Source organism: Strongylocentrotus purpuratus, unplaced genomic scaffold (assembly GCF_000002235.5).
Source record: "Strongylocentrotus purpuratus isolate Spur 01 unplaced genomic scaffold, Spur_5.0 spur5_scaffold_1, whole genome shotgun sequence".
In the NCBI taxonomy this organism is placed as follows: domain Eukaryota; kingdom Metazoa; phylum Echinodermata; class Echinoidea; order Camarodonta; family Strongylocentrotidae; genus Strongylocentrotus; species Strongylocentrotus purpuratus.
Genome location: NW_022145594.1, coordinates 48,016,764 through 48,088,852, shown reverse-complemented (window position 1 = coordinate 48,088,852; position 72,089 = coordinate 48,016,764). Strand labels below are relative to the sequence as shown.

The following is a 72,089-nucleotide window of genomic DNA, read 5'->3' as shown; positions in this document are numbered from 1 at the left end:
AGATTTGAAAGGGCTTAGGGCAAGCCAAGTCTAGCTCTCTTAAGGTGACCCACAAAAAAGGCAGTGTGACACATTTTCTATCCATCTTTTCTATTTTTCTGTTAAGATGGCCAACAAAGCAAGGCAATGTGACCCATTTTCTATCCATCTTTTCTATCTTGTGATTGTTAAAACTGACCCTGCCCAACCCTTTTTTGTCTCTTCTCTTTGAGGTAATTTTATCTGGGAGGTTTGAAGAATTGCAGTTGTATAGCCCCTGCCCCTATGAGTTAAAACTCTACAAAAGATGCATGAAAAAACTAAACTAAACCAAAGACACTTGACACATCACAGGGCAATGCATAATGGTCAAGTGACACATTTACAGATCAGCTGGGCAATATCTAAAAAAAGGTAAAGGATGGTTATGTTCATGGAAGCATTAATGTATGTGCTGATCATGAGCCGAAGCCACTTGATAACAGGGTTTCCCCCTTCACACCCCATACGGATGCAATCTAGGGTTACATCCCAGAGAGAGCCAGCTAAAATTGAGGATTTTAGCTTCCCCTGAGTTTTACATCAACAAAATATGTATGAATTAGAAATAAAGAAACCTAAGACAATATTGAAACGACTAAGGGCTAGCCAGATCAAGCTCTGTTAAGGTGACCCACAAGGCATGGCAATGTTCATGGAAGCAATGTATGTGCTGATCATGAGCCGAAGCCACTAGATATCAGGGCCGAAACAGGGTTTCCCCCTTCACGGCCCATACAGATTCAAGCTAGGGTTGCATCCCAGAGGGAGCCTGGCCGGCTAAAATTGAAGATTTAGCCTCCCCTGAGTTTTACATCAACAAAAGATGTATGAATTAGAAAAAAAGGAACCTAAGATAGGTTTGAAAGGGCTTAGGGCAAGCCAAGTCTAGCTCTGTTAAGGTGACCCACAAGGCATGGCAATGTTCATGGAAGCAATGTATGTGCTGATCATGAGCCGAAGCCACTAGATATCAGGGCCGACACAGGGTTTCCCCCTACACGGCCCATATAGATGCAAGCTAGGGTTGCATCCCGAAGGGAGCCTGGCCGGCTAAAATTGAAGATTTTAGCCTCCCCTGAGTTTAACATCAACAAAAGATGTATGAATTAGAAATAAAGGAACCTAAGATAGATTTGAAAGGGCTTAGGGCAAGCTAAGTCTAGCTCTCTTAAGGTGACCCACAAAAAAGGCAGTGTGACACATTTTCTATCCATCTTTTCTATCTTGTGATTGTTTAAACTGACCCTGCCCAACCCCTTTTGTCTCTTCTCTTTGAGGGAATTTTATCTGGGTGGTTTTGAGAGTTGCATGAAAAAACTAAACTAAACCAAAGACACTTGACACATCGTAGGGCAATGCATAATGGTCAAGTGACACATTTACAGATCATTTGGGCAATATCTAAAAAAAGGTAAAGGATGGTAATGTTCATGGAAGCAATGCATGTGCTGATCATGAGCCGAAGCCACTTGATAACAGGGTTTCCCCCTTCACACCCCATACGGATGCAATCTAGGGTTACATCCCAGAGAGAGCCAGCTAAAATTGAGGATTTTAGCTTCCCCTGAGTTTTACATCAACAAAATATGTATGAATTAGAAATAAAGAAACCTAAGACAATATTGAAAGGACTAAGGGCTAGCCAGTTCAAGCTCTGTTAAGGTGACCCACAAAGGAAGGCAGTATGACCCCTTTTCTATCTTGTGATTGTTAAAACTGACCCTCGCTAACCCTTTTTGTCTCTTGGAGGGAATTTTATGTGGGTGGTTTAAAGAGTTGCAGTTGTATAGCCCCTGCCCCCATGAGTTTAATCCCTAGAAAAGCTGCATGAAAAAAATAAACTAAACCAAAGACACTTGACACATCAAAGGGCAATGCATAATGGGCAATTGACGCATTTACATATCAGCTGGGCAATATCTTTGAAATAAGGTAAGGCATGGCAATGTTCATGGAAGCAATGCATGCGTTGATCATGAGCCGGAGCCACTTGATAACAGGGTTTCCCCCTTCACAGCCCAAACGGATGCAAGCTAGGGTTGTATCCCGGAAGGAGCCTGGCCGGATAAAACTAAGGGTTTTAGCCTCCCCTAAGTTCAACATCTACAAAAGATGTATGAATTAGAAAAAAAGGAACCCCAGACATTTGAAAGGGCTTTAGGCAAGCCAAGTCGAGCTCTGTTAAAATGGCCAACAAAGCAAGGCAATGTGACCCATTTTTTATCCATCTTTTCTATCTTGTGATTGTTAAAACTGATCCTGCCCAACCCTTTTTGTCTCTTCTCTTTGAGGTTTTTTTTTATCTGGATGGTTTGAAGAGTTGCACTTGTATAACCCCTGCCCCCCATGAGTTTAACCCCAACAAAAGATGCATGAAAAAACTAAACTAAACCAAAGACACTTGACACATCACAGGGCAATGCATAATGGGCAAGTGACGCTTTAACATATCAGCTGGGCAATATTTAAAAAAAAGGTAAGGCATGGCAATGTTCATGGAAGCAATGTATGCGCTGATCATGAGCTGAAGCCACTTGATATCAGGTTTCCCCCTTCACAACCCATACGGATGCAAGCTAGGGTTGCATCCCAAAGGGAGCCTAGCTAGTCGGCTAAAATTGAAGATTTTAGCTTCCCCTGAGTTTTACATTAATAAAATATGTATGAATTAGAAAAAAAGGAACCTAAGATAGATTTGAAAGGGCTTTGGGCAAGCCAAGTCGTGCTCTGTTAAGATGGCCCACAAAGAAAGGCAGTGTGACCTATTTTCTATCCATCTTTTCTATCTTGTGATTGTTAAAACTGACCCTGCCCAACCCTTTTCGTCTCTTCTCTTTGAGGGAATTTTATCTGGGTGGTTTGAAGAGTTGCAATTGTATAGCCCCTACCCCCCATGAGTTTAACCTCTATAAAATATGCATGAAAACACAAAACTAAACCAAAGACACTTGACTCATCACAGGGCAATAATGGGCAAGTGACGTATTTACATATCAGCTGGGCAATATCTAAAAAAAAGGTAAGGCATGGCTATGTTCATGTAAGCAATGTATGTGCTGATCATGAGCCAAAGCCACTTGATATCAGGGTTTCCCCCTTCATAGGCAATACGGATGCAATCTAGGGTTGCAACCCAGAGGGAGCCTGGCCGGCTAAAATTGAAGATTTTAGCTTCCCCTGAGTTTTACATCACCAAAATATGTATGAATTAGAAAAAAAAGGAACCTAAGACAATTGAAACAATTAAGGGCAAGCCAGATCAAGCTCTGTTAAGGTGACCAACAAAGCATGGCAATTATTCATTGAAGCAATGTATGACCAGGAGCCGAAGCTACTTGATCCTAGGGCCGAAACAGGGTTTCCCCCTTCACGGCCCATATGGATGCAAGCTAGGGTTGCATCCCGGAGGGAGCCTGGCCGGCTAAAATTGAAGATTTTAGCCTTCCCTGAGTTTAACATCAACAAAAGATGTATGAATTAGAAAAAAAGGAACCTAAGATAGATTTGAAAGGGCTTTGGGCAAGCCAAGTCGTGCTCTGTTAAGATGGCCCACAAAGAAAGGCAGTGTGACCTATTTTCTATCCATCTTTTCTATCTTGTGATTGTTAAAACTGACCCTGCCCAACCCTTTTCGTCTCTTCTCTTCGAGGGAATTTTATCTGGGTGGTTTGACGAGTTGCAATTGTATAGCCCCTACCCCCCATGAGTTTAACCTCTATAAAAGATGCATGAAAACACAAAACTAAACCAAAGACACTTGACTCATCACAGGGCAATAATGGTCAAGTGACACATTTACAGATCATTTGGGCAATATCTAAAAAAAGGTAAAGGATGGTAATGTTCATGGAAGCAATGCATGTGCTGATCATGAGCCGAAGCCACTTGATAACAGGGTTTCCCCCTTCACAACCCAAACGGACGCAAGCCAGGGTTGTATTCCGGAGGGAGCCTGGCCGGATAAAACTAAGGGTTTTAGCCTCCCCTGAGTTCAACATCTAAAAAAGATGTATGAATTCGAAAACAAGGAACCTAAGATATATTTGAAAGGGCTTTGGGCAAGCCAAGTCAAGCTCTGTTAAGGTGACCCACAAAGGAAGGCAGTGTGACCCATTTTCTATCTTGTGATTGTTAAAACTGACCCTCCCGAACCCTTTTTGTCTCTTGGAGGGAATTTTATGTGGGTGGTTTAAAGAGTTGCAGTTGTATAGCCCCTGCCCCCATGAGTTTAACCCCTAGAAAAGCTGCATGAAAACACAAAACTAAACCAAAGACACTTGACTCATCACAGGGCAATAATGGGCAAGTGACGTATTTACATATCAGCTGGGCAATATCTAAAAAAAAGGTAAGGCATGGCTATGTTCATGTAAGCAATGTATGTGCTGATCATGAGCCAAAGCCACTTGATATCAGGGTTTCCCCCTTCACAGGCAATACGGATGCAATCTAGGGTTGCAACCCAGAGGGAGCCTAGCCGGCTAAAATTGAAGATTTTAGCTTCCCCTAAGTTTTACATCACCAAAATATGTATGAATTAGAAAAATACGGAACCAAAGACAATTGAAACGACTAAGGGCTAGCCAGATCAAGCTCTGTTAAGGTGACCCACAAGGCATGGCAATGTTCATGGAAGCAATGTATGTGCTGATCATGAGCCGAAGCCACTAGATATCAGGGCCGAAACAGGGTTTCCCCCTTCACGGCCCATATAGATGCAAGCTAGGGTTGCATCCCGAAGGGAGCCTGGCCGGCTAAAATTGAAGATTTTAGCCTCCCCTGAGTTTAACATCAACAAAAGATGTATGAATTAGAAAAAAAGGAACCTAAGATAGATTTGAAAGGGCTTAGGGCAAGCCAAGTCTAGCTCTGTTAAGATGACCCACAAAAAAGGCAGTGTGACACATTTTCTATCCATCTTTTCTATCTTGTGATTGTTTAAACTGCCCTGCCCAACCCCTTTTGTCTCTTCTCTTTGAGGGAATTTTTCTGGGTGGTTTTGAGAGTTGCATGAAAAAACTAAACTAAACCAAAGACACTTGACACATCGCAGGGCAATGCATAATGGTCAAGTGACACATTTACAGATCAGTTGGGCAATATCTAAAAAAAGGTAAAGGATGGTAATGTTCATGGAAGCAATGCATGTGCTGATCATGAGCCAAAGCCACTTGATAACAGGGTTTCCCCCTTCACAACCCAAACGGACGCAAGCCAGGGTTGTATTCCGGAGGGAGCCTGGCCGGATAAAACTAAGGGTTTTAGCCTCCCCTGAGTTCAACATCTAAAAAAGATGTATGAATTCGAAAACAAGGAACCTAAGATATATTTGAAAGGGCTTTGGGCAAGCCAAGTCAAGCTCTGTTAAGGTGACCCACAAAGGAAGGCAGTGTGACCCATTTTCTATCTTGTGATTGTTAAAACTGACCCTCCCGAACCCTTTTTGTCTCTTGGAGGGAATTTTATGTGGGTGGTTTAAAGAGTTGCAGTTGTATAGCCCCTGCCCCCATGAGTTTAACCCCTAGAAAAGCTGCATGAAAAAAATAAACTAAACCAAAGACACTTGACACATCAAAGGGCAATGCATAATGGGCAATCGACGCATTTACATATCAGCTGGGCAATATCTTTAAAATAAGGTAAGGCATGGCAATGTTCATGGAAGCAATGCATGCGTTGATCATGAGCCGGAGCCACTTGATAACAGGGTTCCCCCCTTCACAGCCCAAACGGATGCAAGCTAGGGTTGTATCCCGGAAGGAGCCTGGCCGGATAAAACTAAGGGTTTTAGCCTCCCCTGAGTTCAACATCTACAAAAGATGTATGAATTAGAAAAAAAGGAACCCCAGACATTTGAAAGGGCTTTAGGCAAGCCAAGTCGAGCTCTGTTAAGATGGCCAACAAAGCAAGGCAATGTGACCCATTTTTTATCCATCTTTTCTATCTTGTGATTGTTAAAACTGATCCTGCCCAACCCTTTTTGTCTCTTCTCTTTGAGGTTTTTTTTTATCTGGATGGTTTGAAGAGTTGCAGTTGTATAACCCCTGCCCCCCCCCATGAGTTTAACCCCAACAAAAGATGCATGAAAAAACTAAACTAAACCAAAGACACTTGACACATCACAGGGCAATGCATAATGGGCAAGTGACGCTTTAACATATCAGCTGGGCAATATTTAAAAAAAAGGTAAGGCATGGCAATGTTCATGGAAGCAATGTATGCGCTGATCATGAGCTGAAGCCACTTGATATCAGGGTTTCCCCCTTCACAACCCATACGGATGCAAGCTAGGGTTGCATCCCAAAGGGAGTCAGCTAGTCAGCTAAAATTGAAGATTTTAGCTTCCCCTGAGTTTTACATCAACAAAAGATGTATGAATTAGAAAAAAAGGAACCCCAGACATTTGAAAGGGCTTTAGGCAAGCCAAGTCGAGCTCTGTTAAGATGGCCAACAAAGCAAGGCAATGTGACCCATTTTTTATCCATCTTTTCTATCTTGTGATTGTTAAAACTGATCCTGCCCAACCCTTTTTGTCTCTTCTCTTTGAGGTTTTTTTTTATCTGGATGGTTTGAAGAGTTGCAGTTGTATAAGCCCTGCCCCCCATGAGTTTAACCCCAACAAAAGATGCATGAAAAAACTAAACTAAACCAAAGACACTTGACACATCACAGGGCAATGCATAATGGGCAAGTGACGCTTTAACATATCAGCTGGGCAATATTTAAAAAAAAGGTAAGGCATGGCAATGTTCATGGAAGCAATGTATGCGCTGATCATGAGCTGAAGCCACTTGATATCAGGGTTTCCCCCTTCACAACCCATACGGATGCAAGCTAGGGTTGCATCCCAAAGGGAGCCTAGCTAGTCGGCTAAAATTGAAGATTTTAGCTTCCCCTGAGTTCAACATCTACAAAAGATGTATGAATTAGAAAAAAAGGAAATCCAGACATTTGAAAGGGCTTTAGGCAAGCCAAGTCGAGCTCTGTTAAGATGGCCAACAAAGCAAGGCAATGTGACCCATTTTTTATCCATCTTTTCTATCTTGTGATTGTTAAAACTGATCCTGCCCAACCCTTTTTGTCTCTTCTCTTTGAGGTTTTTTTTTATCTGGATGGTTTGAAGAGTTGCAGTTGTATAACCCCTGCCCCCCCCCATGAGTTTAACCCCAACAAAAGATGCATGAAAAAACTAAACTAAACCAAAGACACTTGACACATCACAGGGCAATGCATAATGTGCAAGTGACGCTTTAACATATCAGCTGGGCAATATTTAAAAAAAAGGTAAGGCATGGCAATGTTCATGGAAGCAATGTATGCGCTGATCATGAGCTGAAGCCACTTGATATCAGGGTTTCCCCCTTCACAACCCATACGGATGCAAGCTAGGGTTGCATCCCAAAGGGAGTCAGCTAGTCGGCTAAAATTGAAGATTTTAGCTTCCCCTGAGTTTTACATCAACAAAATATGTATGAATTAGAAAAAAAGGAACCTAAGATAGATTTGAAAGGGCTTTGGGCAAGCCAAGTCGTGCTCTGTTAAGATGGCCCACAAAGAAAGGCAGTGTGACCTATTTTCTATCCATCTTTTCTATCTTGTGATTGTTAAAACTGACCCTGCCCAACCCTTTTCGTCTCTTCTCTTTGAGGGAATTTTATCTGGGTGGTTTGAAGAGTTGCAATTGTATAGCCCCTACCCCCATGAGTTTAACCTCTATAAAAGATGCATGAAAACACAAAACTAAACCAAAGACACTTGACTCATCACAGGGCAATAATGGGCAAGTGACGTATTTACATATCAGCTGGGCAATATCTAAAAAAAAGGTAAGGCATGGCTATGTTCATGTAAGCAATGTATGTGCTGATCATGAGCCAAAGCCACTTGATATCAGGGTTTCCCCCTTCATAGGCAATACGGATGCAATCTAGGGTTGCAACCCAGAGGGAGCCTGGCCGGCTAAAATTGAAGATTTTAGCTTCCCCTGAGTTTTACATCACCAAAATATGTATGAATTAGAAAAAAAAGGAACCTAAGACAATTGAAACGATTAAGGGCAAGCCAGATCAAGCTCTGTTAAGGTGACGAACAAAGCATGGCAATTATTCATTGAAGCAATGTATGACCAGGAGCCGAAGCTACTTGATCCTAGGGCCGAAACAGGGTTTCCCCCTTCACGGCCCATATGGATGCAAGCTAGGGTTGCATCCCGGAGGGAGCCTGGCCGGCTAAAATTGAAGATTTTAGCCTTCCCTGAGTTTAACATCAACAAAAGATGTATGAATTAGAAAAAAAGGAACCTAAGATAGATTTGAAAGGGCTTTGGGCAAGCCAAGTCGTGCTCTATTAAGATGGCCCACAAAGAAAGGCAGTGTGACCCATTTTCTATCCATCTTTTCTATCTTGTGATTGTTAAAACTGACCCTGCCCAACCCCTTTTGTCTCTTCTCTTTGAGGGAATTTCATCTGGGTGTTTTGAAGAGTTGCAGTTGTATAGCCCCTGCCTCCATGAGTTTAACCCCAACAAAAGATGCATGAAAAAACAAAACTACCGGTAAACCAAAGACACTTGACACATCACAGGGCGATGCATAATGGCAAGTGACGCATTTACATATCAGCTGGGCAATATCAAAAAAAAAGGTAAGGCATAGCTATGTTCATGAAAGGAATTTATGCGCTCATCATGTGCCAAAACCTCTCAGGGTTTCCCCCTTCAAAACCCATACGGATGCAATCTAGGGTTGCATCCCGGAGGGAGCCTGGCCGGCTAAACTTGAAGATTTTAGCTTCCCCTGAGTTTTACATCAACAAAATATGTATGAATTAGAAATAAAGGAACGTAAGACAATTGAAACGACTAAAGGCAAGCCAGATCAAGCTCTGTTAAGGTGACCAACAAAGCATGGCAATTGTTCATGGAAGCAATGTATGACCAGGAGCCGAAGCCACTTGATCCTAGGGCCGAAACAGGGTTTCCCCCTTCACGGCCCATATGGATGCAAGCTAGGGTTGCATCCCGGAGGGAGCCTGGCCGGCTAAAATTGAAGATTTTAGCCTCCCCTGAGTTTAACATCAACAAAAGATGTATGAATTAGAAAAAAGGAACCTAAGATAGATTTGAAAGGGCTTTGGGCAAGCCAAGTCGAGCTCTGTTAAGATGGCCAACAAAGCAAGGCAATGTGACCCATTTTTTATCCATCTTTTCTATCTTGTGATTGTTAAAACTGATCCTGTCCAACCCTTTTTGTCTCTTCTCTTTGAGGTTTTTTTTTATCTGGATGGTTTGAAGAGTTGCAGTTGTATAACCCCTGCCCCCCATGAGTTTAACCCCCAAAAAAGATGCATGAAAAAACTAAACTAAACCAAAGACACTTGACACATCACAGGGCAATGCATAATGGGCAAGTGACGCTTTAACATATCAGCTGGGCAATATTTAAAAAAAAGGTAAGGCATGGCAATGTTCATGGAAGCAATGTATGCGCTGATCATGAGCTGAAGCCACTTGATATCAGGGTTTCCCGCTTCACAGGCAATACAGATGCAATCTAGGGTTGCAACCCAGAGGGAGCCTAGCCGGCTAAAATTGAAGATTTTAGCTTCCAATCCAATCCAATCCAATCCAAAAGATATTTGATATAGCGCCTTTTCCTTGCAGTTACAAAGCGCTGCACACATGCTCGACAATGTTTGGGCCACTTAAAAACAAAAGTTAGACACTTCTTAGAGTTCAGCAAAGTATATGTAGGCTGGTAATAAAGTAATTTCTAGCAGAAAAGATGTGACTTGAGTAGTTTCCCCTGAGTTTTACATCAACAAAATATGTATGAATTAGAAAAAAAGGAACCTAAGATAGATTTGAAAGGGCTTTGGGCAAGCCAAGTCGTGCTCTGTTAAGATGGCCCACAAAGATAGGCAGTGTGACCTATTTTCTATCCATCTTTTCTATCTTGTGATTGTTAAAACTGACCCTGCCCAACCCTTTTCGTCTCTTCTCTTCGAGGGAATTTTATCTGGGTGGTTTGAAGAGTTGCAATTGTATAGCCCCTACCCCCCATGAGTTTAACCTCTATAAAAGATGCATGAAAACACAAAACTAAACCAAAGACACTTGACTCATCACAGGGCAATAATGGGCAAGTGACGTATTTACATATCAGCTGGGCAATATCTAAAAAAAAGGTAAGGCATGGCTATGTTCATGTAAGCAATGTATGTGCTGATCATGAGCCAAAGCCACTTGATATCAGGGTTTCCCCCTTCACAGGCAATACGGATGCAATCTAGGGTTGCAACCCAGAGGGAGCCTAGCCGGCTAAAATTGAAGATTTTAGCCTCCCCTGAGTTTTACATCACCAAAATATGTATGAATTAGAAAAAAAAGGAACCTAAGACAATTGAAACGACTAAGGGCAAGCCAGATCAAGCTCTGTTAAGGTGACCAACAAAGCATGGCAATTATTCATTGAAGCAATGTATGACCAGGAGCCGAAGCCACTTGATCCTAGGGCCGAAACAGGGTTTCCCCCTTCACGGCCCATATGGATGCAAGCTAGGGTTGCATCCCGGAGGGAGCCTGGCCGGCTAAAATTGAAGATTTTAGCCTCCCCTGAGTTTAACATCAACAAAAGATGTATGAATTAGAAAAAAAGGAACCTAAGATAGATTTGAAAGGGCTTTGGGCAAGCCAAGTCGAGCTCTGTTAAGATGGCCAACAATTAAAGCAAGGCAATGTGACCCATTTTTTATCCATCTTTTCTATCTTGTGATTGTTAAAACTGATCCTGTCCAACCCTTTTTGTCTCTTCTCTTTGAGGTTTTTTTTTATCTGGATGGTTTAAAGAGTTGCAGTTGTATAACCCCTGCCCCCCATGAGTTTAACCCCAACAAAAGATGCATGAAAAAACTAAACTAAACCAAAGACACTTGACACATCACAGGGCAATGCATAATGGGCAAGTGACGCTTTAACATATCAGCTGGGCAATACTTAAAAAAAAGGTAAGGCATGGCAATGTTCATGGAAGCAATGTATGCGCTGATCATGAGCTGAAGCCACTTGATATCAGGGTTTCCCCCTTCACAGGCAATACAGATGCAATCTAGGGTTGCAACCCAGAGGGAGCCTAGCTGGCTAAAATTGAAGATTTTAGCTTCCCCTGAGTTTTACATCACCAAAATATGTATGAATTAGAAAAAAAAGGAACCTAAGACAATTGAAACGACTAAGGGCAAGCCAGATCAAGCTCTGTTAAGGTGACCAACAAAGCATGGCAATTATTCATTGAAGCAATGTATGACCAGGAGCCGAAGCTACTTGATCCTAGGGCCGAAACAGGGTTTCCCCCTTCACGGCCCATATGGATGCAAGCTAGGGTGCATCCCGGAGGGAGCCTGGCCGGCTAAAATTGAAGATTTTAGCCTCCCCTGAGTTTAACATCAACAAAAGATGTATGAATTAGAAAAAAAGGAACCTAAGATAGATTTGAAAGGGCTTTGGGCAAGCCAAGTCGTGCTCTGTTAAGATGGCCCACAAAGAAAGGCAGTGTGACCCATTTTCTATCCATCTTTTCTATCTTGTGATTGTTAAAACTGACCCTGCCCAACCCTTTTTGTCTCTTCTCTTTGAGGGAATTTTATCTGGGTGTTTTGAAGAGTTGCAGTTGTATAGCCCCTGCCTCCATGAGTTTAACCCCAACAAAAGATGCATGAAAAAACAAAACTACCGGTAAACCAAAGACACTTGACACATCACAGGGCGATGCATAATGGCAAGTGATGCATTTACATATCAGCTGGGCAATATCTAAAAAAAAGGTAAGGCATAGCTATGTTCATAAAAGGAATGTATGCGCTCATCATGAGCCAAAACCTCTCAGGGTTTCCCCCTTCATAGCCCATACGGATGCAATCTAGGGTTGCATCCCGGAGGGAGCCTGGCCGGCTAAACTTGAAGATTTTAGCTTCCCCTGAGTTTTACATCAACAAAATATGGATGAATTAGAAATAAAGGAACCTAAGACAATCGAAACGACTAAGGGCAAGCCAGATCAAGCTCTGTTAAAATGACCCACAATGCATGGCAATTGTTCATGGAAGCAATGTATGACCAGGAGCCGAAGCCACTTGATCCTAGGGCCGAAACATGGTTTCCCCCTTCACAGCCCATACGGATGCAATCTAGGGTTGCATCCCAGAGGGAGCCTAGCCGGCTAAAATTGAAGATTTAGCTTCCCCTGAGTTTTACATTCGAAAGGGCTTAGCTAGGCAAGCCGTCAAGTCAAGCTTTGTTAAGGTGACCTCCAAAGAAAGGCAGTGTAGCCCCTGTCTCCCATGAGTTTAATCCCACGAAAAGATGCTTGAAAAAATAATTAAACCAAAGGCACTTGACACATCACAGAGCAATGGGCAAGTGACGCATTTACTTATCAGCAAGGCAATATTTAAAAAAAGGTAAGGCAATGTATGCCCAGTAAGCTCTGTTAAGGTGACCCTCAAGGCATGGCAATTGTTCATGGAAGCAATGTATGACCAGGAGCCGAAGCCACTTGATCCTAGGGCTGAAACAGGGTTTCCCCTTCACAGCCCATATGGATTCAAGCTAGGGTTGCATCCCGGAGGGAGCCTGGCCGGCTAAAATTGAAAATTTTAGCTTCCCCTGAGTTTAACATCAACAAAAGATGTATGAATTAGAAAAAAAGGAACCTAAGATAGATTTGAAAGGGCTTAGGGCAAGCCAAGTCAAGCTCTGTTAAGGTGACCCACAACGAAAGGCAATGTGAACCATTTTCTATCCATCTTTTCTATCTTTTGATTGTTAAAACTTACCCTGCCCAACCCTTTTTGTCTCTTCTCTTTGAGGGAATTTTATCTGGGTGGTTTGAAGAGTTGCAGTTGTATAGCCCCTGCCCCCCATGAGTTTAACCCCTACAAAAGCTGCATGAAAAAAATAAACTAAACCAAAGACACTTGACACTTCACAGGGCAATGCATAATGGGCAAGTGACGCATTTACATATGAGCTGACCAATATCTGTAAAAAAAAGGTAAGGCATGGCAATGTATGCGCTGATCATGAGCTGAAGCCACTTGATATCAGGGTTTCCCCCTTCACAGGCAATACGGATGCAATCTAGGGTTGCATCCCAGAGGGAGCCTGGCCGGCTAAAATTGAGGATTTTAGCCTCCCCTGAGTTTTACATCAACAAAATATGTATGAATTAGAAATAAAGGAACCTAAGACGATTGAAACGACTAAGGGCAAGCCAGATCGGGCTCTGTTAAGGTGACTCACACTCAAGGCAAGTCATTGTGACCCATCAATTTTCCATCTATCTTTATTAATCATGTGATTGTATATTGACCCTGCCTAACCCTTTTTGTCTCTTTTCTTTAAGGGAATTTTATCTGGGCGGTTTGAAGAGTTGTAGTTGTAGCCCTCCCCCCCCCCCCTGAGTTTAACCCTAACAAGATATGCATGAATTTCAAAACTAAGAACCAATGACAGCACAGCGCAAGCCAAGCATACAGCATAAGGCGAAATATAATGGGCAATAGTATTTACATATAGGCAAGGCAAGTTCTTTTAAGCTGATTCACAAGGCAATTAATGGGACTCATTTTCTATCTTATCTTTAGTTTTCTTTCATTTTGATTATAATACTGACCCTGCCTCTAGTAATATGTCTTATATGCATGAGCTACTTTATATACGCATTGATGTAGCTGAGGTCATAATGTATATGCGTACAACTATATGCGCTCATATTTTATCATCGCGGTCCCGGCCCAGCCAGTTGTTTTGCCGGTGTTATTCACCCAATAAAACCATTACAACTTTATAGCATCAAATTTTGCTTGGACTTGTTAATGCTTGTTTGACATGGTGACAGCCAGATGCGGACCTGTGCCTTTACGATTTTATGATAATGGATCAAGATATCTTGAACAGATATGGAACAAGTTTTCTACTTTCGGGCTGCAGCACAGTGAGTATCGACGGTAACTTGTCGTCTACCGGTTATAAAGCTCAGCCAATTCGTTTTGAGTATGTGATCCAATTTTGAGCGATCGTACCGCCGAGAACTGACTATACGTTTTGATGACGCTGTACGTTGTCTCAATTGAGTGAGCATGGTGACTATATAGTTGGAAGTCCTGACCTGGCCCAGGAACGCTAGACCCTAGCCTAGAGGCTAATGCTGGTGATCATGCAGGATTCAGATCTAATCTTGAACAAGATTTGAACGCTATGCAGAACAGCGAATCAAGTGGATCAAGTGGGTTCGAACCCCAGCCGCGTCATACCAAAAGACGTTAAAAGATGGGAGTTGCTGCTACCTTGTTTGGTGTTCAAAAATAAAGGGATAGAGCAACATCGATCTGGCGCTGCTCAGTGGCTGCCGGGCTCACGATCAAATGGGCAAAAAGAATTTCCATTTTCGGTTTAATAAAATTTGGAGTGGACTTTAAAATATTATTATTATTATTATTATTAAAGAGAGCAAGACTTGGCATATTGAACATGAACGCTAAATTTGAACTATAAACGACTAAATTTAGACCATAACAAGTCATGATTAATTGTTGCAGAGTAATATAACAGAATTGCTGCACGGATATTATGGACTATAATTTATAGTACAAAATAGTACTGGTATTAGTAGAAGTAGGCCTAGATCTATATGAACTTCAGTTGATGCATTTAAATTCATTCATGCATGTGTAGCCTGTAGTTATACTGTAAGTCTGTAGGCCTAAGAGTAAGACAAGTGTAAGACTAGTTTCAACAGTGTGATCTGATTCTGTGAATTCTGTCATTTTCATTTCATGCTAGATAGGATCTAGATCCTGTCAAATATTGATATTTGTATCAATGTGGTTCTACTGTTGTATGGAAGTAACTTAGCATACAGTAATTTTGTTGCATGAGCTAAATCATCATATTGAGTCGGAATGACAAAAGTTTTGTTCACACATTGGCAATTGTCTTTAACCTGTAAAGTTTGTATTTGAATATATATTATAAAAGCAATTGTTTGCACTGCTGATGTTCTCGTACTAAGGTTTCAATAATGGGTATTGCCATGGCTAGTGGAGCTATTCCAAGTCCCAGGATGGACTGGTCCAACCCGGACCGTTCATAACCATTGCAAGAGTTTAAACAAGTTGCCAACTTGTGGTTCAAAAAAAAAAGTGTCCTGAAGAGGAACAGCATACCTACGTGATACTATGGATAGGAGTTGAAGGACTTGGGATGTTCAATACGTGGACGATGACAGAAGAATTAAAAACTGAACGACCCCCAAGAACGTTTGGAAAGCATTAATACTCCACCCATGCACCTAGAGCCCCAGGAGAATTTTTTGAATTGATAGATTGGAATTCCATAGGTACAGACAGGGGGCATCAGAGATTATTGATGAATTTGTTCTAAGATGCCACACAAAACTAGCAAAGTGTAACTTCAAGACTGAAGGGTCTGTTGAGAGGATCATCAAAGTTTTGATTGCTGGGATCAAGCACTCAGAGGTACAAAAGATCCTACTCTCAGCAAAGGTGTGAGCATCTCAAGCTAGATGAAGCTGCATCATCATATCCAGGACACACGAGGCTAGTGACTCACACATGAGTCTTTTGAACAGTCTGGATAGAGCCTCGGTACATTATGTACACCAGTACCTGCAAGCATTGTGGATTGAGACATCCACCAAAGAATTGAACTGCATTCAAGTCACAGTGTCACAAATGTGGCATGAAAGGTCACTGGAAGAAACTGTGCAGATCATCAGGTGACAGTAAACAGAGATCTCAGTCTATGTCCAGACAGACCAGACGAGACAAAGGAAATCGGAGGAACCGAAGTAAAAGCTGAACCCCTACCTCAGCAAAAAAAATTGCATCCTTTTGCCAGTACTGCAGATGATGATGATCTACAGAGCGAGTTGGATGATATCTCTATAGAGTCAATCTATGTTATATTGATGAGCTTTTCGCAACTTTGAAGTTTTGCATGAGGAACAAGCTGAGTAACCACATTTTGAGAGTAAAGGTGGACACAGGAGCACAGGGGAATGTGTTGCCTCGTCGGTGCTTCAGGAAAGTTTTTCCAGAGCTCCTAGATGACCAGGAGTATCCTCTTAAGTCAGCTGTAATACTGCGACATGTCAGATTGTATGCTTACAATGAGACAGCAATACAACAATATGGTTGTTTGATATTCCCTGCCAGTACAAAGATGGGAAGTGGTTCCGCAACAACTTCTTCAAGAAAGATTACCGGAGTCCTTTTCAGGACTCCTCAATCCTCCCTCTCTCTCACATAGTGCACCCGCAAGCCTACTGTATAACTTCTTCATTGTAGATACACTGCCATACGGATTGCAGAGTTCAGTCAGGATGCATCTAGTTCTAGTGAACTGTGAGTTGCGTCAGAGATGCAGACCAAACATGATCAAGACTACACAGGATCTGGTAGATAAGTACCCAGATCGGTTCCAAGGTATCGGGAGATTCCCAGGCGAATACCACATCACTCATGAAGATAATGCAGAACCTGTTGTCCATCCTCCAAGGAAGTTTCCCATCCATCTCCGAGATGACTTAAAGGAAAGAGCTGGATAGGATGGAATTGATTGAGGTCATAGAGAAGGTGACCAATCCTACTGATTGGGTTTCCTTGTTTGATTTCAGCAGGAAAAGCTACAGACAGCTAGGAGTGTACCTTGACCCAAAATACCTCCATAAGGCATGTAAGCGGACATATTACAATGCCCCAACACTTAAGGAGATCACCCATAAGCTACATTGTGCTTAAGTGTCCTCAAAGCTAGATGCCAGACATGTTTATTGAAGCTTCAGAAGGTACAGATTCAAGCGTTTGCCATTTGGGATAAGAGTGGTTCAAGACATATTCCAGGAGAAGGTGGATCAGATCCTTGAGCAATGCCCAGGCACGATTGGCATCGCAGATGATATAGTTGTCTATGGAAAGACTGAAGCAGAGCATGACAAAGCTCTACATAACCTCATGGCTGTGGGATGAGAGTATGGACTTGTCTTCAATGCAGACAAATGTGATGTGAAGACCCCACAGGTGAAGTTTTTTGGCTGTCTCTACGACAAAGAAGGTGTGCATCCAGATCCTGCAAAGATTGCAGATATTACCAGTCTTCCAGCGCCAGGCCGCTTAAGAGAGTTGCAACAGTTTCTAGGGATGGTACAGTACATGTCTCCCTTCATCTCAAATCTGGCTGACAATGCAGAAACCCTATGTGCGTTGACTAGGAAGGACAATGCGTGGCAGTGGACTCCATCGATCACACCAGAAGGCATTTGAGCACTTGAAATCAGTGATGTCATCCATGTGCACTCAACATACTTTAACTCCTCAAATCACTTAACTAGGATGAGTCCACGAGAGGACTAGGAGCAGCACTACAGGAGGGGAAACCAGTTGCATTCATGATTAAAGCATTGACAGAGACAGAAAGCCGATATGCAAACATTGAATGAGAAATGTTAGCGGTAGTGTTTGGCTGTACAAGGTTTGACAGGTACGTGTATAGAGCACAATTCACATTGGAATTCGACCATAAGCCGCTGGCAAGCATCCATAGGAAAAACCTAGCCAACACACTGCCCTGACTGCAATGGATGCTTCTCCGTTTGCAACCATACGACTTCGAGCTTGTATACAAGCCAGAAAGAGATGGTTTTTCAAGTATCTACCCAAAGAAGCAACCTACCATGGAATTTGACAAAACCATCCATGCAATCTACATGTCTCCCAGCAAGCTAAGACAGCTACAAGAAGAGACAGAAGCTAGCAGAAGCTTGAGAGTGCTTAAGTAGGTAATCCTAACTGGCTGACCCGAAGACGTGAAGTTCCCAAAGAACTGCGTCACTACTGGTCGTGCAGAGATTCCTTGGAAGTAGAAAATGGTCTCATTATGAAGGGGGACAGAATCTTTATACCCAAGCCTATGCAGCAGGAAGTGACACAGAGTCTTCATGCAGGTCTTCAAGAAATGACAAAGACACAACTCAAGGCAAGAAGATGTGTTTACTGGGATGGATTGTCCAAAGTAATTGGACAGATAGTGAGCTCTTGCCAAGCATGCAATGAGTTACAGAACGCTCAGTCAAAGGAGCCACTACTTCAGCATGAAGTACCCCATCATCCGTGGGAAACAGTTGGAACAGACTTGTTCCACTTTGAAGGTGACAAGTATCTCATCGTCATAGACTACCGGTCTAAGTTTCCCTTTGTGAGGAAGGTCAGAGGTGGTTGCACCAGCTCGACTATTGTGCGAATCCGAAAGAACATATTCAGTGAGCAAGGCATACCCTTGAAGATAGTTAGCGACAATGGACCACAATTCTCCTGTCGAGAATACAAGAGTTTCACAGAGAATTGGAATATTCAGTGTGTGAAATCAAGTCCTCATTATCCACAGAGCAAAGGACTTGTAGAGAGGGCAATCTAGACAGTCAAAGCAATCCTAAAGAAACTGAAGATGTTTGAGAACTACCCCGATTGACAGTAGTTTACCATCACCAGCTGAACTACTACAGGGGAGAAAGTTCAGGAGTAACCTACCCATGAAGGTTAATCAGTCACCACACCGTGATGAAGTCTATGAGAAACTCCAACAGTGCCAAGAAAGGCAGAAGGAAGTATTTGATGTAAGAGGAGTTAGATATCTACCCCCACTGCCTTTGGGGTCAGAAAGTGACAATAAATGCTAGATCAGGAAACCAGCAACTGTTATCGGACAGTGCCAAGAACCCAGACCATACATGATACAGACACCCAATGGAAGTCTTTGAGGGAATTTTATCTGTATAGTGTGAAGTTTTGCATCAAACCATTGTTTGCTAGAAACTATTTCACATTATGGCAACCTGTTTGCTCTGACATGAGGAGGTTCCAAAACTGACATGTTTCTATAAACTTAAATTGAAATAATTGCAAGAGAAGTCACCTATCATTCACCTTAAGAAGCTATAGACTTCACTTAAGTACACCGGGAGGTAATCAATTTAACTTGCACTAGCTGTTTACATTTCCCCTGTTATTGAGAGGAATTACTCCTAAAACCAAAGGAAGAGAAATTACACTAATTTTAAATTGTGTTTACGGGTAGCCGTATTAGGGCATAGAGAGTGTTATGTCTACATGTAGTTTTTTTTTTTTTTTCGTTGCCACAGATCTCATTTATTTTAGTTACATTGATTTTGCACTTCATTCAGAGAAGACAAGAAGGTCTTATTACTTTGAAAACCTGGTGATTATTCCATCACCCTCAAACAAACATTACCTAGTGAGTCTTTGTAATTCACATCATTTAGATAGTTTCCTAATGCATTTTATTTAATTTTATTTTGGGGTGGAGATTGTGCTCCCCAAAATGGTTTAGGGTTCAAATTTGTTCAACCCAAGCTGGATATAGGGGATCTACATCCAGAGATTGATGGCAGATAGGAGGGGATTGAAAACTTTGCATCCTCAAATCGATTTTGGGAGGGAAATTGACATTTATGCATCTCATAAGGCCTAAAAAAGATGTTGTACTGCCCTTTAGGTACCAAAACATGGGTCGGTCGGTCAGAATTTTTTTTTTTTAAACTCCCTCTTTGGGCTGATATTTTGCAGTTTTTAATGCTTCAATACATTTTTTTCTTATAAGAAAATAGTTTAAAAAAATAAACCTCTTTAAAAAGCCGACCGTCGATTTCAACATTTTTGGGTTGGTCGCTAAGGGCAATACAACATCTTTTTTATTTATAGGCATAATAGAGGTTGGGGTTGGGGCAATTAATTCAAATTTATGCATCTTAAGATGGAAAGGGCAAATTAAACCCCTGCATCCCAAAATGACTGGAATCTTTGTAACCCAAAAAGTGGCTGGGGTGAGGGTGGAATGAATGCATCCAAAGATTGATACAGGATTGAACTTGTGCATTCAAAAATGGTTGGGGGATTGAAATTATGCACCTTAACATTAGCATTGATTAGAGGAGGATTGAAGTTTATCCATACCGAGATGGACTTTGGGGAAGGGGTGATAACTGGTGTAGTCCAAGATTGAAAGGGGGAGCTGTTTAAAGACTATTGTGGTGGGGGAAAATGACAACATGGGATATTGTAGCTGTTGTAGATTCACATAGTTGGCATTCATTTGTAAAAAGAATTTCTATAACCTTCTTTGCACCATATTCCTGGTACACAGGAATTATTTGGAATGAGCATTTTTGTTTTCAGAAATATTTTCCTTCTAAAATGAATGATCCAATTGATGCTGATCATAATGAGCAGTTTACCTTCTGCTCCATATAAAACTACTGTGTGCTCTTAGAATATTTAGTCGAGATTTTTCTGATACGGAGATCCCACTAGCAGTAATCCAGAATTGACTCTCTAGTTGGGTAGTCGTTGTCTCATGCTTTCCAGGACCAACATCAATTCATGATCCATTGATGAGCTTTAATGACTGTTAGCTTTAACATTCATTTTGCTTGATGCTACTTTTAGCTATCATTGTTCAATCTCAGTAATTTCCCACCTGATAATGCTATAATTCAGCAGTATAAGGCTGCATTATTGTGGAGCCTTTCAATAATTTTCTATATCAATAGGGAGTATATAATAGGTCTACCTTGTAGGGGAAACAGATCTGCTAACAATTTTTATCCATGTCGATCACGATTTTGCGTGATTTCAACATCGCAAGAGCTCCAACTTTTAGTGATAATATAGAAGGAGTCCTATTGTATGGGGAGAGGTAATTATGTGTTACATATTCCCTCTTCATGTGTTTAAAGAGAAGGTTGAGTTCTGGGAAGAGGTGAAAAATAATTTGTGAGCGTTACTCATTCTTATTATGCAAGTGTGGAAGAACATCAGATAAGACATGTTCCCTGAAAAGCATGGCTCTTCAAATGCCTTCATATTCTAAATATGCATGTAACATCGTAAAAATCGGGGGGGGGGGGGGCGGCTTTTTACGCCACGTGTTCGTGTAGTCCCATATACATCTTTCTGTGTACAGTGTTTGTAACTTTACCAAGACTTGGCCAAATTTCCTATCATTTTGATGATTCCAGAACCTTGCAATACACACAAATTCTTATATGCTAGATGATCAACCTTTTCTGGTCGGTTCCACACCGTTTCTTTCACAATGCAATCGCATGACCAGAACTCAACTTCATCTTTAACTCGGTAACAAGCAGCATTGTGTTTTACATGTGTACATGTACATGCATATGAGCATCTGAAATGCACCACACTTGACCTGATCAAAACGTTTCTTCACAGAATTTTTTCTGACACATGTAGGAATTGACTTGTCTAGATTTACATGTCACTCTACTCAATCTTGACAGAGTGGCCACATAATGGACAGATTCAAGGAAAATGAATGGGGTAAGAGGGTTTAAGGTAAGGAAATGAATGGGAGAAAACAAGAAGAAGAACAGAAAAGCAAAGGACAAGAGAAAGGAGAAGAAAGGAAACAAGGGAGGAAAAAAGTGAAAAATATTAAGAGGTAGGATATCCTAAGTAAAGGCCAAGAAGAAACCAAAGTCTTTTAAGAGGTATCTGAGAATCACTCACCCATGTTCTCCTTGATGTTCTGCTTCATGGTTGACTTTCCCAAGTGTGGTCCATGATCTGATGATGCAGAAAGAAGCTTTTGTCTGAATTCACTGACTTCTCTCCTGGAAGCTGGATGGCACCTAAATTACTCTGACTCATCAAACAAAAGGTTAGGTACTGAACAGATGGTACAAGTTTCTAAGAGCCCGCATGATAAGAAACATGTTTTAGCATTTGCCTGTATATTCACCAAAATAATTTTGCTCCCATCCCTATAATATTGTAGAAGATATTTATAGGCCTACTTACCTGATCAGCCCCAGGCCCTCCCTCTCCTTAACCCTCTATCTCGCTATCTCTCTCCCCTCTCTCTTCTCTTTCTCTCTCTCTCTCTTCTTTCTCCCCCTCTCTCTCTCTCTCTCTCTCTCCCTCTCCCTCTCCTCATTCCACCTGACCCCGCCTTCTCACCTTCTCACAAAGCTCTCTATATCTGCCCTACTTCATCTAAGCCTTGCTCGATTGTTTCTCTTATTATTAGAGATGACCTGATATACTTCATATATATCATTCCTAGAGAATGAATTAAAGGGACATATGAGCTGTTATCTGTTATGCATAGTGAATGAAGAGATGGCCTGGCCTTATGCTTTATAAAAACATTGTTTGAGAATCTTCCTCCACGCAAGTCCTGTCCAAGTGCAGGATGCAGGATCGAGCATTGGCAGAACCCTTCCAGGTATTTTAAAGTACATGGTTCGATAGGAGGGGGCAGACCAAAAGCTCTTCGTTCCTATAAAATGAAGAGAAAGGATAACTGAATTCTCTATCAGTTAAAGAGATGGCTCCCAAATGCTATATCATTAAACCAATTCTGTAACACATTCAGATTTCCTTGTTGAATGAGACTATTGTCTACAGTGATGGCAGGCTTCATCAGATGACTGGTGGTGATGAATAGATGTAGCTGCAAGAATGGAAGTCGGAGAGGATGGGCGAATGGGAATATACAAAGAAAATAATTACGGTACTGTTCTTTCACGTCATGAATCCAGTGAGTTGGTCTGTCATCGATGATACTATTTTCCCAATCGATTATTCCAGTAGACATGGTCGTTGATGACATTGTGGCATCATCTTCCTGAATCTTGCTAACATTTCTGCTTTCTTTTGATGTTAGGAATTCTCCCTAAAGCTCTTGCTGGGCTCTTGATTTTGTACCTCCTTGTGTCGCTCCTGAAAAGGAATGTGATACATCACTCCAGCTTGTAGAGTCTGCCTATTTATAGGTCAGATCAGTAATCTACATATTCTGAAGAGAGGAAGCTTGGAAGCGAGGAAGCTTGGAAGCTGATATGTTGTACTTCTTGTAGACTCTAATTCTGTTGACTTGGAGGATGATAACCTTATCACCTGGCATTTTGTTAAATAAATCATGTGGTGATGTGCTCGTGAAAATGTTGATGAGAACATGAAGACATTAAGAAGAAGATAAATCCTTGATGTTGTTATCCAAGTGAGCTCAAAGATTTCCTTTCCTTGTTTTGCAACAAAATCCTCCCCTCAGTTCTTTTTATTGGATTCTTCAGGTCCAGCCTGACTGGAACATTCCTAATGTTTACACCATTAGTCGAACATGTGATATTTTTTATGTCAAAACAGTTTCCATACATTCCTAGTCACTCCATTTTGTTTCCTTGAAGAAGATTAACCTCTTTGTACATTCCCATTATGTCGACCAGTTGGGACTGCCACTCTCCCAGCTATGGCTAAGCTTCACTCCCACTCCTCTGACAAGCCTGCTGTCTTTTGAAGCAATAGGTCTCACAAGAAAATATATTTGAAAATGTAGTCAGAAATTGTTGGCTAATCAACTCTATGAACCTTTTCAAGGATGCTCAGACAGAATGAATTTAAAGATGTGGCAAAATGTGCTCTACCATTCTTAAAGAATGATTTGAAAGGATGGCCTGATATGATCTACCATTCTCAGTGCCTAGGAGGGGACAAAACAACTTAATCACTATAACACTCTTTCCTGCCTGTCTTGTGCAGGTGTAACACTTCCCCTGATTCCCTGGTTTCATGCACAGGTGGTGGCTGTCACATGAAACCTCCATTTAACATCCTATCTGGAGGATTGTTACCTAGGCTGAGTGTATAGAACAAAGGGGGGGGGGGGGGTTCTAGTAATAGCTGACTAATGCTTCAGTCATCTGCCGGAGTTTGATTGGAACCCATGGCCTTTAGTTTGACAGGCAGACGCTCTTCTGACTGGGGTAACTCGGTCACTGGCATGTTGGTTTCATGAGGACCTGTTGCAGTTCCAATGGGCCATAAAGCATTTAGAATACTTTTTGCAGGACTTCTGAGGTAGTGTCAGTAGTGTACAGTGATGATGTGCAAATGAACACTATCGTCCCGCAATAGTTTGCAGATAAGGCTTTTTTCTGCATTTGTCTTTCTTGTCCATGGTTTAATTGGCAGGCTCCTTATCAAAAATCAACCCTGTTTTTAAATGGTAAGTGTGCTCATAAACAGCGATATATTTTAGGTGTCACTAGAAAGGATCATCATGGTAATTATAAGTGGAGATTCAAGGGCAGAGTAAGCTATATTACTCAACTAAGATAAAAAAACTGATATAATGGAGTAAGATATGCAGAGATAAGCTGCAGGGGAAACCACCTAATGCTGCTTTGGTTATAGGTTCTAGTGAGTCAGTTTATCTGCATTCTGAATACTTCAAGGTCTATTAAATTGGTCTTTCACACCTAACTGTTGCAGGTGTCTGCCAAGCCTCGACTGGAGAGGACTTTCACAAAGCTAGTGAATCAGTTACATCTATATATACTGATCATATCTTAGATTAACACATCCAGGTTCATTAGATCGTTGATAATCACAGGTGTCTTTCAAGCCTTAGACTCATGAGGAGTTTCACAAAGCCAGTGAGCCAGTGAATCAATTCTATTTTATACTGACCACATTTCAAAGTATTACGTTTGCATGCTGATAATCATAGGTGTCTTGTAAGCCTCATACTTACTAGGACAATTAATCCACAATGCCAGTCAGTTTTTATTTGCTGTTATTTTAGGATGACATAAACACATGTCACAGTATTGGATACTTGAGCTGCATTGTAAGCCTCAGAGTCATGAGGACTTTCACAAATCATCACACTTGACTTATTAGATTTGCATGCTTACAATTATCAGTGTGTCCTCAAACTTTTGAAGATTTCCACAATACTAGTAAATCAATTATTCTGACAATATCTGATATAAAATCAGATGTGCATGGTAAAAGTCATCAGTGTCCTCATACTTGTAAAGCTTATCTGTACTAGTTTACAGGGGGATTAGACCACACTGCAAGGACACTGGACAGGTGGTTATTTCATCAACTCAGCTCTCAGTTAACATAAGATAAAGAGGATCATGGGGGACCAATGGTCACTGATTAGGCATTGTGTGTTATATAGAGGGCGCAAGTAGCTACAAGTAGTGCAGTGGGCCTTTAACGACTTCCACAATACCAGTGAATGAAATATTGAGCACATCTGATTTCTAAGATGTGTATGCTCATAATCATCAATGTCTTGCAAGCCTCTTAGTTACTAGGACATTTATTGCGTTAGATCTTCTGATAATCATTTCTAAGTCTCGGACTCGTGAGGACTTGTTGTAAAGTTGGAAAATATCAGTTTTATCTGCATCATCAGTAAACGAAGGTGTAAAACACGCTAATAAACATAGGTGTACCGGTATCTTAATTCTTGTCCTTATATATAGAGACAAGATTGGAGCTCATCTCTCGGACCATTTGAATAGATGCAAATACAGTTTACAGTCATACTTGTAGTGCTAATATATGCTCATATTTTGTGGTTAAAAATGCAATGAAGTTCAATTGCATTAGTAATTGGCTTTGATGTTGAACATGTATCTCAAAGCTGTCTAATATTACTTTGTAGACGTGAGATATCGTGCACATGGAACTATCATAATATAGCCTTCACTTCTGTTCAAGCATGCCATGTCTGGCTTAGAAGACAGATAGTTGTCTTTTAACAGGGAAATACCAGCTCATTTCTTAAAGAGTATTGGATATTTAAAAAAAATATGGATCACTTTCATCAGACATGGAAAACATATAAAGCATATCTTATTGTTAACAAATCCATAGAGTTGATGAATGTGGATTGTTTAAAAAAAATCTTATACAAAATATATACACTCTATGCTCTCATTCTATTTCACAATCAAATTAGTGGCTAGCAAATATTGCAATAAGCCTCTTGATAAAGAAAAGAATGGTAGTTAGTAAGGGAGGAAAGAAGAGAAAGTAAAGAGATACCAACAAAAATATACACACTTACCATGATGCAGGCATAAGTAGAATACTTTTTCGTGCTTTGGGCTTTCCCTACCCCCAAACTTGGCCAAATAAGTATATAAATATGTGCAGGAAATGTTGGTGTTGTATTCTACATACTTCCAAGACCTCTACATTAATTCCTGCAAGCAAATGTATATTTTGGACAGGCAAAACAATGCTAATTAACATGCTTATCTTACCATACTGACTCCATGAAACCTGCTTCTCATCTGTCCAGTGTCGAACCTGATGCCTGGGTCTTCATAATTCAAGTGTCAAACAGTTTCCATGAGAGTTGTCAGTGATTCCAAACAAAAGCTTCCTTCAACATCATCGTCACATGGATCACACTGTGGAAGAGACAACCTTGAAAACCAGAACAAAAAGGAGGACATGGGTTCGAGTGCCCAGATCTCTGAAAAGAGGTTAGTAACTGCTTGGTATTTAAGTAGGATATGGAAGTGGAAAGAGATAGAGATAGAAAGAAAGAGTGAGAAAGAGTGAGAAAGAAGGATATTTATAGAGAGAGAAATTAAGACAGAATGAGAATGTAAGAAGGTACGTAGCAGCCAATCTTTCCCTGTCCAGAGCCATAGATAATGAAGTGCTGATACAGCACTCAAGAATGAGGAGTTCATCTACAAGGTCGAAAAGAAGACTTTAAAAAGCCCAGTAAGTGTGGTGATAAGCCAAAGGGTGCAATCAAACTAAATCAACCCAATGTGCATCTTGTTTTCCAGCCATACTTTTGTGTTTATATAAATCAATATAAAAACATGGATCAGCCTTTGTCTATGGCAACTGTTGTGAACAACAGGGTAAAGGGAAAATGCCTAATAAAGATAATAAAGATTTGGAAGGGGATAGTGAAGAATAAGAGAAAGGAAATAGAGAAGATAAGAAATTATCAAAGGTACCCAGTTTTTAAAAAGGTGAGATTGTAGGAATAACGAAATATGATAAAAAGAAGGAGCTGGATGTAAAAGGGTTGGTCGAGGTGAATTTTTGTTAATGGGAGCATATCTAACAAATTAAGATTAAAGGAATTTGTGTGTTTTATAGGTTGGAAGTTTTGGAACGAGAGTATGTTTAAAGGAGAAGGGAAAGAAAAGAAGGCTTGCTCCCATTATAGAACTATATCGAAACAATTCTCGCACCGGGGGTAATAATATTTTGGGAGATTCTAGGACACACAAGATAGGGAAATAGAAAAGGTCACTTTGCGGATAATAATTACTGATTGGGCAAAAGGATTTGATTGACTTGTGCATAAATTAAAAGCTCATTTGGGATTGAACAGTGTATTTGGGGCTGGGTTTGGGATACAGGGATAATCCAGAGATTAGTGGCATATAAAAAGTAATGTAAAATTGATTTGGGAGGGAGTAGAGTATAGAAGTGCACAGTAGAGCTTAGAAGTAGAAGACAGTATAGAGTACCTGGGGGGGGGGGGGGGGGGGAGAAGGAGGTAGAAGCCATGAGCCGAATAAACTCTTTAAGATATTTTATAACAACTTCACCATGTTGCTCATCCCTTCTAGATGTTTGCCCTTTTCTCTCTTAAACTGATTCCGGCGTATTGTGCAGAGAAGTTTGACCTTCGACCAAGAGACACAAAATAACTATTTCCAGCTACGTTGAGTATTGTGTTATAACTAATATGAACTCTGTAGTGATCTAGCCGAGGAGAGACAGGGAAGACAACCAGTTAATTCTTGTTATCCTTTTTGGCTTAGATTGAAATCCAGAACTTGTAATTGTCCTTAAAGGGATCAGTTAACTTTGTCTCAGATTCTGAAACAAAATCCTGGATTTAGCTCATGCTGCAATCATAATTATAAATCTTTAGGTCAGTCAGGAACCCCATGACTTTAACAAGCCAATCGCCCGTCTGATTCATAACACTACAGAGCTATTGGGGAAAACGAGTATGGTAAAACCGGTCACTCAATGAAGTTTTATTTTTTTAAGCACTTCTTGATCATTTTAAAGCTCAATTTTGTTTAGGGCTTCAATATTACATCATATCAAAGACGCTGATATCATGTAGGGTCGTGCATCTCAGATTTAACATTGTTAAACGATGCCTTTAATTGTGGGTATCTTGGTGTTGTTGGATGAGAGAGAGACTATGAATGAGACAGTAGTCTTTTACATTTCGGTTGAATTTTTAAAGCATTTATTATTTACAAATACGGGCTGCCCGAAACAGTGCAGCGACAAAGCGCCGTAAATCGAGATCCGTCAGAGGCAAAGTTATGCCCTACAGATGCTCGGGGGCCCTGCGGAGTTGTATCCTAATCCTGATACTAATCCTACTTTTCGCCACTATATTTTCGTGAATAGACAACAGCGTATCCAACCTCAACCTGGTCTAATGACTGGGCTGGATCACAATTGTTCTTTTCTTTCATAGACAGTATCTGGGGTCCCCATACAGTTGATAGGTTTGTAGACAATTATAGTGCCAATTTACCCCGTTTTAATTCAAAGTTTTGGTGTCCAAATTCCAGTCAGGTTGACACATTTTCTGTCTCGTAGGAATCTGATAATAATTGGATCGTTCCCCCATTCAAGGTCAAGCCATCAAAAATGTCAAGGCATGAAATACCCTAGCCACTCTGGTGGTTCCTCGTTGGCCATCTGCTCCTTTTTTGGCCTGCTCCTTTTTGGCCTTTGCTTTTTTTCAATATCCAGCTCTTTTTCATCTATAGTAATCCAGACAATATTTTGTTCAAGGTAGAAATTATCGTTGATAAATACAACAATCAGAATGTTAAAGATTGAAGAACATGCATGCACTATGTTTTACTTGCTTGTATGCAGGGTTTCATAGATGTGACAAATTGTTGAACATTAAGGTTAATAAATAATATCCATTTTTGTGTTTCTCACATCAAGAAGGATCTTGGGTGGTTGTGTCTGCAACAGGGAAAGCCACCTGCCCAGTAAATATGCTTTATAAATACTTGAATAGTGCAGGTATTGTTGATTTGTTGATGGATGAGTTCATTTTTCAAAGGTTGTCTTTCTGTAATTTCTTGAATTCATTCAAGCTTACAGGCGGTAGGCTATCATATACGAGATGCAGGGAAATTTTCAAGGACTCTCTAGAAGCGATTGGAGTGGATTCGGAGTTGTTTGGTCTTCACAGTCTCAGAGCAGGAGGTGTTAGTGTTACCGCAGCAGCAGCGATTCGTGACCCGGACAGATTATTAAAGAGAGATGGAAGATGGGTTTTTGATTCTTCCAAGAATAGGTATGTGAAATAAAGGAACACTTTTTAATAAGATGCTTGTTTCGCTTAATTTGGGAATTAAATTGTACCTGAATGGAACTAAACATATATGTGACATGTGGTAATTAATCTGGAAAAGATTTATTTACGCTTGAGTTTGGGAATTAGGTAATAATCACATACTGCCGGGCAGAGATATTGAAGTTTTTATTGATGTCTTGCACGACACTAGCAATTAACATAGATTATTCTAATTTTCTTTCCTATTATCAGTCATTACTGGGGTTGCCAATTTGTTACATTTTATTATCCCAACCAACCACTCCAGAGTACGACCGAAACGTTGAGAAGTGTTTAGTTGCTTCGTTGCTGGAAAACTTCCCTTTGTACCTCTTAGCCCATCTATTTCCCCTGATTACATGCCTGAACCGCCTGTTTTGTTTAAGCATCCATCATAACTATACTGGAGGCAGCGCATAAAATTGTTTTGTTGAAGACCTTGCCGACGGTTCACATGTTTTTTTTCTTTCGCCATGTAGGCTTTGCTTGTTAACCCGTATAATACAGGTCTAGTAGTTATGTGGCTAGTCAGAATTGTTTAATGTTTAATTTTAATTTGGAGTTAATATTGTTATTTTTTGTCGTGTTGTGATTTGAGCTAGAATAAATAAATAGGCAGGCATACATGGGGACCGGGTAGTCTTGATTAAGAATTAAGCCTGCAAGTGACAGAAGGAGAGTTAGAAGAATTTGTTGAAGAAGTAGGAAAGCTGGTGGTTACTAAGTTAGGGCGGAATTCAGTAACAGCAGAACTACAAGGTCAGCATACTGTGTCTTTCCCAATCGTGAGCAAACATGAGAGACTTCAAAGAAAAATAGACCCCAGCTAGTTGCTAGATAGTCCAGTAGAGGTGCGAGCAGTCATCTTCGCAGCCCTAAACTTGAAATTAGAAGAGGATGTGGTTGAACGAAAACCCCACCTATTGTCTTTTTTCAGTGGGGACCTAAGGCTAAAAGGGGTCAAGGTAGGATTTGAGGGGTGGAAATATGAAGTTGACTGTTCGTCAAAGATTATAGTCATGCTCCCCTGATGCCCTAGTTAGGATGGAACAGAGATTGTTGAGAGGGGAGGCTGGGCAGATTGCTTTTAGCATGGGGCCAGAGGCCTCTATGAAGGATATCGGCCGTATAAACTAGAGGGTTCTACGAAACTGTGGAAAGCCGGGCCACACTATTACAGCAATTGCATTGCACCCAGCAGACAGTGGGGGAACCAATAGCAATGTACAGTACCCGGCTACAATTGCTGGTAGAATGGGTAGAGCGCAGTGGTGGACTTCCAGGGGGACGCAAAAGATGAGACATTTGATGGACAATAACGGTGAAGGGGGCAATTAGGCATCGATACAAGAGTGTGCATGATTTTGATGGGGTGGTGCGGATTGCTAGAGCCCTGGAACAGGCGATAGAACATAAGATTTCCGTTGCCAACATCCAACATCCAAAGGCGCAAAATCTTACCACCACGACCGAACCAAATACTGCTGCCCCTTCCAAAACTACCCAGATACAAGTAAATGGCAAAGAGCTCTGTAAATTAATAGAGAGGGTAGAAAGGTTGGAGTTGCAAGGAATAGATTCAAACACAGCAGGAATAAGAGTTGACCTACGTCAAAGGGGGGCCTTTGTTTGCCAAATAAAAATGTCAGAGTTAAAAATGTCAAAGGTTAAAATGTCAGAGGTAAAAATGTCAAAGGTAAAAATGCCAGAGGTTAAAATGCCAGAGGTAAAAATGTCAGAGGTAAAAATGTAATTTTAGGCCGTTTAAGGTGTGAGGGCGAGGGACATTTTGTGTGGAGTGTGCATTACTACCTCAACCATGCAGGCCCCCCTACCCAGAATCTACCCCCACATACACCCCCAGCCAATCCCGATCCTGCAAATTATGGCAAATCAGGGAGAGTAATGCCTCTAAAAGGGCAGGGGCCACCACACTTGGACAAGCAGTAGGTTCCAACTCGGGTGTTCCTCCCCCCAAAAAAATGAAAGCAAAGCTATAACACAAGGTCGAAGGTGCCATATGCTTGTTAGATACCAGGTCCCGGGTGTCTACACTGTCAAAAAGCTTTTATATCCGTAGCTTATTCCCTGTCCCCCTATTGGAAATCTTTGTTTCCTTACTCCCCAATAAACTATAACGTAGTCGTAGTACCGAAGAACTTGATATTGAACCCAAAATTGTGACAGTAGATATAAGGCCCGACTAGATGGCCAGACCATACCTATTTTGATACAAAACCCCACGAAATCACCCTGTAGGTGTCTCACCATGCCAAATTTGGGGAAGTGTATTTATGCCAACCGTTAAAATCCGTCCAGATGCAAGAGACCACCACCACCATAAGGCCAACCAGGCAGAACAAGAAGATGCATGCATGGTGATTGAATGGCCGATCAACTAGATTTTTCAGGCTCTCCTGCCCCGGAAGGATTCATTGATAAGAGTTAAGTCGGTAGTCTCAGAATATCCACATGTATTCAGCACTTTCTCTATTGAGAACATAATGAAATCATAGAGCACGTACCGCATTCCTGTCACAATCCCTAGCCAGTTAGGGAGCGATTTAGGCGTATCACCCCTTCCCAGTACGAAGAGGTACGCAACCATATACAGGAGATGTAAAAAGGTTAGGGAAGGTCATTAGTCGTCTAGCCATCCATGGTTTCAAGTTAAAGCCATCAACATGTTACAAGTGCCAAAAGTGCACTATCTAGGACATATCCTTTTGATAGCAACTGACCCCAGTAAGACTGCAGCTATTGCGAATTGACCCACACCGCAAACAAAGAAGTACATGCATTTTTGGGGTTAACTAATTATTACAGGACGTTTGTCCCCAATTTTGCCCGGTCGCTGTGCCCCTGCACGAGTTATTTGGAGGACCTCATGAGGGTAAAGAAGGAAAGACCATCTATCCCTCTGCTCATTATTATGCCTGCTTGGTGCCAAATCTAAATATTTCCTTTCCGGCATCAACTGTACAGACTTCCAACAGCTACCACTGCTAACCAATGTTGTTTAACCCTGTCAGCTACTGACATCTCAATATTTCCTTTCTGGCAGCAACTGTACAGACTTCCAACAGCTACCACTACTAACCAATGTTGTTTAACCATGTCAGCTACTGACATCTCAATATTTCCTGTCCAGCATCAACTGTACAGACTTCCAACAGTTACCACTGCTAAGCAATGTTGTTTAACCCTGTCAGCTACTGATATTTACATATTTCCTTTCCGGCAGCAACTGTACAGAATTCCAACAGCTACCACTGCTAACCAATGTTGTTTAACCCTGTCAGCTACTGACATCTCAATATTTCCCGTCCAGCATCAACTGTACAGACTTCCAACAGTTACCACTGCTAACCAATGTTGTTTAACCCTGTCAGCTACTGATATGTACATATTTCCTTTCCGGCAGCAACTGTACAGAATTCCAACAGCTACCACTACTAACCAAACGTTGTTTAACCCTGTCAGCTACTGACATCTAGATATTTCCTTTCCGGCATCAACTGTACAGACTTCCAACAGCTACCACTGCTAACCAATGTTGTTTAACCCTGTCAGCTACTGACATCTCAATATTTCCTCTGTACACCATAGCCCATCTATTTCCCTCGATAATGTGCCTGAACCGCCTCTTTTGTTTAAGCATTCATCATATCTACTTGAGGCAGCGCATAAAATTGTTTTGTTAAAGACCTCGCCGACGGTTCACATGTTTTTTTTCTTTCGCCATGTAGGCTGTGCTAGTTAACCGTTATAATACGGGTCTAGTAGTTATGTGGCTAGTCAGAATTGGTTGATGTTTAATTTTGATTTGGAGTTAATATTGTTATTTTTTGTCGTGTTGTGATTTCAGCTAGAATAAATAAATAGGCAGGCATACATGGGGACCGGGTAGTCTTGATTGGGAATTAAGCATGCAAGTGACAGAAGGAGAGTTAGAAGAATTTGTTGAAGAAGTAGGAAAGCTGGTGGTTAATAAGTTTGGGCGGGATTCAGTAAGAGCAGAACTACAAGGTCAGCATACTGTGTCTTTCCCAATCGAGAGCAAACTTGGGAAACTTCAAAGAAAAATGGACCCCAGCTAGTTGCTAGATAGTCCAGTAGAGGTGCAAGGAGTCCTCTTCGCAGCCCTAAACTTGAAATTAGAAGAGGATGTGGTTGAACGAAAACCCCACCTATTGTCCTTTTTCAGTGGGGACCTAAGGCTAAAAGGGGGCAAGGTAGGTTTTGAGGGGTGGAAGTATGAAGTCGACTGTTTGTCAAAAGATTAAAGTCATGCTCCTCGGATGCCCTAGATAGGATGGTACAGAGATCGCTGAGGGGGAGGCTGGGCAGATTGCTTTTAGCATGGGGCCAGAGGCCTCTACGAAGGATATCGGCCATATAAACTAGAGGGTTCTACGGAACTGTGGAAAGCCGGGCCGTACTATTACAGCAATTGCATTGCACCCGGCAGACAGCGGGGGAGCCAATAGCAATGTACAGTACCCGGCTACAATTGCTGGTAGAACTGGTAGAGCGCAGTGGTGGACTTCCAGGGGGACGCAAAAGATGAGACATTTGATGGACAATAACGGTGAAGGGGGCAATTAGGCATCGATACAAGAGTGTGCATGATTTTGATGGGGTGGTGTCGATTGCCCGGGCCATGGAACAGGCGATAGAACATAAGATTTCCGTGGCCAACATCCAACACGCACAAAGGCGCAAAATCTTACCACCACGACCGAACCAAATACTGCTGCCCCTTCCAAAACTACCCAGATACAAGTAGATGGCAAAGAACAGCAGGAATAAGAGTTGACCTACGTCAAAGGGGGGCCTTTGTTTGCCAAATAAAAATGTCAGAGTTAAAAATGTCAAAGGTTAAAATGTCAGAGGTAAAAATGTCAAAGGTAAAAATGCCAGAGGTTAAAATGCCAGAGGTAAAAATGTCAGAGGTAAAAATGTAATTTTAGGCCGTTTAAGGTGTGAGGGCGAGGGACATTTTGTGTGGAGTGTGCATTACTACCTCAACCATGCAGGCCCCCCTACCCAGAATCTACCCCCACATACACCCCCAGCCAATCCCGATCCTGCAAATTATGGCAAATCAGGGAGAGTAATGCCTCTAAAAGGGCAGGGGCCACCACACTTGGACAAGCAGTAGGTTCCAACTCGGGTGTTCCTCCCCCCCAAAAAACAAAAACCCCGGAGCTCCCCCAAAAGAGATTTTAAACCGGTTGGTAGGGAGAGCCAATGAAGGCAAAGCTATAACACAAGGTCGAAGGTGCCATATGCTTGTTAGATACCAGGTCCCGGGTGTCTACACTGTCAAAAAGCTTTTATATCCGTAGCTTATTCCCTGTCCCCCTATTGGAAATCTTTGTTTCCTTACTCCCCAATAAACTATAACGTAGTCGTAGTACCGAAGAACTTGATATTGAACCCAAAATTGTGACAGTAGATATAAGGCCCGACTAGATGGCCAGACCATACCTATTTTGATACAAAACCCCACGAAATCACCCTGTAGGTGTCTCACCATGCCAAATTTGGGGAAGTGTATTTATGCCAACCGTTAAAATCCGTCCAGATGCAAGAGACCACCACCACCATAAGGCCAACCAGGCAGAACAAGAAGATGCATGGTGATTGAATGGCCGATCAACTAGATTTTTCAGGCTCTCCTGCCCCGGAAGGATTCATTGATAAGAGTTAAGTCGGTAGTCTCAGAATATCCACATGTATTCAGCACTTTCTCTATTGAGAACATAATGAAATCATAGAGCACGTACCGCATTCCTGTCACAATCCCTAGCCAGTTAGGGAGCGATTTAGGCGTATCACCCCTTCCCAGTACGAAGAGGTACGCAACCATATACAGGAGATGTAAAAAGGTTAGGGAAGGTCATTAGTCGTCTAGCCATCCATGGTTTCAAGTTAAAGCCATCAACATGTTACAAGTGCCAAAAGTGCACTATCTAGGACATATCCTTTTGATAGCAACTGACCCCAGTAAGACTGCAGCTATTGCGAATTGACCCACACCGCAAACAAAGAAGTACATGCATTTTTGGGGTTAACTAATTATTACAGGACGTTTGTCCCCAATTTTGCCCGGTCGCTGTGCCCCTGCACGAGTTATTTGGAGGACCTCATGAGGGTAAAGAAGGAAAGACCATCTATCCCTCTGCTCATTATTATGCCTGCTTGGTGCCAAATCTAAATATTTCCTTTCCGGCATCAACTGTACAGACTTCCAACAGCTACCACTGCTAACCAATGTTGTTTAACCCTGTCAGCTACTGACATCTCAATATTTCCTTTCTGGCAGCAACTGTACAGACTTCCAACAGCTACCACTACTAACCAATGTTGTTTAACCATGTCAGCTACTGACATCTCAATATTTCCTGTCCAGCATCAACTGTACAGACTTCCAACAGTTACCACTGCTAAGCAATGTTGTTTAACCCTGTCAGCTACTGATATTTACATATTTCCTTTCCGGCAGCAACTGTACAGAATTCCAACAGCTACCACTGCTAACCAATGTTGTTTAACCCTGTCAGCTACTGACATCTCAATATTTCCCGTCCAGCATCAACTGTACAGACTTCCAACAGTTACCACTGCTAACCAATGTTGTTTAACCCTGTCAGCTACTGATATTTACATATTTCCTTTCCGGCAGCAACTGTACAGAATTCCAACAGCTACCACTGCTAACCAATGTTGTTTAACCCTGTCAGCTACTGACATCTCAATATTTCCTTTCCGGCATCAACTGTTGAGACTTCCAACAGCTACCACTAGTAACCAATGTTGTTTACCCTGTCTGCTACTGACATCTCAATATTTCCTTTCCGGCATCAACTGTACAGTCTTCCAACAGTTACCACTGCTAACCAATGTTGTTTAACCCTGTCAGCTACTGATATTTACATATTTCCTTTCCGGCAGCAACTGTACAGAATTCCAACAGCTACCACTACTAACCAAACATTGTTTAACCCTGTCAGCTACTGATATTTACATATTTCCTTTCCGGCAGCAACTGTACAGAATTCCAACAGCTACCACTGCTAACCAATGTTGTTTAATCCTGTCAGCTACTGACATCTCAATATTTCCTTTCCGGCATCAACTGTTGAGACTTCCAACAGCTACCACTGGTAACCAATGTTGTTTACCCTGTCAGCTACTGACATCTCAATATTTCCTTTCCGGCATCAACTGTACAGTCTTCCAACAGTTACCACTGCTAACCAATGTTGTTTAACCCTGTCAGCTACTGAAATCTACATATTTCCTTTCTGGCATCAACTGTACAGACTTCCAATAGCTACCACTGCTTATCAATGTTGTTTAACCCTGTCAGCTACTGACATCTAGATGTGAAGGCTTTACGTGGCATTGTGTATTTTGAATTATAAGAAAGGATAGGGACAAAATGTAGAATATACAATAGCACATATCAATAAATTTCTTGCCCAAAGATATTATTGCTTTGTTGGGCCATGAACCAAAACACTTTACAACCCAAGGTCAATTCTTTTAGCTAAAGAATGGCATATGTATATACTTAGAGAATTAAAAAGGGATATAGTTTGAAGTTAAGTAACTGACAATGGGAAATAATTATATAAATTAATGTCTTGACAAAGGTCATGAATGCTTTGCTGGACCTTGAACCCAGACACTTTACAACCCAAGGTCAATTGTTGATACCAAATAATGGCATGTTTATGAGAACAAATTCTTAATCAAAGACTTAGAAAGGGATATAAATGAACATTTTGAAATTGACAATGTGAAATATATAGATTAATGTCTTGCCTAAGGACATAAATGCTTTGCTTGCCATGAACTCAGACACTTCACAACCAAAGGTCCATTCTTTTAGCTATAGAATGGTATGTTTATAAATCAGAGACTTAGGGATATAGATTAGAATTATGAAATTGACGATAGGAAATATATAGATTAATGTCTTGCCCAAGGACATAAATGCTTTGCTGGACCATGAACTCAGACACTTCACAACCCCAGGTCCATTCTTTTATCTTTATAATGGCATGTTTATAAATCAGAGACTTAGGGATATAGATTAAAATTATGAAATTGACAATAGGAAATATATAGATTAATGTCTTGCCCAAGGACATAAATGCTTTGCTGGACCATGAACCCAGACATTTTACAACCCCGGTAACTTTTTGTAGCTATAGAATGGCATTTTTAATTTATAAAATATAAGTAATCAGAGACGTAGTAAGGGATATAAGTTTTCCGGGATAAATTAACATTTTAAAATTTGACAATGGGAAGTATATAGATTAATGTCTTGCCCAAGAACATAAATGCTTTGCTGGACCATGAACCCAGACATTTCACAACCCTAGGTCCATTCTTTTAGCTTTAGAATGGCATGTTTATAAATCAGAGACTCAGAAAGCCATATAATTGACAATGGGAAATATATAGATTAATGTCTTGCCCAAGAACATAAATGCTTTGCTTGACCATGAACTCAGATACTTCACAACTCCAGGTCAATTCTTTTAGCCATAGAATGGCATTTTTATATGAAAAAATATGTAATTATTCAGAGTCTTAAAAAGGGATATAATTGACAATAATGAAATTGACAATAGAAAATATATTGATGAATGTCTTGCCCAAGGACATGAATGCTTTGCTGGACCATGAATCCAGACACTTCACAACCCCAGGTCAATTGTTTATACCAAAGAATGGAGTGTTTATTAGAACAAATTCTTATTCAGAGACTTAGAAAGGGATAAGAATTAACATTATGAAATTGAAAATGGGAAATATATAGCTTAATGTCTTGCACAAGGACATAACTGCTTTGCTGTACTATATACCCAGACATTTCTCAACTGAAGGTCCATTCTTGTAGCTATAGAATGGCATTTTTATAATATATGTATTTAGAGACTTAGAAAGGGATATAATTGACAATAATGAAATTGACAATGGGAAATGTATAGATTAATGTCTTGCCCAAGGACATAAATGCTTTGCTGGACCATGAACCCAGACATTTCACAACCCCAGTAACTTTTTGTAGCTATAGAATGGCATGTTTAATTAAAAAAATATACGTAATCAGAGACGTAGTAAGGGATATAAATTTTCCGGGATAAATTAACATTTTAAAATTGACAATGGGAAATAAATAGATTAATATCTTGCCCAAGGACATGAATGCTTTGCTGGACCATGAACTCAGACACCTCACAACCCCAGGTCAATTGTTTATACCAAAGAATGGAGTGTTTTAAAGAAAAAATATATATTTAACCAGAGACGTAGAAAGGGATAAAAAAAAAGGGGAAATTGACAATGGGAAATACATAGATTAATGTCTTTCCCAAGGACATAAATGCTTTGCTGGACCATGAACCCAGACATTTCACAACCCAAGGTCCATTCTTTTAGGTATAAAATGGAATGAGTTAAAAATCAGAGACTTGGAAAGCCATATTATTGAAACAATGAAATTGACAATGGGAAATATAGAGCTTAATGTCTTGCGCAAGGACATACATGCATTGCTGGACCATGAACCCAGATATATCACAACCCCGGGTCAATTATTTTACCTATTGAATGGCATGTTTATTAATCAAAGACTTAGAAAGGGACTTAAAAAGGGATATAATTGGCTTTATGAAAATGACAATGGAAAATGTATAGATTAATGTCTTGCCCAAGGACATAAATGCTTTGCTGGACCATGAACTAGGAAATTTCACAACCCCAGGTTAATTTTTTATACCAAAAAATGGAAAGTATTAAAGAAAAAATCTATGCTTAATCAGAGACTTAGAAAGGGATATAAATTAACATTTTGAAATTGACAATAGGAAATATACAGATTAATGTCTTGCCCAAGGACATGAATGTTTTGCTGGACCATGAATCCAGACACTTCACAACCCCAGGTCAATTGTTTATACCAAAGAATGGAGTGTTTATTAGAACAAATTCTTATTCAGAGACTTAGAAAGGGATATGAATTAACATTATGAAATTGAAAATGGGAAATATTTAGCTTAATGTCTTGCCCAAGGACATAACTGCTTTGCTGTACCATATACCCAGACATTTCTCAACTGAAGGTCCATTCTTGTAGCTATAGAATGGCATTTTTATTTGAAGAAATATATGTATTTGGAGACTTAGAATGGGAAATAATTGACAATAATGAAATTGACAATGGGAAATATATAGCTTAATGTATTGCCCAAGGACATAAATGCTTTGCTGGACCATGAACCCAGACACTTCACAACCCCAGGTCAATTGTTTATACCAAAGAATGGCACGTTTATGCCTAATCAGAGACGTAAAAAGGGATTTAATTTGAAATAAAGTAACTGACGATGGGAAATATATAGATTAATGTCTTTCCCAAGGACATAAATGCTTTGCTGGACCATGAACCAAGACACTTCACAACCCCAGGTCAATTGTTTATACCAAAGAATGGCATGTTTATACCTAATCAGAGACATAAAAGGGATATAATTGGAAATAAAGTAACTGACGATGGGAAATATATAGATTAATGTCTTTCCCAAGGACATAAATGCTTTGCTGGACCATGAACCCAGACACTTCACAACCCCAGGTCAATTGTTTATACCAAAGAATGGCATGTTTATACCTAATCAGAGACATAAAAGGGATATAATTGGAAATAAAGTAACTGACGATGGGAAATATATAGATTAATGTCTTTCCCAAGGACATAAATGCTTTGCTGGACCATGAACCAAGACACTTCACAACCCCAGGTTAATTGTTTATACCAAAGAATGGCATGCTTATACCTAATCAGAGACATAAAAGGGATATAATTGGAAATAAAGTAACTGACGATGGGAAATATATAGATTAATGTCTTTCCCAAGGACATAAATGCTTTGCTGGACCATGAACCAAGACACTTCACAACCCCAGGTCAATTGTTTATACCAAAGAATGGCATGGTTATGAGAACAAATTCTTATTCAGAGACTTAGAAAGGGATATGAATTAACATTATGAAATTGACAATGGAAAATATATAGATTAATGTCTTGCCCAAGGACATAACGGCTTTGCTCGAACGTAAACTCAGACATTTCACAGCCCAAGGTCCATTCTTTTAGCTATAGAATGGCATGATTCTAAATCAGAGATGTAGAAAGGGATATAATTAACAATAATGAAATTGACAATGGAAAATATATCGATTAATGTCTTGCCCAAGAACATAAATGCTTTGCTGGACCATGAACCTAGACACTTCACAACCCCAGGTCAATTTTTTTAGCCATAGAATGGCATTCTTATATGAAAAAAATATATATATGTAAACTGAATTGGATACAAGGAAAGTGACATTCCGCGGCATTGTGGAACTAGGAAACCACATCATGTAAAACATTGGAATATGGACGTAATGTGATATGGAAGTAGGTAATGGGAAAGAGGCAAGAATGTGAATATAGGTCATAAGGACCATTTTAGGAAGACAAATGGAACATTTCTTGTTCAATGTTAACCATCCATACATAAAATTTTGTCAACAATGAACCTCTTGCCATGGGAAGCAACACTATAGAATCCACGTAAAATAAGAGCTATACAAGGACATCAAATAATAATGGTACAAATGATGGAAACTAATAAGTGAATAGACTGTCAAGAAACGGTACCTGTTGGGAAGGCAGACGAAGTGGTGAATCTGGTGTGAATGGGTCAGGAATGCTGGTGGTGAATCTGGTGTGAATGCGGCGGGAAAAGCAGGAAGGCAGGAATGCTGGTGGTGAATCTGGTGGTGGTTCTGGTGGTGTACCTGGTGTGAATGCAGCGGGAAAGGCAGGAAGGCAGGAATGCTGGCGGTGAATCTGGTGGTGAATCTGGTGTGAATGCGGCGGGAAAGGCAGGAATGCTGGTGGTGAATCTGGTGGTGAATCTGGTGTGAATGCGGCGGGAAAGGCAGGAATGCTGGTGGTGAATCTGGTGGTGAATCTGGTGTGAATGCGGCGGGAAAGGCAGGAATGCTGGTGGTGAATCTGGTGGTGTACCTGGTGTGAATGCGGCGGGAAAGGCAGGAAGGCAGGAATGCTGGCGGTGAATCTGGTGGTGAATCTGGTGTGAATGCGGCGGGAAAGGCAGGAATGCTGGTGGTGAATCTGGTGGTGAATCTGGTGTGAATGCGGCGGGAAAGGCAGGAATGCTGGTGGTGAATCTGGTGGTGAATCTGGTGTGAATGCGGCGGGAAAGGCAGGAAGGCAGGAAGGCAGGAATGCTGGCGGTGAATATGGTGTGAATTAGGCAGGAAGGCAGGAATGCTGGTTTTACAGATGAATTTAGAATATGTTGTATACTGGGAGTCCTTGTATGATGGTAGCTCTTATTTCACGTCTGCCTGCTGGAGAATACCCAAAAATATATTGTATTCACAATTGTATTCTCTACGTTGCAGTTATGAACTTTTTAAACAAGTCATAGATTTTGTTTCTCCACTTCATATATTATTTAAAGGTAATACAAAGTTTTGGTATGGGGTTATGGTTATGGTAACTTCGGTTCAAATGAACGTATTGGAATTAAGCATATGCGATCCTACAATATTCAGTGGTCATTGTCGTGGTTGAAATCAAGTCTAAAGTTATACAATTGTAAATAGTAAACTCTTTATGTTGTAAAGCTCCCTCTCAAGGTCAAGATATTATTTAAGCTATGAAACAATATTTCTGGACTAAAATCGACCGATTAGCTATTCCTGTTTGGAAATTATACATCACAACTACATATTCTGAGATTTTCATGGTCGCAGCTACCATTGTACGGCAATAGGCGCCATTTGAAACTTATCAAAATTTACCGGGAGCACCGGTAAATTTTTATATTCAATTTTTCTTGAAAGCAGAAGTGTTTTAGGGGCTTAATTTTCTAGTGCTTATAATACATCCACAGGGGCATCCAAATATATCAAAATTGTAAAGAATCACTAGCCATCCAATTTTCAAAATCTCCCAAAACTTTGTATTACCTTTAACATTCACCCATGATTATTGAAGGAAAGAAACTGTTTAGCAATAGGTCTAAAATGACTGAAAGTTTCTAGAATACTATCATTAATGTTTAGTATTCAAAATGTCAACATCAAAGTTCATCGATCTCATTGTTATTTTTTAATTACATGAGATTAATTTAGGATCATGGTAAAATATCATGAAAGACTTCAATGGTGAACCAACCTATACCACTTGGTAAGGCAATTCCTTTTACAATTTAAAAGCTGCGATATACCTATCACACATATTGTTATTTTAGTTGTATAGCTTTCTTCATTAGATATGAACCAATACCATTGGCAATCCATGATATTACCATCAGTATTGAAAATGCAGATATCTCATGAATCTATTTTCAGAATATTGATTGAGTTACTTACTGGGTCTCAGTCCGATTGAACGTCTGGCTCAGCATGGATGAAAAGCTCACGATTCAGACGCTGTGAAAGATAAGACATAATTGGAATCAAATTTCAATTCAATACTTTTGACATACTGTACATTTTCTGTTTATACAGTGCGTCCCAGAAAAAACGAAACCGAGAAGTATCGATGTTCTATCATAACTTAATCACAACTATAATTAATGAATGATACATATTTGGAAAGCTTAGGGTCTCCTCTCTCATGTAATGCTACTCAGATGATGCATATTTCACGCATGATTAAAAGCAATTTGAAGGAAGGAAACCAAAAAGACATTTGGCGGGCAGTATCTGAATTTCGAAGAAAAAATCACATTTCTAGAAAGTTGAGCTTCTGCCCTTTCATATGACACCTCAATCAGGAAAAATGAGCCAGGAATGACAAAGTTCTGTTTGTTTAAAGTAGTGCTTGCATTTTCATAATTTTATTAAACGAATTCGTTTTCACTGGCTGCCTGCCGTATCAATAAACGAAATTAACAAAAAGTTAACAAATTAACAAACTCCGTTTCGTTGACAATCAGCCGTAGACGAGAGTCTTCATGCATGGCTGATTGTCATCAAAACGGAGTTAAGTCTTTTGTCAAATCTGCTTTTTGCTACGGCAGGCAACCAGTGAAAACGAATTCGTTTGTTAAAATTATGAAAATGTAAGGGCTACTTTAAACAAACAGAACTTTGTTATTTTTCGCTAATTTTTCCTGATTGAGGTGTCATATGAAAGGGCAGAAACTCAACTTTCTAGAAATGTGAATTTTCCTTCGAAATTCAGATACCGCCCGCCAAATGTCTTTTTGGTTTCCTTCCTTCCTTCAAATTGCTTTTAATCACTCATGCGTGAAATATGCATCATCTGAGTAGCATCAACTGAAAGAGGAGACTCTAAGCTTTCCAAATATGTATCATTCATTAATTATGGTTGTGATTAAGTTATGATAAAACATCGATACTTCTCGGTTTCTTTTTTTCTGGGACGCACTGTATAAACAGAAAAAAGTCATAGTAAAGTTATACCAGTAGGTAGATTATATGATTATTAAATGTAATTTCATGAATCACAACCTTTCTATTACATGTACATGTAGTTTTTATAGAATATTATACAAGCTTTGACCCCAAAACACCCACATTCTCTCAATATCTACATTAAAGATAAAGACTAGTTATGGTCATGCGATTGCATTGTGAAAGAAACGTTGTGGAATCGATCAGAAAAGGTTGATCATCTAGCATATATGTGTACTGCAAGGTTCTGGAATCATCAAACTGATAAGAAATTTGGCCCAGTCTTCGTAAAGTTACAAGCACTGTACACAGAAAGATGTATATGGGACTACGCACACGTGCACGACACGTGCGTTTATCTCTCACAGTCCAATAGATAAACTAATTTACCAAATATATCAATTAGTAGGCGGTTTCCCGGCAATTTTTTTATTATCATGTATTAGTCAAAACATATTCTTTCACATGATTGGTAATAAAGAGCTTCCATTTCATTTTTTGAAATTGGGGCATTTCCAATACTGGTCTTTACCTTTAACAGAATCCCTGACCCTGTCTAAAAGCTGCATTACAATGATTTCAAGTTAACAGTTGTTAATCAAGCCTTGTAAAATCAAGGATATTGAGCTATTTTAAGAGAAATTGTTCCACATTGGAATTAAAAGAATGAGAGAGCTCGTAAAACTTTTTTCACTTCTACCCCAATTCAGTCTTCTCTCATGTTCCTGAAGCTATCAATAAATTAAATTCAATCATCTTCAGACTATTATCCCTTTTACAATAAAATGACAAGCTGATTGTTTTAGTTGAAGCATGATGGAGAGATTTACTCACGTGACCACCGGATCATATGGCAGCCTGTTGTATGAGATCTGTATAAATAAAAAGAGATATAAGTAACATGTGATATTTGAATCTATATCAAACATATTTATGAAAAGTTAGTGTGCAATCAGTAGCATATGTAGCTAAGGCATCTGGGCATGAACCCCAAAATTGTATGTTGCCCCAGGTGCCCCCCCCCCCATTTGAAATTTTGAAATTTTGTAAGATCGCAATATAACATAATGATCATAATGCGAAGGAAAACTTCAATTCAATTTGATAAATTTTAATTGACAAAAAAACACATTTAATTAAAGACATTAAACAGAAAGTAAATATAAAATGGACCGATCATATACAAAGTAGCTAGCATTTGATTAGATAACAAATAAAGTTTCAAGGTGTTTATTGTAATTATTATTCCATTGTTCTCCGAGTCAATGATGTTGTGTACCATATCATAACAAAAATCAAAGAGCATTGTACCGCTAGAAATCATGCACATGCAAGGAAGGACGGTATTAAATAAAACCAACATTTTTCATAAAATTTTGCAAAATGTAAATGTAAATATTTATAATTTTCTTAATAAATATTTATCAGTTGTTCCTCAAAATTGTCAATTTCACTTGTCACTTTATAAATTCTCCTTTTATTTCTACTCATCAAAAATATCAGGGTGGATTTTCCCATTTTATTTCCGTAAGCTTCAATTAGTTTCTGATATTGATGATTGTTCCAAAGAGACTATGTCAGGCTCCACTGACTGCCTCTACACAGAGACTGAAGTCTTGATTGTACTGGTTAGTGAGGGGAGGTTACGCAATGCAGTTTCTGTGTGATTGCCGATATCATTGTGCGCAGTAGCTTCAAGAGAATTACATAATGTACTTGTAGGTTACCTGAAATTAAGTCCTTATATTTTGATGTTTTACAAATATTTTGGATGTAATTTTATAGAACAGTATTTGAAAATCAGATCTACTTTCTTTCCAATCATTATTTTTTTTCTAAATCAAGCTACATTTAAGTCTAGAAAAAACATAAAGCAAACTTGTCACCGGATTCTGGCAAAAAGTGCGGCAAGGTTACCCTTTATGTATGAGGATCAGTTTTATTACACACTTCCGGATCGATCCCCATACCAGACAATCATTTCTGTCCACTTATATTTAGACTATAAATTTTTGTCTCTTTTTGTTCGTTAGCCTCTTATTCGGGTAAGGTCGGCTCCTCTCTTTAATTTTCGGTCTACTTTACATTGATCGAGTTCAGAATTTTCAGATCAAAACAAAATCAACACAGCTATTAATCACACATAGGTGCATTACTATCCTGGCTGTGTAGTAAAAGCTGTGCTTTTGATTCTCAACATTTTAAACACCACTGTACAAAACTCAACTGATTTCACTCAAAATTGGTACTTTAGTGACAATTGATGACATGACTGTGTAGAGTCTATGCAATAATGTGTGGTGTGTATATTTGTGTATAGGTATAATAATACCCGCCTCACAGCAAGCATGCAGTGCTAGAGGTCAATACACATTAGCATCGACTCTCTTAGACTGAAGTACGGCCTATGCCGTACTTGTGGAACAAATGGTTCGGTTCGGCAGGACTGCGATGAATGAGATATGCAACGAGATTTTCACTCTTTACATCCTCATAAATGCACTTTTGCTGCAATATTACAATAGGCTAATAAAAACTATAAAAAATAACAAACAAATATGGCTTTGACTTACGATAGCTTGCTCATTTATATCCTAAATTAAAGGTAATACAAAGTTTTGGTATGGGGTCATGAATTTGGTTCAAATGAACATATTAGAAGCATATGCAATCCTACAATATACAGTGATCATTGTCGCGGTCGAAATCAAGTCTAAAATAATAAAATTGTAAATAATAAACTCTTCATGTTGTATAGCTCCCTCTCAAGGTCAAGATATTAATAAAACTATAAAACGATGTTTCTTGACCAAAATCGACCGATTAGCTACTCCCGTTTGGAAATTATATATCACAACTACATATTCTGAGATTTTCATAGTCGCAGCTACCATTGTACGGCCGTAGGCGCTATTTGAAATTTATCACAATTTACCGGGAGCATCAGTAAATTTTTATATTTGATTTTTCTCGAAAGCAGAAGTGTTTTAGGGGCTAAATTTCTAGTGCTTATAATACATCCACATAGGCATCCAAATACATCAAAATTGTAAAGAATCACTATCCACCCAATTTTAAAAAATTCCCAAAACTTTGTATTACCTTTAATGATTAATCCGAGAAAGTCTCATAGTCGACATGATTCGTTGTCATCCATCTTTAACGGTTTTAATTAATGAATATTATTTTTTCTTTTCGAACGTCCAATAGCTGCGTACTAGTCAACCTAGTGATATATGAATATTCATAAACCCAATACGAAACGAGTGCTCTGATTGGCCATTCGCTTTGTTTTGGTAGGTACGACCCGGAAAAATATCGGCCGAGTGATGTCATAGATTACTAATTTGAATGGATGAACGGTACGTTTCACGGTTCGGAGAAAAAAATTGGATAAATCATATAAGTAAGTCCAAAAATTTCGCATTTGTATGATAGGTCAATTATTATTATTTAGTGTAAATAGGAGTACAATATAGATCTATAGACCCTAGACCTACTTAATTTATATCTGATTTATAAATCAGAAAATCTAAATCTAAATAGTGAAAATCATATCACCATAATTAAGTGGCAGCTGGATTGGCCAGATTACCCCCACGGTACGAGATCTCTGGGTTACCGTCTGTATATGGGGAATGTCAACAAATGTCAGTTTTATTAAAGAAATGACCCATATCAGACGGTTATTTCTGTCTACGACTCTCTACGCTTTGCTGGAGTGGCTTGCTCCTAATCATGAACAGTCAACATCTTTTTTAATTATCATTAATAGCCGAGGATGTAGTCATTTAAGTATAGTCTCTGCTTTCCAGTTTCATACGCCCAAAATAGATCTAGACCTATACAAAGGCTATAGGGGGCCTACATAAATTATCATGAGCTAAAAAGTAATACTTACTAGGAACAGGCCTAGCCTAACAAAAAGTTGAACGTATGGGGCTTATCTAAACTTAACTTAAAGAGAGTATCGTCATTGCACGAAGATCATTTCATTCGCTCTGTGATATTTAGACCAATCGAGACAATCACTGTTAATATCATAATTTTAATACATACTATTACAACAAAATTCATAGTAAATTACAATAGACATCATCATAATCTCATCTTCCAAGCACTAGTATTCAATAACTCACCGCAAGCACAGCAGACACAATTTGCTGGGCCTGCAATTATGCGCATGCTCATATCCCAAAACAAAATAGAGCTTGTAATCGGCCATTTTCGTAATGTAACCAAATTTAATGCATAAGTCTTTGTAAAGTGCCTCAATACAAATTATTTTATTCACCTGATAAGAATAATAATATTTCGATAGAAATAATCCGAACTGCATACATTAGTTGTTGCCAGGTTGGACAAACATTATGGTATGAAATACATTACGAAACTGGCCTATTGACTTTTGACACCCTCTGACAATGTAAAAGGTTACGTAATAATTCAAGATTTTTTTCTTCAAATTGGAATAAATCAAAGAAAAGCCCATGAAAGATGGACACATGCATGATCATTTCCAGGCGCGTACACAGGGGGGGGGGGGGGGGGGGGGGGGGGGGGGTGGGGGGGTTAAACCCCCCTTTGGTAATTTTTTATGTGTAAACCCCCCCTAAATATCTCTAACCCCCCCCCCCCCATTTTCAAATTTCGAGACCAAAAAAAAATAAAAATGTGTCCTCTTACCCCCCCACTGAGCGACTTTTCGGCTGGCTGAGTCGTTGCGATTTTTTGGGGACCCCCCCCCCCCAAAAAAGGTGACCTCTTACCCCCCCCCCCCCCCCCCACTGAGCGACTTTTCGGCTGGCTGAGTCGTTGCGATTTTTTTGGGCTCCCAAAAAAAAAAAAAAAGTGTCCGCTTACCCCCCCCCCCCCCCCCCCCCCCCCACTGAGCGACTTTTTGGCCGGCGCGATTTTGTAATTTTCCTGAGTCGTTGCGAAATTTTGGACTCGATTTTAAACCCCCCCCCCCCTTGAAAAAACATTTCCATGTGTTGGTGCACTCCGCATTCAGTGCGCTTATTACTTTTGTTGTTATTGAATAATATTCAAAATACCCAGTGCATATTTTCTAGTTTGGTGTCTTCTGTATTAAATAATGCCATTATATTAAAAGTGTCTTATAAACGGCCTCCCGGCTAGCTGTTGGGAGAATTTTCGGCAAGGGGGTGGGATCGGACTACATATTTTCCAATCAACATTGCCGTTAAATACACTTCGAGCAAATTAAGCAAACACGAATAGTAGCTATATTATATAGGCCTAATTTTGTTATTATAAATTGAAAAATTTGGGGTCGTTTGCAGTTGGTTACATCTATTTACATAAAAGGTTGTTGATAAACAAGATAAACGGTGAAGAAGAAACAAAAATTGGTCATAAATCCCCGAGTTAACATCCAGGTTATTTGAAGAAAACTGATTTGCGTTCATCCCGCACTCCCCCCCCCAAAAAAAAACCCCCCACCATAAACACAACTGTAATGAAATCGATGACATGTCCACCATTTAGATTAATGATTATACTTACAATGTTGCATGCAGTAATCATGCAATGCGTTGCCGAAAACGAAAATCCCATTACGTTTACATTGAGCGGCTTTTAATGTCATCGCCAAACATCGACGGGGTCGGAGATTCATGAAAGCTTCCATTCTGTTTAGAGAATAAATCAAACATTATAATTCGTATGTCATCATCATTTATAAAGTCGCTCTGAGAGAAACATAATTAGCAAGAGATCAATGTAGGCCTTTATCAGTGACATAATTATATTGTAAACATATCAAAATGAACAACAAAACGTTTTTTCTTTAAAAGTTGAGCTGAATATATATAACGTATAATTTAGTAATTGACTAAAATAAATAATCTATCTAATTAATTTTTACTTATACACGGTACACTGCAAATTTGTTATGTAACGACTTTACACAACATTGGGTGGTAACCCAGGGGTTGTCTTAAGTTGTGTATAAAAAAATACACAACTTTACACTGCAAATTCGTTATGTAAAGTAGTGTATTTTTTTTTACACAACTTAACACTGAACCACGCAATAAAGTGGTTACACAACGAATTTGTAGTGTGGTCTTCCATGATGCCTCGTTTGGTAACAGCAAAATGCAATGACAATCATGAATATAAATCCATAATATCATAACAAAATAAAACACAGAATAAATAATAATGCATGAATACAATTTGTTGGTATCCTTGTAATAAATGTGGACTTTTTAAACAAAAAATACTGTTGCATATATTTGTAATATCGTATTACATGTATATATGGTAATCTGTTCTTAAATCAAGTGAAATATAATCTTAACTTTTTATACATTTTTTGAATAGCCTCATAAAGTTGTTTCTGAAGCTCATAATTTTGTATAAGCAAAGTAAAAAGACAATCTTGGCTCAACATATAGACTCACATGCACTTGAAATACCAAAAGTTCTATAATATAAAACTTTGGGTATCTCAAGTGTGGATATGCAAATATTACAAGATTGAATTCCTTGTTAGGTAATAAATTTCCGTTGATTTGAATTAAAATAGCATTTGAATATACAAGCTAAATACTAATGAACATATCAATATATTTTAAACTGATAACGAATGATGTCATTAATTTAATTTGAAAAGCTTCATGTTATCCTACATTATGATAACTATGAAGCAAATTCCATCAGGATGAATATGAAAACTGCATGTGCAGTTGGATTGTAAACGCATCACGAAACAATGGTGTGATCAGGCGCGTACGCAGGATTTTTTCAAGGGGGGGGGGGGGGGGGTTAACATTTATAAATCGGGCCGAAAATTTCGCAACGACTCAGCCAGCCGCTGAATAAGCGGGGGGGGGGGGGGGGGGGGGGGGGGGGGAGGTAAGAGGACACTTTTTTTGGGGGGGGGGGGGGCCTCGAAATTTGAAAATTTGACATTTGGCTCCGTTGGGGGGGGGGGGGGGTAAGGTCACCTTTTTAGGTCTGCCATGGGAATAATTTTTTTTTTATAATAAAAAAAAAATCAAAGGGGGGGGGGGGGTTTAGGGGGAGTGATGGGGGGGGGGGGGGGGTTTACACACATAAAAATACCAAGGGGGGGGGGTTACCCCCCCCCCCCTGTGTACGCGCCTGGGTGTGATTAACACAAGATAAATGCTTTGAAATATAATGAGAAATAAAAGTAAGAGTTCAAGGAATAGAATCCTCTCGGCATTCAATTTCCCCCGGTCCCCAACAGAAAAAATCTTCTGTGTGCCCATGTCTTGAGCCATAATGCATGCATGGTCGTACAGAGAATTTTGTTATGTTGGGGACCGGGGTAAAATTCAATGAATTATTGAAAATTGATTGCATTTTTCTTTGAGGTTTTTTATTTGTGGGAACTGCCCCCTACCCTAGCCCCCGCTGCGTACAGTCGTGGTTCAGTGGCAAAGCAATGGCATTGTAACTGTGAGGCCCCAGGATCAAATCCGTGTCGATGTGCCATATTAGTGCCCTTTTGTGGGGCATTAATCCTCATTACTGTCATTTATGACTTAAGGGCGTAGGTCCCCTAGTTGATAAGCATAGTAGCATACACATGCTTTAGCATTCACGCAAAATAAACACAAATTATTAGTCAATAAAATCTGAGAATGTGTATCTAGATCTATTAGGAATGATTCATTGTCAAAATAATTCCATAAATTGAGGTAAAAAAAAATATTCCAACTAGATGAGCGACAGTGTAGTATTCCCATTACAAAACATATGTAGAGCTGCACTCCTATCATCGGTTTTCTTCCTTTAAAAATATGATACCTGATCTGCTCAAGAAAGTCAGCAGAGTCTCACATTTTGGCGGGACCTTCAACAGAACGGGATAATTGTTTTCATGTTTAAAGGGCATTTCAATGCTTGCAAAATCTATAATTATGCGTGTTTAGTAAAAACAATAAGAAAATCAGTGTTCTGATTAAAACAAAAGGATGGGACAAACAATAAGAAAATGTCTCTCGAAAACGCTTTTGAGAACAATTGGGGGTATAATTATGTCCACCTTTCCAAACTTAATGATGCTCTTGGTCTATTCAAATGTTTATAAACATTTCCAATCCTTTGATTAAAACTTTCACTACTGTACTTTAAAAAAAGATAGATAAAAACTGTTCTAAAACTTACGCGGCATCGTCGGCGAAGTTTCTCCGATGTTGGTGGCATATTCTTGTTGGGTGCCTTGTCTTCCTTTTGCATCGGTGCCCCTTCTGTGTGTTGCACAGACATCTTAATGCAGCTGGCATCACTCGTGGCATGATGATCTGGAGAAGGGGATGAAGAAACATTAACAACACATTATTAATACATAAATAAAGTATAGACCTCAAATAAGGTTGATGATTATGTTCGATGTGGTCTCTCATTCTATTATTCTAAAGAAACTAATTTGTTCATGTTGGTTTTGATGATTCAAGTTTACGCTTTTTTCATGTGTATCTAACTCCGTCTGAGGATATCATATTTTTCAGTCAACGGTAATAGTTTGTTAGATTACAGTCACTTGCAGGAGAAGTACAATGGGTCCCTTGCTATTTACTATTTATCATTTTGTATAAATGATATCTCAAATGCTATACAGTTTAGTACCATTCCACTGTAATACTGATTTTAATACAATTGAGTATGTTTACGAAACGGATTTCTAAGCGGATGACGCGCAATGAATTCTTGTCGAATCCTAAGAAATGTGAATTAATTTTCGCTGCAAGGCTTTATAATATAAAGCCTTCACTTTTCCAACCTCATCTTGATTACGGTTCTGTTGTGTGGTTAATGCATGAGCAAATTTAGTTCATGTGATGTGTGTTCCACAAAATCGAGCACTTTGCAATTTATTACGAGTTGAACGTAGGTATATTACTGTTTTATTTATTTTTTATGTTGCATGGATGCCTCCCATTACTAATTTGTTCTAAATTTTCTACTAAGACAAGTAAATATTCTCTTCGCAATTATGACTGTAAACATTTATCTTGAATAAAAAATAATGTGACCTTTTTAAGTATAAGAGTAGTTTTAGACATTTCAATCCATTACATTGTGATATTAACCGATGAATAGACAACCTTGTTCACGTCTTTGTTAACTTAATCAGCTCTATCTATTTTTTGTTCACTGGGGGGGGGGGGGGGGGCTGGGTTCAAATGGTAAGTCTCATAGTTTTCTCGATAATTTTCATTTGTTTTGTCAATTATATGTCATTAGTTGTTTGTTTAATAATGCACATGGGCTCCCTGAAAAGTGGTCTATTTTGCCGGGCTGATTGTGAGCCTGATTTTACAGTGTTTATATACATACATGACAAAATAATAGTTAACCGATTCTTTAAAGATATTACTCCTTGCTTCGACTGTGGGAGAATACAATGTTACTCACGAACTATAATTTTTGTTATTTTCAACTGATTTCACAGATTTTCAAATTCATAGCCTCACTCAGAATTTAAAAGGAATACTGGAATACAACAAAACAGTTGTCAGAGGGCCTTATGCTAGGAGTCCACTGGGCCGGCGCCAGTTGGCGCCAGTTTGCGAAAGTTTGCGCCAATGCAATTTACTGTGGCGCCTAGTGTCGCCAATAAGGTGCCTAGTGGCGTGTAGTGGCTCAAACTGCCTCCCAACTGGCTCGTGGTGGCCCGTAACGGCGCCAAATTTGAATGTGGCGGCAAGAAAATGTCAAAATGTTTGAAATTTTCGTCGCGCCACTTGCATCGAGCAATCAGCGCCAAGTGTCCGCCAAGTGGCACCAAATGGCGCGAACATATCGCCCTTTGGCGCAAACAATCCGCCTATTGGAATCCACTGGAATGTAATGGCGCGCGCCAAGTTGCGCCAATGAGATTTCGCGCCACATGGCGCCACTTGGCGCCGAGGGGCACCTTGTTTGCGCCACTACGCGAGCCAAACGGCACCCGATTGGTGACTACTTCGCGCCAAATGCCACCTGATTGCCCGCCATTCGGCGCCACTTGCCGCCTATAACAGCAGGGCGGCATCGCAGGACTTTCTCACAGTGATGGCGGCAGTTCTCCAAGCTCTAGGGATGAGGTTGTGCTGGGCATCCTCCTGGTCCAACATGCGGACGTCCAGTGCCTGATAGTGCTTCCTGATGAGGTTGTGCTGCATGACGGCAGCTTCAATGAGCAGGCGGACTGTGTCTGGTTCCTGTCTCATCTGGCCAAGGAAGCACTGGAACCGCAGAGCCAGAATACCAAAGGCATTTTCAACCACACGCCTTGCCCTGGACAGCCTGTAGTTGAAGATCTTCTGCTGTTTGTCCATGTTACAAAGGCCATAGTGCTTCATCATGTACGTCCTCATGGCGAAGGCATCGTCTCCCACGAAGAAGTACGGCATAGGGTGCTCTTTATCATCTTGGGGAAGAGGAGCTGGATCTGGGATGCCTAAAGTGCCAGCTTCAATGCACTCCTTCAGTTCACTGTTGTTGTAGATCTGGGCATCAGACTGATGGCCAACCCCACCTACATCGATCCACAGGAACTGGTACTTTGAATCTACCAGAGCCATCAGGACGACCGAGAAGAACTGCTTGTAGTTGAAGTAAAGGCTGCCTGATTTTTGGGCTTCTAGAGACGGATGTGCTTTCCATCATAGGCTCCCAGACAGTGAGGAAGATTCCATCTGGCTTCAAAATCACCTGCAACCTCAAGGCAGCCTTCATTGGTTGTGGGGAGGGAGATGACTTCTGCAGCATACTCATCCACTACCGCTCTGGCTACATCAGGGACAAACTTCTGGATGGTTTTCTTGCCCACTCGGAAGTTGTAAGACAGCTCGGCATAGGTGGCCCCAGTGGCGAGATGGCGCAGGAAGACGGACAACTTGAGACCAGGGAAATGGCCTTCCTGATGTGGGTGTCCTTCTTCTGCAAGTGGGTTGTAAGCCTGACCAACAGGTCATCAAACATCTCTGGGGACACCCTGGTGTAGTTCTTGAACTTCCTCCTGTCATTCTCACTCAGCTCTTCCATCAAAGTGTGATACTGTCCACGTTCGGCCCTCAACTGTGGGTGGAGCATGGGTCTAAACCACCAGTTGTGCTTCCTTTTCTTCTTAGGAGGCTCTTCTTCTTTAGGATTGGCCAGCATAAGTTGATAGGCAGTGGCCACCTCAGCATCTCTCATCATCTTCTGATGGAGCAGCATCATCACTCCAACATTATCAAAAGCCTCAGACATATCAAAATTGTAAATATTTAGTAGAGATGTTGTTCATACAGCAGCTGAGGAGGGTCTGAACCAGGTAGCCAATGGCCGGTATTTATTTAGTCGGCAAGTAGCGCCAAGCGGCGGCAATTTCAAGCCAATTTGGCGACCTTTGGCACAAACTAATCACCAATTGGCGCAAAGTAGCCGTCTATTGGCGCGAATGGCGCCAACAGGGTGAATTTTGGAATCAAATGGCCGTGTAATGGCGCAAACTGGCGCGAACTGGCGCAACATTTTGGAGCAAGCCGGGTGGCATTTGGCGCACGCCATATGGCACCCAGTTTATTCCACTTGGCGACACATGCCGAGCGGACATTAATTCGGCGCCACAGCGAGCCACTACGCGCCAATCACATAATCTTTGGCGCGAACTGGCACCAACTGGCGCCGGCCCAGTGGACTCCTAGCATTAGGTAGCATGTTTATATCCAACATTCAAGGGTTCTAAAAAGTATTCCCATTCTGAATCGTACGTAAACATTGTCTAAAAAGAAATACTATACAAATTGAAGATACATACCGAAGTAATGTGTACGAAAAAAGTCTGATATGGCGATGGCTGAAACAAATGAAAGAGAGAGTAATAAATGATCAAATAAAAAATTCATTCATAGGCCTATCACTTACATTATAGACGCTCTATAGTGCAAATGATGAAACCACATAAACGCGCTAACTCAAAGGTACAACATGATTAAGGATAGGGCATAACAAAGGGAAGATTACAGTTGATTGTAGTCCTAATTGAACAGATAGGTTTTAATATTCTTTGAGAATGCTTCTACGTATTACGGCAGAACCATTTATTTCACAATATTCCTGTTAGTTCACTAACCAGGTTTTCAAAAAAAACTTCGGTATCGGATAGTCAATGTATTATAGCACAATGATGGAAAAGCTGATGGGGTCGATAAATAGAATTCCTTTCCTTCTAAATTTTAACCTACTACGGTATCTCCTAAACGGTTTGCTTTAGAAACCATATATACATGTTGTTTAGAATTTAATTGTATATATATCCTTAACGAATCATTACAGTTGTTTTTTTCCTTAATTAACCTTGAAACTTGAAACAAATTAAGAGAACTTTCATAAAAAAAGAAAAGAAAAGGAACAATATCGTGGTTATATTCAAAGGGAAAACAAATTTGAATATACAAATAAATAACTATATTCTTTCATAACTTTCAAAACAACTTAAGAAAATGAAAACTTGATTTGCCCATAAATACACCATGATTGGCTAAAAAAAAAAAAGTTACAATATTGTTTTTTACAATATTATTGATATCATGCCCCTCATCTTTGTAGAACTAAAATATCCATGAAAATTGGTTCAAGTAGTGTTTATTGAGCAATTGGGAAGTAAAAGTTCACTATCTAAAAATCAGGTTATCCATTATGAGTATTTGTATACATCGAAATTATAAAAAGTACAAAAGCAAGTCTGTAATATAATATGATAGACCATTACAATCATAGCATTATTTTACAACTTCTATTCCACTTTGGACCGATATCCACGTATTTGACGATTTAACTGCACATGACCGGTTTACGTTACTATTACGTTTTAGTTGTGAAGAAGAATAGTCTAGGTGTGGTCAACAGGCGCGTACGCAGGGGGGGGGGGGGGGTGGGGGGTTGAACCCCACCCCCCCCCCCTTGGTATTTGTTATGTGTGTATTTTGGAGGAAAACCCTTTGCATTTTTTGTTTTTTATTTAATTAAAAAAAAAAAATTATACCAATTGCTGACCTAAAAAAGTATCCTCTTACCCCCCCCCCCCCCGCTTTTTCAGCGGCTGGCTGAGTCGTTGCGAAATTTTCGGCCCGATTAAAAATGTTAAATCCCCCCCCCCCCCCTTGAAAAAATCCCGCGCCTGGTGGTCAATATGTAATATGTTTACTGTAAAGAAAACGAAAATCTTCATCCTATTTATCAGTCAAGTTATAATAATTACATATATTCACTATTTTTTGCATGGAGATCCTTGTTTCTTATGGATAATAATAATTGAATTCATATACATATATTTACACGAATTAAATTAACATAATATGTCGGTGATTTGTTTGAATAAATAATGCGACCAAATAATGTATCTAGTTCTCTGTTTCCAAGTTACTTCCATGAAAGAGATATGCATTCAATTACAAAAGGACCTCGTATAAAATTAAATGTTTACATTGTCCGCTGAATCAATCGTAATTATCACAATGAAAGAAACAAGAGCATGATAAAGCTTTTAGTCGTCTTGCTTCTATCAGAGCTTTAAAAATAATCAATAAGGAGTTACACATTCACATTCCGAAGATTACGTGACAAATCATTACGTATCGTTGCATGCACACGGACATCTCCAATCACGCATAATCATTCATTGAGAGACAGATAAACAACTTGATGATTATTATTGCTACAGGCAAAGTTTCTTCCCAAGAACACTCCGGGACTGGGATGAGCTCCCTACCAACTTCATTGAACTGCCCTCTGTGGAGAAGTTCAAGGGAGCCATCAGCGCCTAAATCATAGGAGGATCTGTTTTTACTCGCACAACTTGTATATACGCACTATGCACTAATCAATCATGACCACTATGAGAGACACCACACCACAATATCCTCGTTTAGTTGCTGAAAAGGCTTTTGACGAGTACCAGCATAGACGTAGACGTAGACGTAGAGGATATGTCTCATTATCTCGTAATGACATTCTTAAGAGTCTTGGTTGAAATAATCTAAATCAAAGTTCATACACAAGCATATTGGCACTATGGCGATAAGCAGTTTTGTTAACATAATATATCACAATAGAGAACATCATTACAAGATCATATTTTGATCAAATACAAACATACATGCATAATTTTAAAATAAAAGTTCGTCTTTATACCAGCAACCTTGCAACAACCTGACAGTATTTTATGATAAAATAAGTTCTCGATTAATAATATATCTCTCCTACATAACACCAGTACTGTGATAGCATACACACGTGCATAATATTATGCTACTAGAAAAAGTAGAGAAGATAATAATATATGTACTTACCAAATACGAAGCGAAAAGGGAACTGAAGAAAACGCGCGAATTCGGGGGTCCAGCAGTATCTTGATCGCTCCATTGTCCCTATTCATACAATTAAATCTATTATCATGATTTCAAAGACTTTCACATACTTGGCGTTTAAACATGTTAATCGTTTCTAAGCTGTGAGACTGAACTCGTATATATCAATTAACGACACTCTTCTCATAATGTGCATCGTCACCAGTCTCGTCCATAGTTTGGAAGAACTATTCTATGGTTGTTAACCATCGGAGCATGTGACGACGAGAAGAGAAGATGGGTGAATTCCCTGTTCATAACTAAGCCAAAGTCAGAGCATCTATTGATAGACAACCAGCTATTGTGTATTGTGCAAGGTTGAAAAAGTAGAACGGGTGAATGTCGTTCATAAGTATGAACATTGCATAATGAAAGAATGGAAGCGCTTTAATACGTTCCTTAATAAAAAAAAAACTTTAAATTCGAGCGAGCGTAGAGAGCGAGTTTTAGATGAAATTTGAGAAAAAATTGCTTTCAGCCGCTTTAAATTGGGGGCTCTGAGGCTCTGAGGAATCCATTGTTTTGGGGATGATGATGAATTATAAAAACATCTTTTCATAGCATTAACGGTTATTGTGTCTCTTAATGTTTTAATGTGAATGAGATTTGGCAATGTTAATGCTGTTGCCGTCGAACACACCTTCATTTGTTACCTTGCCATTCTGTGAAGTTCAAAGGTCATGGGGTTTAAGGTATAATAGGTTCAAATATGCTTCTTTTATAGCAGATGAGTAGATTAGCCTACCCAGGCGCGCTGGAAGCACTTTGGGATTGGGAGGTGGGGGGGGGGGGGCAAACATTACATTGGGCTCGCCTTTCAGAGGCAGTGGCGTAATGAGCAAAAGAGTTTGGGGGCAGAAAAATCTGTACCACCACTCTTACATATTAAATGCAGGCCCCGTGGCAGTGGAACGTTTTTAAAAGTAACGATCAGGAAGAGCATATATATTCGATGTTAGTGTCGTCAATCCCTGGCTGGGAGACGGTCACCTGTGAATGATGAACCTACCGGGCCCTGTCCCTTAAATTGTAGGTGAACGGAACGCCCAGTCAGATTTCTATTTTTTTAAAAATTTGTATTGAATTGTAATTTAAATTTGTTTTTATTTGTATTGCTTAGTCGATGTTAGTGTTGTTAATTCCTGGCTGGAAGATGGTGATCAGTGAATGATGAACCTACCGGGCCCTGCCCCTTAAATTGTAGGTGAACGGCACGCCCAGTCAGATTTCTAATTTGTTTTAAATTTGTATTGCTTAGTCGATGTTAGTGTTGTTAATTCCTGGCTATTTTTAGGCTAGGAGATGGTGACCTGTGAATGATTAACCTACCGGGCCCTAGTGAAAGGCACGCCCACTCAGATTTATATATTTTTTAATTATTTGTATAGCTTAGTCGATGATAGTGTTGTTAATCACTGGCTGTAAATAAAGAACTTACCGGGCCCTGCCCCTTGAACTGTAGGTGAACGGCATGCCCAGTCAGATTTTAAAAAAATAATTATTTGTATTGCTTAGTCGATGTAGCCTTTATGTTGTTAATTCCTGGCTGAGAAAATCTGTATTCCGTTAGATCACAGTGATACCAACGGAATACAGATTTCCTACAATATTTACTTGTACATTTAGGAAGATATTATGCGAGGGAGCGTAGCAACCGAGCAAAAAGTTTTTTTCGCATTTGTATTAGTCTAAACGCTGCACTCTTAGGCCCTCCAGAGCCTAAAAGTGTGTTAAAGTCTTTAGTCAGTATTTGCTATACATTTTTAGGGCACTTTTCAAATTTTCCGGTGGGGCGACGATCCCCCCTAAATCCCGCCCATACCCCCTAGGGAATAATTTGTTGGACATCAAATCTCTTTCACGTACACTCTCTCTCAAGGATAATTTTATGGAACAAAGGGTTGTCTTGGCAATTACTAAATCTATCTTAACGGATGTGGTCTAGGGGCCCGCATTAGGAGCCCTGATGGGTTGCCAGGGCAGAGCTTCCCATTTTTTTTTAATTTTTTTTTTTTTTTTTTTTTTTTGGTGGGGGGGGGGGGGTCCAGGGGTGAAACCCCCTTACGTTCTAGAGTTAAAAAAAAAATGAAAATCAAGATGGCCGTCACGAACGATAGAAATGTTAATTTCTCCTTGAAATTCACACGACCTCTATCATTTCATGTTGTTGAAATAAAATTTATTTCAAATTCATAGTACAAACTCAGTTGGCGGATCCAGGAATTTCTAACGGGGGGGGGGGGGGGGCACAAAATCGCATGGGGTGAAATATATGTAAAACGGCGGAGCGACCAAGCAGGGGTGGGTCTGGGAAAACCACATTAGGCGCATTTTCAGGCACTTCCTGGAGTAATATGACGTTAAATTCCGCGCAAAGCGCAGAAGCTATGACGTTCATTTAATTATAAGAGAAAGAAGATGATTTCTTGTACCGTTCTCTACTCTTAATCCTTGTCTGAATTCAGTTTCACCCTTCCGTGCGATGCGCAAAAGCTTTGACGTTTCATTAAATTATTGCTCTCAATCTTTGTCTAAAATCAGTTTCTCCCCTCCCGCGCAAAGCAGCTTTTACGTTTCATTAAATTATTAGAGAGAAAAGAGACGATTCGTTGCACCGTTCTCTACTCTTAATCTTCGTCTGAATTTAGTTTTTCCCCTCCCGCGCGAAGCGCGGAAGCAGTGACGTTTCATTAAATTATTAGAGGAAGAAGACGATTTGTTGTACTGTTTTCGTTTCTTAATCCTTGTCTGTATTCAGTTTACCCCCTCCCGCCCGAAGCGTGGAAGCTTTGACGTTATATTGTCTGAATTCTCAAAAATGTTTCTTTGCCTGATAAAAAGTCACAGTTCGTAAGAAAAGAAAATTTGCCGGTGTGACCGCGTAGAATGTTACCCGCACCGATCGTCCGCCTATTAGAGATCGATCGAGAGCGGACGATCGGTGCGGATTTTATCCGCGCAGAATATCCGTGTCGGACATTCCGTGCGCGCCTCAAATGTTCGACGGACAATCTGTGCGGAAGAGGTCTCGCACCAATAGTCCGCCTGCCGCACCGAATGTCCGTACTCTAGTCCACACGTATACATATTCAATACAAGTATAAATATATGAAACGACTGGATAACCCATATTCAGCTTTGCCAGCTAGCTAGGGATGACACTACAGGTCTTCCCGGCGCGGATCAAGGGGGGGGGGGGGGGGGGGGAGGGCCTTGACCCCCAACCGCCAACAAAAAATGAAGAGAGAGAGAGGGAGAAGGTAAAGCGGAGAGTAAGGGAAAGGAAGAAGAGGAAGAAGAAAAGAAAAGGGGGGGGGGGAACAAAGGAGATCGGGGGCGAAAGGCCTTCGCCGCCCCCCCCCCCCCTCAGCAAAAGAGAGAGAGAGAGAGAGAGAGAAGGAAGGAAAATAAGGGAAAGGGAAAGAAGAGACAAAGGGAAAGGAAAAAAGAAGAAGAAAAAGGGGAAAGAAGAAGATCGGGGGGGGGGGCGAAAGGGCTTTGCCTCCCAGGCTGTTGCCCCCCCCCAGCAAAAAGAAAGAGAGAAGGAAGAGAAGGGAAAGAAAAAAGGGAAAAGACGAGATAAAGGGAAGAAAAGAAAAGAAGGAAGATATCAGTTGCAGTTTACCCGCCAACAAGTTGGAGATTGGGGGGGGGGGGGCAAATGGCCCTTGTCCCCCCCCCCTTCTACAGCAAACTTAAAAGAGAGAGAAAAGAAGAGAAGGGGAAGGGTAAAAAAAGAAAGGTACGGAGATCAATTGTGATTTTTTCCCACCAACGCGGTGTGGATCGGGGGCGAAAGGCCTTCGCCTGCCCTCCCCTGGCCCCTCAGCAAACAAAAAGAGAGAGAGAGAGAGAAAGAAGGAAAAGAAGCGAAAGGGAAAGAAGAGAGAAGAGGAAAGGAAGAAGAAAAGAAAAAGGGGTCCGACAGGGCCTTGCCGCCCATGCTGTTGCCTCCCCCCCCCCGCAAAACAAGAGAGAAGGAAGGAAAGGGAAAGAAACAAGAGAAGAAAAGAAAAGAAGGGATATCAGTTGCAATTTTCCTGCAAACAAGATGTGGATCGCGGAGAAAGGCCTTTCCCTCTGCCTCCCTCAGCAAACTTAAATGAGAGAGAGAGAGAGCGAAGTAAGGGAAGGGAAAGGGGGGGGGGGGGAGAGGAAGAAGAAAGGTAGGGGAGATCAGTTGCAATTTGTCCCAATTTGTACCCCTACCCCCCCCCCCCCCCTCAGCAAAGAGAGAGAGAGAGAGAGAGAGAGAAGGAGAAGGGAGGTGAAAGGGAAAGAGGAGAGAAAGGGACAGGAAACAAAGATGAAGAAAAGAAAAGGAATTAAGGAAGATCAGTTGCGATTTTCATTGGTTCTTCTATCATCATTGTACAACTATCATTGTACAAATGTATTTATAACATTTATTTATTCCTGTTTGATAACAAAAATATGAATATAAACTCACAACAGCAACAAAATTGAATGTAGAAGGAAACTATCTTGCTGGGAGCAAGAAGCGCAAAAATGATCATGCATTTGCATGAACATGTAAGTGTATCATTAATATCATTCATATTGTTTAATTACATCTTGTGAAATAGTATGCATTCAAGCTTTTGGGATTTTTCGTTGGTGTATTTGTATGAAATAAAGCATTTTGAGCTTGTAATGCACATGTTGCAATTTCAGGTGCAACTTAGCGTTCAAATATGGGTTACGCACGGCCAGGCATTAGTGTAGGAAATCTTCAAATGTTAATCAGGTATATGACTAAATTACTTGTCTGTTGCCTAACGAAAAAAATTATATCTAGTCAGGCCTGAATTGAGTCGCAAAACAATCATTGTGTTAAAAGGAAAAAAACATATTTGATGACATTCGAAATTCCCAAATAACCAATACGATTGGAGAGCGAGTACTCGTTTTGTTTTTCTTCAAAAATTACTCAACTATAAATAGCTGGCCCGGATACTTGAGCCTCTCACAAAACGCAAGTATAGGCCTGATTTGTCGTCAGGGGCGTCGCTAGACCTTTTTCAGTGGGGGGGGGGGGGGGTGGTATAGAGGCCAACGATTACCGACAAAACAAGCCACCAATTACCTACAAAATTAAATGTCCCAATATCTACAAATGTAACCCTATAAACCCGAGGCCAAAGGCTAAATTGTTATGCGCAAATGGTCATTTTCGTCGACGACATAAATATACAAATTATTTCGTCAACTTAGTAAGCATCATAGCTATATATTTTAATGCAGGCGCGTAGGTAGGATCTTATTTAAGGGAGGGGCGGTATTGGGCAAGCGAATCACTTAAAAAGCACGCAAAGCGCTCCCTAGGTGGGGTAGGGGTGGGTGAAAGGCCTCCCGCGCGAAGCGCGGTAGCTTAGACGTTTCATTAAATTATTATGAAAAGAAGACGATTTGTTGTACCGTTCTCGACTCTTAATCCTTGTCTGAATTCAGTTTTCCCGTCCCACGCGAAGCGCGGAAGCATGGGTGTCGATCCCGGGGGGGATGGGGGGGGGGGGATATATCCCCCCCCCAATATTTCAGGTGGGGGGATGGCCTGTACAATCATCCCCCCCAATAATTCACCATCAAAAAAAAAAAAATGAAGAGAAAAATTAAGGATGAGAGCCCGATGAGAGTAGTTAATGGTTATTACTCGCAAGATGATCATCAATATACACATTTTGCTATCTCATTTTCATAATACATACATATATACGAAGTAAATAAGACAACCGTATATGAGACAAGAATAAATTGAATTCTCGCTCATACGGCTTCATCAGGAATTGATGAATTTATTCAATTGTTCAATCAACAGCATCATAGAAATGCAGTGCGCCAAATGCAAAGACGCAGCGTGAAGGCAACGAGCTAAATGTTAAGCGCGAAGCGCAAAAGTAGCAATCTGCAATGCACATCAGACAATCCTGGACAGTGTTAACATAGATGAACTCTGTGACGATTTCGTGATGAGATCGGAGACAAGGAGAAAGATTTTCGGACATTAGTATGACTTATAAAATAGTTCTCTAGTTGTTGTGTTGTTTCCGTTCACCCTTTTTAAAATTCACGTCATTGTATCTTTATTTTTGTTTTTTTCACTCATTTTATTTCCTGATATTTCCTAAAACATTTTTCATTTTTGGAGAAAGATTATTATGTCACAACTTATTTGTAACACAAATTATTTTCAGTGGGGAAACTGAATTCAGACAAGGATTAATATAGAGAACAGTACAACGAAGCGTCTTCTTTTACAAATAATTTAATGAAACGTGAAAGCTTCCGCGCTTCAGGCGAAAATGAATACAGACAAGGATTAAGAGTAATAATTTATTGAAACGTTAAAGCTTTAGGGGGGAAACTGCATTCATGAAGGACACGATACAACAAATCGTCTTCTTTCACTAATGTGAAAGCTTCCGCGCTTCGCGCAGGAATGGGCGAAAATGAATTCAGACAAGGATTAAGAGTCGAGAATGGTACATAGGATCTTCTTCTTTCTTTAATCATCTAATGAAACATCAGAGCTTCCGCGCTATGCGCGGGGAAGGGGGAATTTGATTCAAACATTAAGGATTAAGAGTCGAGAATGGTACATCGAATCGTCTTCTTTCTTTAATAATCTGATGAAACGTCAGAGCTTCCGCGCTACGCGCGGAGGAAGGGGAACTTGAATCAAACAAGGATTAAGAGTCGAGAACGGTCCAACGAATCGTCTTCTTTCTCTAATAATTTAGTGAAACGTCAAAGCTTCCGCGCTTCGCGCGGGGGGGGGGGGAGACTCCCCCTCCCTGCACGCAACCCCCTAGGGACCGCGCTTCGCGTGCTCACTACCGCCCCCTAAAATGAAATCCTGGCTACGCGCTTGGGAGGGGTGCAACTTGCCACACGCTTCTACCTCTTGATTGCTTTGATCCATTGCCGAAAATATTTTGGCACCTATCATCCCCCCCCCCCCCCAAACCACGGATACAAATCGACACCCTTGCGCGGAAGCTTAGACGTTTCATTAAATTATTATAGAAAGAAGACGATTTGTTGTATACCGTTCTCTATACTCTTAACCCTAAGTGTCTGAATTCAGTTTTCCCCCTCTCGCGCGAAGCGCGGGAGCTTCGACGTTTCATTAAATTATTAGAAAAAGAAGACGATTCATTGTACCGACTCTATATCATTGTGTGAATTTTCAAAAATGTTTCTTTGTCCGATAAAGAGTCACAGTTCGAAGGGGGAAAAATTGCTGGCCGACCGACATAAAAAAAAAATCCCACCGGCTTCAACCTCACACCCCCCCCCTTTTGCGACGCCCCTGAATGTAGGGTGGCCTGAGCTGGTAGGCGTGGTTCTAAACTTACAGAGACACTTCGATAAAGACACCCTTATTTCATGATTGCGTGTGTTGAATTGCCCTGGGCTTTACAACTTTAAACCTCCAGGGTTTATTTTGCATAAATAGGTATTTACATGTTCATTTATATAATAAAAGGAAATAATGAATATTCAATTATCATAGGTAGCAAATAAAGGATGACTAACAGAGGAATGACAACAAACAGATAGGAGAGGATGATCAAGCATAATGATGTGCACCAATCTATAAATGTGAATTACTAAGTAGCCTGTTCACACTACAGCTCTACAGTAACAAAGCATTTGTAGCCTTAATTTTAAGCAGTTGAAGAAATTAATAAAAGTAGGCCTACTTGAAGAAATCGTTAAATTGTAAGATATTCAGTTCATTTTTATTAAGTAAGACAAAGTACTAGGTGTTAAAATAACACACATTTAACACCTTTGGAAAAAAATAATACCCCAGGAACGTGAAAAACAAAACTTTTATTGTAATGCCTATAAACGGACATATTTAAAAACTGAAATGTGGCACCACCCAAAAAATATACTTCTGAGATCCTCCTTTGTCTTTAATTTGCACCTGTAAATAAATTCTTTGTTCCTCGTCTATGTCATCGCGGCGAAAAATTTCAGACTTTTCTTCTTTTGAGGTGCACATGCAGCCTCAGACAAATGTGCCAAAGAAGTTTTGTCTTCTTGTGTTCCTGGAAACAAAGTTTTGGGCAATATTTTTCAAGTCCAGTTTATCTGTACGAGATTTATATATGAGTAATATTAAGCTTTGGTTGAGCTTTCTTTGGGTCATTGTACTTATCAGATAAGTTTTGATCCCTTTCAAGACAGAGAATGTTCTCTCGCAAGTTGCCGTTGTAACCGGGATGGTAAGGTAAATGAGAAGAAGAATGTGTACCTCTGAGAATGATCTCTTATAGATTGGACTGTTGTAAAAAATCTCACAGATTGTTTTAATGTATTTGATACGTTTCCTCTCATCGTTGTTGTTGTTGTTGGTAAATGTTTTGTAGCGTTCATTCATATTGAATATATACGCCATAAATATCTTCAATTTTATAAGAAAATCAGTTATAGTCTTTATTAGAAAAATGAGAATAAAGATTTGTAATGAAATAATTAATTAATAAGTAACGCAATTTATTGGGAGTCTCTGGATGGTTTTCAACTTCGTGTTTCTGCTTTTTTAAAGTTTAATCTGGTCAGCCCGGTTTCGGTTGCATGGAACCTAGCTTTGCTCGATTTGAAACAGGCTCTCATCGTCATACACGTCTTGGAGGTTTGTTAGCTGCCGAGTTAATGCTACAAAGTCAATATCTCCGGCATACACTTCCCTCAACTCATCAGCACGAACAAAATATTGGGGAGGGGGGGGGGGAGGGCTCATGATAACCGAGCCCGGCCGAAATATTGGGGGGGGGGGGGGGCTCATTGATATCTGAGCCCCCCAATATATATATATATTTTTTTTTTTTGGGGGGGGGGGCTGTGCCCCCAAGCACCCCCCGGTTCCTAAGCCTATGTACAGGTCAATGAAGTCTACTTTTTGAAACTTAAAGGGATTGGGTGACTTTGTCTCAGGTTCTGAAACAAAATCCTGGAATGATAGTTAGGGCTAGTTCTGATCGGAAAACGACCCAAATATCGGAGTATGGCTAGCTGCCCCAGGGCCTTGTCCTATATACGGATCAGGGAAAAAATACTTTAAAAATTTCGGGGGCTACTTGTATGACTTTCGGGGGCTTTTTTTGGCATTTCGAGGGCTGATTCACCCCGAGCCCCCGTGTATTTTCCCCTGATACGGATAAGTGAGCGCCTTGATCGGTCCATTACTAACTCGTGTTTTTAGCCCTTCTTTCTTTTCTTTTTCCTTTCCTTTCTTTTTCTTTCCTTTCCTTTTTTTTTTCAAAGAGGGGGGGGGGGGCGGGTCCGTCGCCCCCCGTATGTCCGCGCCTGAGTGACACCCACATAAACTAACCTTATTTATTACCGAACAAAAATAAAGAAAGAGCCCCTCGACACCATAGGTCTAAGTAATCAGCCAGTTGCTACCCCCCCCCCCCACCAAAATAAACTTTAAAAGTGATTTTTTTTTCTAATTTGATGCCAGTGATTTACAGATGCTGCTGAAACGGTCTAATTTTCCGGGATTTTTCCACACTTTTTAGTAAATTATACTTTTTATGCGTTTGTGGGAGAATGACAAATTTCAAAATTTACAGTCAGGCAAGAAATGTGCTTATTTACTATTTAGAGGCCTACTACGGCGGGCTTGGGGCTCAAGCCCCCCCCCCCCACCCCACACACACACTTTTGAAAAAGTATATTAAAGAGAATTAAATAAAAAGAAATAGAAAAGAAAGTATGCTCATGTGACCGTAATTAAATGCCCATACCCCTGTGCTTCCGGGGGCTCTGCCCCCTGGACCCCACCTTGGGACCTAAGGCTGGCCCCTGGATGCTAATCTGACCTTAATTTTAAAGCCTAAAACCCCTGCGCTTCCGGGGACTCCGCCCCTTGGACTCACTACTAGTATATACTCGTGATACAGGCCCAGCTCCAATAGTCCGTGGGCCAGAGGGGGCTACCGAGCCCCCCCCCCCTATGATCCTACTTTTTGGGTGTCACTTTGTTCATTGTGATCCATAATATCAGAAAAAAGACGTTCCCAAGAAAAAAACTCATTTGGACACTGTTTTTTTGCTCCTTATTTGAAGATATGTAAAAATGTCAGTTTTTCGTGTTTTGCACACTTTCTTAGGGTTTGTGAATTATGTGCTATACATTTTACCCTGTTTCTCAGCAGATATAACTCTAATCTCCGCCAAATGTATAAACAATCTTCATAAACTATACAACAATAGGTAGACGAAATTATTTTATTTTATTTTATTGTCTTCGATTATTAATGACGTCATAAATTTGCATATATTTTGATATGCAAATTTCTGTCTCAAAACCTGTCAAAATCACCTGAAAGTTGTATTTTGTCTGCTATTATCATGAAATAAGTTTTCAAACCCCCTAATTTGGTGTAAAATTATTCATTGATATGTTATCTGATGTTTCCTGCAAAAAAACTTAGTCAACTCATGTAGATAAATGTTTTTTCCCCATTATTTTGTATGTCAACATATCAGTTTTCCGTGTATTGTACATTTTCTTAGGGTTTGTGAATTATGTGCTTACACTTTACCCTGTTTCTCAGCAGATATAAGTCTAACATCCATCAAATTAATAAACAATCTTTGTAAATCATACAACAACAGGTAGACAAAATAATTTTTATCTATTTTATTGTCTTCAATTATTAATGACGTCATCAATTTGCATATATTTAATATGCAAATTTCTGTCTCAAAACCTGTCAAAATCACCTAACAATGGTATTTTGTCTGCTTTTATCATGAAATAAGTTTTCTAGCCACCTAATTTGGTGTAATATTATTCATTGATATGTTATCTGATGTTTCCCGCAAAAAAATCAGTATCAGTCAACTCGTATGCGCATCCCCCCCCCCCCCCGCTTATTACAACTAGTACATTCTGTATATACAGTGCGTCCCAGAAAAAACGAAACCGAGAAGTATCGATGTTTTATCATAACTTAATCACAACCATAATTAATGAATGATACATATTTGGAAAGCTTAGAGTCTCCTCTTTCAGTTGATGCTACTCACGTCATGCATATTTCACGCATGAGTGATTAAAAGCAATTTGAAGGAAGGAAACCAAAAAGTAATTTGGCGGGCGGTATCTGAATTTCAAAGAAAAATTCAAATTTCTAGAAAGTTGAGTTTCTGCCCTTTCATATGACACCTCAATCAGGAAAAATGAGCGAGGAATGACAAAGTTCTGTTTGTTTAAAGTAGTGCTTGCATTTCCATAATTTTAACAAACGAATTCGTTTTCACTGGGTCCCTGCCGTAGCAAAAAGCAGATTTGACAAAAGACTTAACTCCGTTTCGTTGACAATCAGCCATGCATGAAGACTCTCGTCTACGGCTGATTGTCAACGAAATGGAGTTAAGTCTTTTGTTAATTTCGTTTATTGATACGGCAGGCAGCCAGTGAAAACGAATTCGTTTAATAAAATTATGGAAATGCAAGCACTACTTTAAACAAACAGAACTTTGTCATTCCTCGCTCATTTTTCCTGATTGAGGTGTCATATAAAAGGGCAGAAACTCAACTTTCTAGAAATGTGAATTTTTCTTCGAAATTCAGATACCGCCTGCCAAATGTCTTTTTGGTTTCCTTCCTTCAAAATGCTTTTAATCACTCATGCGTAAAATATGCATTATCTGAGTAGCATCACATGAAAGAGGAGACTCTAAGCTTTCCAAATATGTATCATTCATTAATTATAGTTGTGATTAAGTTATGATAGAACATCGATACTTCTCGGTTTCGTTTTTTCTGGGACGCACTGTATAATGTACATTTAATCCAGGTTGGATAGCAACTACAGTCCACGAATCTTCAAGTCCTGCCAGAAGTTTGACAAATTGTTTTGTTGCGTTGCTGCAACAGTTTGATTGGCTTGACTTTGCCGGTTCCTTTAAAGGCGCTTGTGGAGTCACAGCCTGAGAAAGCATGTAGTCCAAGGAGTGCTGGGCAAAATTAGTGACATCTTTGAGCCGCTGCTTGTTGCCTCTCCCTGTATGGAAGAGTAATGTAATGTTTGAAGTGAGATGAGCGTAATGAAGCAATATACAAAATATATCGCTGTTTGTGCTTTTGATCTGCACATGATCACAACCTTGCTCCTTTCCCGTATTGGCAGTAAAGGATCGCGCGTGAATCTGTTTCTTCTTGGGTTGAGTTGAGAGATGGAATCTCAGAACACAGTGTCTCTCTCCCATTCTGAGAAGTGAGCAGTTGGGCTTCTCCTTCTTTGATGAATATCATCTTTTCCCATACAGCCTCTTAGCCCGGCTCTTAGCCATGTCGTGCTTACTCCAGACATCCAGAAAAACTTTAATAAGTTGTTTCTTATTCTCATCATTCGTTAGGAACTGCTTCCAGTCAGATGGTCTTTTGGTCTTGCCTCCTTTAATCATCATCTTCTCTGCACACCCACGCCGTGTCCGTTCACTTGACTTCACAGAGTCTGGCTTGTACATGTCTGTGCTGAAGATGACATCGCATTTGGACAACACTCCATTGTGAATTCTGATGCAAATATCGTGGAAGTATGCAGGCATCTCTTTTAGGTAGTAGAAAACAGCATTACCATCTTCCACTACCAAGGAATTGCCAGTGGTTGGAGGTTGTGAGTTCTCTACATCCTTCCGGAGATAGTGTAGGCCCTTAACTGTATCTGTCTTAGCAAAGAAGTTGTTCCAATGTTCCAATTGAGTAGAACAGGGATCAAAGAATTCCCGTAGAACAAGTTGGCTGTCTGAACTGTGTGCCTTTACCATCAGCTGGATAGCAATGTCCCCTTGTTGCTTGTACTCTTTTACTTTTCGTTGGGATGTTTTAAGCGTGAATTTCTTTTTTGTTTCTGCCATGGTTTGAGCTTCAGTTTCTTGATGGGGTCAGAGAACGATGTCTTTTTCTCTAATCGCTCTTTGATGAACATCTCTTTCTGGTCTTTCCCTGTGGTAATTGCATGCATGATATCTTTCTCAACCTTAGCTGGAACGCAGGCACCGGAAGAAAAAACATACAATCCATTCTTGCCATCAACATCAACATGATTGAGGAAGCTTTTTACATCATCTATGGCCTTTTTTTTTAATACACATCCCTCACTTTTCCTCATCTGAGTTGGTTGTTGATCTCTGTGTTTATTTCCACGGTGAGCATCAAACGTCATATCTGCATATGTTCGGGCCCACCTCTGATATACACTGTAGTTCTCAACTATGCCAGAGACACCGACACCACTACTACCCCCACCGCTAGATTTGCCATGCTTCAGGATTATCTCCTCAATTTTCTTGTCGACAGCACATCGGTTCCCTGAAATGAGCGACCTGGCAACACTTATTGCACCTCTTTCGAGCAATGTCATGGCACCAGGATGTGAATCTTCAATGTTTACAGATATCGGGAGTAATTGTGACCAGGTCAGGCATAAGGAAGAGCTTTGAAGCTCTCATATGACTCTATCAACGCCATCAGATCTGCATTAGCCACAACCAATTTTCTTGTCGACAGCACATCGGTTCCCTGAAATGAGCGACCTGGCAACACTTATTGCACCTCTTTCGAGCAATGTCATGGCACCAGGATGTGAATCTTCAATGTTTACAGATATCGGGAGTAATTGTGACCAGGTCAGGCATAAGGAAGAGCTTTGAAGCTCTCATATGACTCTATCAACGCCATCAGATCTGCATTAGCCACAACCAATTTTCTTTTCGACAGCACATCGGTTTCCTGAAATGAGCGACCTGGCAACACTTATTGCACCTCTTTCGAGCAATGTCATGGCACCAGGATGTGAATCTTCAATGTTTACAGATATCGGGAGTAATTGTGACCAGGTCAGGCATA

At 40.2% G+C, this 72,089-nt stretch overlaps 2 protein-coding genes across 2 annotated transcripts; one reads left to right on the top strand and one right to left on the bottom strand.

Annotated features, from left to right (window-relative positions):
• Positions 1–17,974: 17,974 nt before the first annotated feature.
• LOC115921403 (uncharacterized protein K02A2.6-like) lies at positions 17,975–18,511 on the top strand. Its single transcript, XM_030978866.1, has one exon. The coding sequence runs from the start codon at positions 17,975–17,977 to the stop codon at positions 18,509–18,511; it is 537 nt and encodes a 178-aa protein (XP_030834726.1).
• Positions 18,512–42,788: 24,277 nt separating this feature from the next.
• On the bottom strand, positions 42,789–58,585 carry LOC115921402. Its single transcript, XM_030978865.1, has 4 exons — positions 58,154–58,585; positions 55,621–55,659; positions 51,984–52,135; positions 42,789–42,842 (listed from the first exon to the last, which is right to left on the bottom strand). The coding sequence occupies exons 1-4, from the start codon at positions 58,224–58,226 to the stop codon at positions 42,789–42,791; spliced, it is 318 nt and encodes a 105-aa protein (XP_030834725.1). The 5' UTR covers positions 58,227–58,585.
• Between the last annotated feature and the right edge of the window lie 13,504 nt (positions 58,586–72,089).

Excerpts from the sequence above, each read along its gene's own strand:
- LOC115921403 (XM_030978866.1), top strand. The coding sequence starts at position 17,975 with ATGAAGGGGGACAGAATCTTTATACCCAAGCCTATGCAGCAGGAAGTG.
- LOC115921402 (XM_030978865.1), bottom strand. The coding sequence starts at position 58,226 with ATGGAGCGATCAAGATACTGCTGGACCCCCGAATTCGCGCGTTTTCTT. Across the intron at positions 55,660-58,153 it reads CCCTTTTCGCTTCGTATTTG|CCATCGCCATATCAGACTTT; the intron begins GTAAGTACATAT and ends CATTTGTTTCAG. Across the intron at positions 42,843-51,983 it reads GCCGCGTAAGTTTTAGAACA|CGTCTGAATCGTGAGCTTTT; the intron begins GTTTTTATCTAT and ends TATCTTTCACAG.